Here is a 69276-nt window from a genome sequence, read left to right as displayed (position 1 = left end):
GAGCTCAATATCTGCTTTCTTATATGTCACGTTGACCTAAACTCTTTTGTCCCAGTCAGGATCCTGTAGAATGATGGCGCTGGTTTTCCAGTGATCTGATCGGTCGGTAGTTGGACCAGTGACTGGCTTTGATCTGTTATCTGGAACTTGACCTGCGGAGCACCGTGCCCGTTCAGCATCAGTTACTGTGGTGATTTACACCCGGTTAGAAGAGAACCAGCTTCGTAGGACGGAAAAAAAGATAAACCCGAAGTTACCTCGATAACCGCAAACCCTGCTTCGCAGTTCAGGCCTCAGCTGTCCCTGAAGGCAGCACTCCCCAACAACAGCAGTGCTTCAAACTTGAGCTTGTGAGAGTAAATTTTCCTGTGAACTTTCTCTGAAATTTACCACCGGATTTAAAAAGCAAAGTGAAACAGAGCCAAGAAAAAGACACAGGAAGAAGACGGACGCGTAGCCATGGCGCTGGAAACCGATTCAGACGTGAAAGAGAAGTCGTTATATCAGAAACAAATTGGATTCGTGGGCGACGAGTTGGAGAGGTAAGACCGCGCTGACGTACCGTTTTCTTGGTGACACAAATAAACAAAAGATGAGTTTATAACTGTAGATTTGCCATTTAGCTAATGAGCTAGAAGGATGTTGTTAGCATTAGCATGGGCTTGTCCTCTTCAGGTGACAATCATGTGTCTTGAAATTATTTAATGAGAAAAAAAAGGATCTATCCGATTTAGCTCAGCTTACCGGGTTAGGGTTAGTTGCTATCTGAAGTCGAGGTCACTTAGATCAGCAGTTTAGTGGATCACCAGCAGAGGGCGCAACTTTGACCATATGACCAGAAAAAGGAGATGATTCTTTCAGATTTTCACAATAAAATGATAATGCTCACTGAACTAATTTGCAAGACGGTTGAATGGAAAAGAAACGTTTGGATAAAGCACAAATATCTATATTTTGATTTCTAAGGATAAAAATCACAGGGCCCGCCCATAACGCCAGGTTTGTTTCAAAAATGTACTAAACAAACGTGCGTTAAAGGAGTTCCACCACATTCCTGTATCTAATCATTTAAGGAAACTGCCTCAAAGCCTAATTCTCACTGTTGATTTCATCTTGAATAAAAACAAGCCCGCGTGTCCCTCTTCATCGTGCAGATGTCAACTCAAATGTGACGAGCTGAACAAGCGGAACAAGGACCTCGTCTCTCTGCTCACAGCGCTGGAGGAGGACAAAGAAGACATCGCCGAGTACCTGATAGCCAAGGAGGCCGAAGAGGAGAAGAAGGTGGAGGAGTTTGCCGAGCTGCTGCAGAATCAGCAGCAGGCGGCCGAACGGGACGTGGTGGCGCTGAGGCTGCAGCACGGCGAGGAGCTGCCGGAGCTGAGCGACCGACTCCAGGCAGAGAGGACGGTTCAGGGTGAGACGGGCAGGAGCCCAACAGACGGGAGGAAGTGAGAGGGATAGAAACCATAGTGTGTTAGAAAATGTAATGTTCCCCCAGCAACTCGACAGTCATGTGGTGTTTTGTACATGGAAGTGGGTGGTGGTAGCAGCCGGGGGTTTATCCACATGGAGAACACGAAAATGCCCACAAGAGGGACCGGCAAGGTTCTTCCATGCATGAGTTGAAAGAGCTGGATGAGAAGCAGTGGGTGAAGCCTCCTCTCTCGTTCCCTCAGTGGAGAAGCTGCAGAAGCAGAGGGAGATGCTGACGGAGCGGATGTCTCTGGAGAAGCAGCTGGTCGCTCAGAGGGAAGAGCACGGGGCCGAGATCCAGAGCCTGACGACTGAGAACGAGGAGTAAAGTGACGGCGTCATGCCGAGTTGTTACTTTCATACGTGTGGGTTTGTCTGATGCTTCACAATGTGTCCGAGAGCTCCATCACTGCCCCCCCGTCCTCCGACAACAGGGTGGCCGAGGAGAGGCAGACGATCCCGGACGACTGCGTGGAGCCGCCGGCGATCCAGATGATGCTGCACCGGCTGGAGGTGATGGAGGAGATCGACAACCTGCGAGAGCGAGAGCGAGAGGCCACGCGACACTGCGACATGGACAAGATGAGGACGGACATCGAGAAAGTTACCAGGCGGATCTTGGCCCGCACCACGGTGAGCACTGTTGATCCGGAACCAGAGATCTGACAGGCAGGATCGTCCATATGTCGATATGTGAGGGGGCAGATTTGAAAAATCAGACGAGAGTCCAACCTGCACTTGACTTGGTACTTTAAAAAAAAAAAAAGAATAATCTTAAATCAGTCCATTATGGTAATTCAGTTCTGGGATTTTTCACCTGCAAGAGACAAAATCCGGCTACAGTTAGTTTCTTTGTCATTTTGAATTCTTCCTCCCGTGCATTAGATTATTCATAGGTAAAAATTCACACTCCTCCAAACACCATTTCCAAAATCACCATTGTATCAGCTGGTGTTCAGATACAGAAATCGCGTGTGAAGTTTGCTCACCGGACTTCGTCTGTTCCTCAGGAGGCGGAGCAGCTGACGAAGAAGTGCAAGCAGCTGGAGGCGAAGCTGAACAACTGGAGCGTCACCCACGAGTGCTCGCTGGGCGAGGAGCAGCATCTCAGGTTGTGTGAACGATTCAGAGCCACGCTCGTGTCAGAGATGAAGCAAAACCTTGCGTTGTCACAGCTACAGCGTCATCCATGGAGGGTTGTGGGGGAACTCGTCTTGACCCGTCTTAACCACAGATCCACACACGGACTGACCCGACTACCTGGTGTGTTTTTGCGTCCAGACAGCGCCTGGCCCCGGTGTCGGAGGCGTGCGGGCAGAAGTTAACCAGAGTCGCCAAGCTGGTGAGGCAGCGGAGCAGGAGGTGGCTGCTGCAGGGCGACATGAAGAAACACGCCCACGTCCTCCGAGACGTCCTGACGGTAAACGCACAGTCTGGACCGGCAGCGTCGGACTGCTCCATACGACACTTTGCAGAACATCAGCCGTGGAACACGGATGGATTGTTCCGTTTGGCTGGTTTCAGTCCTGACAGACAGACATCCCAGTCACGTGTCCAGATCCTTTATCAAGGATCTTAAACCAAATCAAAATCATCCACAACGGTCAACTCCTCAAATACAAATTGCGCATGGCGTTCGTTCAGCCACTGTTATGCTCTGTTCTGGGACCTGGGGTAGGGAGAGCACATCTCCCTACCTCAGGTCCCAGAACAGAGGTTGAAATTGATTCATTTTGACTCTAGTGGTCCTGACTGAAGTCCAGGTTTTGGAATTTTAAGATTTACTTCCAGGAGGTTGTTTTTTTGATTGTTGATGTTCCCTTCCCGAACCAACACTGACATACAGACACACGTGGACAATTTATTTCCACAAAAAGAGATAATAAGCAGAAAGCAATAAAGGCCAAAGCAACAAAGGATTCTAGATTGTCAAGAGGGAAACTTAGGAGTCCAGAGAGGAAACGAAACAGGAAACCGAAAACGGTGAAACCTGAGGCCAACAACAAGAGAAAACAATGCTAAAGAAAAAATGTCCGTTCATGTACTGGAGGGGTTTTGGTCACTGTAGCATCAAACTATTTGAAGTTGAGTGAAAAATTTGCTTTGCATTTGGCGTGAACCTGAACGCACCATGATCTATGAAGTCAGCTGGCGTATTCCAGCGTTGACGCTCTGGTCTCCTCCTCCGTCCTCTGCAGGACTCGGACGACACGTCGGAGACTCGGCACAAGACGCTGATGCTGCTGGACCTGATGGAGAGCACCGCCCACGAGGGAACAGGCCCCGCCCCTCAGGACCCCACCGGGAGGGGCGGTCGAGGGCCGACACCCGAGCGCTCCGACTCGGAATCACCCTGGTACTTGGATCTCTGTGATCCCGCCTCTTGAGTTTCGATGAGCACAGACGTGAACGGATGTTTCCGTTCCCACCGGTGACCTTTGTGAATCTGTAGATTAAAGAAACAGTTAGCATTATCCTGTACATACTGTATTCCTGCTGCGTTCCATTAAACCTCGGCACTCGGAGTCGAGGTTATCGTTCCGTTATAATCTCGGAATTCTGAATTACCGACCTCATGAGTTGGAAGTTGCAACTGGAACTGGAAGGTCGGAGGAAATTCACCGCCCGAGTTCTGAGCTCAGAGGTTTAATGTAACGCAGCAATATATTCCATTGTTTTTAAATACCAAATCTATTTAATGAAATGAAAAAATGCCCAAAGGGACGTCCTCAGATGATTAATATTTTTGTCTGAGCAGCAGTCTGAGGTCATGTGATCACTTTGTGACTCGAATCAATTAACTGTTTATAAAACTCACCGGGTCCAGAAAGTGTGTGAGGCCTGTATTCTGTGTGCTGACCAGCAGGGGGCGACTCCACTGGTTCTTCTCCCGTTCGGCTTCAGAGAACGATTCCATCACATGAAGATGATTAACTCTCGTTCAGTCTGAACTTTACGTACATTTCTCCTCTTCTACTGCAACTTGGACACGTTGTGTCATCACAACGTCAGGTTCAATTTAACTGTTTGATATAATTGAGACCTGGGGGCAGATCTTTACCCCCGGTGTCTCTCTGGGACCCGGGGGCAGATCTCGGTCGTGGTTGGTCTCCCTGGAAACGGGCGTGTGTGTTGTGAAGGTGTGTCCGAACACAGAAACACACACACACGAACCTGTGAACACGCCCACGTTCTGACACACGCCGTGTCACAGAGGACACGATGGACGAATCACAGCAGCAGACAACACCGTAACCACGGCGATGATCACTCTGACCTTTGACCCCCTCACTCACGTCTCGATCAGCCACTCGTGGTTTTCATTTCTTCAATATTCTGATGGTCCCTGAACACGCGAACCAGGTCGTCGCCATTATATATATATATATATATATATATACATACACATATGTGTATATATGTATATATGTATAACATGAAATGTGCAGGACGAGTGACCTGAGGACGTAGAGGTTATCAGCTGCTCGACAGGTTCAAACCTTTTCAGGCAAATTTTTGGTTTTTGAAAAATGGAAAACCAAATCAGACGGCGAGGTCTCACAGTAATAATCAGATCTGCTTAAATATCTGTTTATAGATCAAAAACTCGCCTCTTCAACATCCGACGGTCAGAATTTTTTCTCTTGGAAAAAAATATTTAATGTAATTTCCGTAAAAATAAAAAATAAAACACGTCAGCGTCCGGGTGCAAAAAAAATACTTAAATGTTTTATTTCTTTTCCAACAAAAAATAAATTAAAAAGTGGTTTAGTTTCCATTTACAGTCGTGTTTTTACAAACTGATTTAAAACGACTGAACTAAAAAAACTTTACATTTAAGGAAACTAACTTTATCCATTAAAGTTCTAGATAATTTAAACTCAATAAAAAAAGACAAAAGTTTATAATTCGAAAAGGAATTTATTCAAGTTTAACATAAACATACAAACATGTGAAAGTGCAACTTTTGCTAAAACAGTATAAAAATATAAAATCATTTATTTTACATTGCACAGTAAAAACAGGTCGAAGCCTTAGACATAAAAAAACTGGACAGTAACTTAAACAGTCACATTAATATTTGTGATTTAATCTTAATAATCTTTTTAAAATATATATTTTTTATCAATACAGTGAGGGAACATCTGCTTTGTAAAGTGCTTCAGGAAAAGTTCTGGTCATTTTCAGCTGCCGACGAGAGAAAGTTCTGGTTTTATTCGTCCAGGTTTTCAGGAATCTTTCAGATTTGTGAAACTCATGATTCATCTCGTGTTTGGACTCAGGAATCGAACCTGGTTCACTGGAGCTGAGGAGGGAAGACGTCAGGTGGGTGAACGGGTCCGTTACAGTCGGCAGCAGTTTGTATCAGAGTCTGAGTCTGAACGAGAAGGTTCAGGGAATAAATTCACAACAGGATCCAACATGAAACTGCCTTTTCTTTTTTTTCTGTAAGTGCCTGAAGCTGCAGGAAGATGAAACAGGAAGAAGACGATGGCGCCACCTGCTGAGATTCATCTTCTGTTTGTTTGAAACCGTTCAGTTAAATGTGACGAGGCAGGTTAAAGGTCAAGTTCACCGCGACGCCGCTCCTCCGGCGTGTCAGCTGATCACGTCCGAGTGGAATTTGAAAAATAAAAACAGGAAGTGATGTCACTCACGTGATGTCAGGCCGACTCCTTTTTGTAGGTGAGCAGGAAGATGACGATGCCGGTGAGCAGCGCAACCATCATCACCACGGACGTCAGGAGGAAGGCTCTGCACGCCGGCCGGCCCGTCAGCCGGAACAGAGCGCCGCCCACGCCGCCCACGCCGCCCACCTGGCCGCGGCCCCCGACCGGCGGGCTGGGAATCCCCACGTCCAGAGAGCGGTCTCTCGACCTCTGTGCCCTCTGACCCCACCGCCCGTGACCCTCAGACGACCTTAAAAGACAAACGGAGAGCGTTACCGTGGAGTCCGAGGACCCATGATGCTCAGCGACTGGTCAACTAAAGATGTAGCGTCACACGTTAAAATCATATTTTTTTCATCCTGACCTTTTGACCTCCAGCTTCCCCTTGTTGCGGAGGTAGCGGATGCTGTAGACCCTCTGCATGGCGGCCGGCAGGTACGACAGGACGTCCGGGTCCGTGGGCAGCCTGGGCAGGCCGAGGGCGGGCAGGGGCGTGAGGCCGCGGCACAGCGGGCACTGGATGGCGCCGGGCTCAGCCGACTTGACGTTAATGCGCGCCAGGCACTCCAGGCAGAAGGTGTGTCTGCAGTGAAGCATCTTGGGACAGCGGAAGACGTTGTTGAACTCGCTGAAGCACACGGCGCACTCCAGGTCGGGGCTGGCGTCCTCGGGGCACTGCGGCGGTGGTGACAGAGAAGAAGGGAACAGGTCTGGGGACGGGATGATGATGGAGACCTGGAGGGAGGCGGGGGCGGCGCCGGGGTAAGGGTTCGGCACGGGAATGAAAACCGAAGGCGGAGTCTCCAGTCGGGCGCCGAGCACCGATCTGAGGATGAAGACCGGGTCCGACTCCGGGAGCGGCGAGACGCCTCGGTCCAGGTTGTGACCTCCATCTTGCTCTGACGAGGCCTCAAGGGGGGGAGATGCATTATGGGAAGCGTCGCCATCGCCGGGCGTCGACTGTGGATGTGAAGCGGTGACGTCGCCAGGTCGAGAGTTCAGGTGCGTCTCTCCTCCGGGATTCATGGCGGCAGCTGCTGGAGAAACGGCCGGAGGAGACAAAGGGAAGTGACGGTTAGTTCAGCAGTCGACAGTGAGCATCAGTGATGAAGATGATGATGATGAAGAAATCGCTCCTCGTGCAGCCTCATCAACGATCACTGTACTGGAGGAGAAACATCATCAACAGGATTCAAATCTCACAAACGTCAATGAAACTAAACGGTGGCGTTAATATTGTAGTATGTGGCCAAAAGAATGTGGACGGCCCCGTCTTCAATCAGCTCCAAACCTTAATCGCTTCAAGTATTTTCTATGAAATAAAAGTCAAAATTCTCTGATTTCAGCTTCTTAAATATGAATATGTTCTGGTTTCTTTGCTCCTCTGTGACAGTGAAGTGAAGATCTTTGGTGTCGTGGACAAAACTAAACATCATGTTGAGGTTTAGGAAACAATCTAAATTTTTCACCATTTTATGAAATAGACAACTTTTTACTTTTGGCGGTTTAAATGATGTTGTTATTTTTTCGTCGTCTTTGGACATTTTGTTTTCTAGTTTTTATTCGTAACGGCCATTTTGAAAAGCTGCTGTATCGATAAAGTTTTTATTTTTAGGGAAGGACGGTATCTTGAATATATTCGATGTATCGTGATTTGCTGCACAGGAGAGGTATTAAAGTACCATATCGCCACGACCACAGACAGTCACTAGAAAAATTGTAAAGGCATAAGATTTGCTTGGAAGTTTGAAACCGTTCATGAATATTATTAGGATTAAAGAATGTTTTATTACAGACGACTAGAATCATCACACTGGTGTGATTGTCTGCATCAAAGGGTTACATTGTGCATTTAACACACACACACACACACACACACACACACACACACACACACACACACACACACACACACACACACACACACACACACACACACACACACACACACACACACACACACACACACACACACACACACACACACACACACACACACACACACACACACACACTATGTATGAAAATGATGCACAGGACATGTGGAATATATATGACTTTCCAAAAAGGTCAACAGAAAACCTAATGGGTAATGTATTAAAAAAGAGAACCCTGCACATTATCACTGGTCGTGGTTACATGTCCTCTAGTTTGCATAAGTTCAGTTGCAGCGGGCAGCAAGCAGCAGAAATTTGCATCGTGGCTTTCATTTAAAAGGGGGGAGATATCATGCAAAACAACATGGCCGCCTGTTGTGACACGCAGAGCAGGAATCACCAGCTATGACCACGACGACCTCATCATCTGTCATTTACTGGTATGATGTGTAATATATATATATATATATATATATATATATATATTGACATTGTGCATCTTTGCCTCAGATTCTTTCTAATCTGCTGACGCAAACAAAACCCTGGAGCTTGAGGAAACTTCTCCAACAACAACACCACCACGATGATATGTTATTATCATGTCAACTTCATCTCCTGTCAGTTCCTCCCACCTCTTCATTAGATCACCATAAATTATTGCAATAAACTAGATTATTGTCATTTTAAGACCATTTGTTTGGCACCGACTCATGTGAGCATATATTGGTCCTACACCACTTGTGATCCAGAGTTTAGACAGAACGAGCAATTTGAAGACACGGTGCCTTCAGAACAATACTATAAAGATCCATATTTTCTTACATTTCACAGACCAAACCAGTAAAAGATGAATCACACGACGAGAACAGATGACAGGACAGAAGCTGCGAGACTTTGCTGGACTGTGTCAAGTTCATTCTCATGTCAACACACACACACACACACACACACACACACGGACACAACAGCTGTTATCAAAAACTATTGTTTTAATTTTCATGTATCGTACGATAAGTGGATAACGTAATCATCGTGACTGGCCTACCTGTCAATCATGTTCACTTTTGACCAAGACACTTCATCTGTTCATCATTTAGTTTCCACAGAAAAACTTAAGCAAAAAAAAAAAAAAACTTTCTACAGGTCAGGCATCAAAATCCGCCTCTCTCCCTCTCTAAAAGTTGCGACACCAAAGTCCATGCGAAATTGTGCAAATTTACAATTCATACCGTCATTAGAAAAACTTCCACGGCAAAAGCTGGTTTAAAAATATATTTTTTTAAATCTGTACGACTAGTTTTTTAATTCGGCACACATGCAACACCAGAATCTGACTGGTTTTCAAACTCTTTTCTTGCGTGGGCAGATACAAAGCAGGAGCCAGTTCCACCCTGTGTTCACTTCTAGGCTACAGTAAAACGCCGTTTCCTTCGGCTTGGCGTCACATTATCGACAAACCGTCCATGCCGAATATGACGTAAGACCCAATCGATTAGTAAAACGTCTACATTAAACTGTTGACTTACTGTTTTGCATTTGCACGTGAAGAATAAATGTAAAATTGTCAAGTTTTTTAATGAAGTTTGGCGCGTAAGCAGAAAAACAACAACAACCCGCTTGTTCTTACCATTGACGGGGCCGCTCCGCTGCATCGTCCGGTCGGTGGAGCCCGAGGTTCTTTTAGAGTCACCACGTCTCTCTCGGTCACTCCGGTGTCTGAGGAGCCGAATGAAAAAATCAAAAGAACGAGGAAACGGTTTAGTCAAATCACCTGCTGGTCTGTGCGGCGGCTTCCGGTCGGCAGGTGAAACACACCTGAGCCAGGTGAGGCTGATTAACTGACCTGGGGCATCCGGGTCTTTGAGCCCGGACGAACACGGAACACTTCTCTTTCCTTTTGTAAATTCAGTTTGCATGTTTTCGCCACAACTGTTTTGCTAATTGGTCGACGCGACAGGCATGTTAAGCTTGGCTAGTTAGCTAGCTGTTAGCGCTAACAGCTACCGGCAAAAGAACAACCAGCTGAGAAACGTGCTCCTGACATGACCGTTTATAATAATTCTATTTCACCGGAATTCTGCAAATTGAATGTGACGTATAAATATATATTCGGCACGAAATGTGCACAGCTCACATATTCAATTTCAGATTGTTAGCAGGGGGACGACCTTTAGCACAGAACAAACTCTTTGTTTGTTCTCCAAAATATTTGGTCTATATTTTTAGACCAAATCAAATTTTTTTTTCAATTCTCTGTTGGACTGTTATGGTCAAGGCCCCAAGTGTAGATGCTCAGTTTCATTTTAACAGGAAACTGTTCCATTCAGATACAAAGTTCTAGGAAATATATATATATATGTCTTTGGTCCAGACATATATAAATATATATATATATATATATATATATATATATATATATATATATATGTAGATTGTCAGGTAAGTAATCAAGGGGTTAAAAACATAGTGAATTTACTTTTTATACTCCACAAACATCATAAACCCTAAAAATATAAAAATGAAATTGGTTGAGAAATGTAAACTTGTGCTTTTTATCCAGACAAACCGAAGGTCTCTGTTTACTTGTTCACAGAAGAGCTGCCACAGTTAATCCATCAGATAATCGGTTCAAGTTGTGTTTATGGGGAAAAGTCAAAATCCTCTGATTTCATCTTCTTCCATATGAACACGTTCTGGTTTCTTTGCTCCTCTGTGACAGTGAGCTGAAGATCTTTGGCGTGTGAACAAAACAAAACATCATATTGGAGTTTAGAAACACGATCGTCATTTTTCACCATTTCATGAACCAAACAACTAATGGAGAAAGTAATGGACAGATGAATCGATGATGACAGTACTCGTCAGGTGCAGGCCAGTTCTGCAGCATGCTACGTTTTTTAATATATATATATTTTTTAGGTTCCTGACCGACATGGGGAACGACCAGTCCGGTGAGTCTGTTTATTAGAACTATGATCCACACACTGGTCAATACTTCTGGTGATCGTGAATGAACAGTTCAGTGTGTTTGATGACATCACACATTAACTTCAGCTTCTCTTCATCACAGTTTGATCATCGTCGGACAGAAGACGTCAATATTCTCTCAGTAGTGAACTTGATCAGTTCCTCTGTTTGTTATTAGACTAAATATCAAACATTCCTTCTGTTCTGATTTGATCCTGTTCTTCATGTCGTCTCTGACCTGTTGCTGTGACTGAACTGACCTGCAGGTGTCAGTGTTTCTCATTTGAACGAGCTCGTCGACAGGAAGTGACACCGCTTCATGGTTCAGCTCCTCAGGACGTGTAAGGTTCAGGTACAGTACAGTCGTGATGCGTTCAGGGTCAGGACCACTAATCCCGTGTATGAGACTCTTGAGGCTTTTTAAATGAATGTTGGTTTAATATTAAAAAAATAGAAACTTCAGTTGACATCGATTCACAAACCTTCTGACGTCACTGGGCTTTTTATTGCCGTCTTTATCATGTTCTGATTTAAGAGAGCAGTTTTTAAACCCTGAATCCTACGTGCAGGAGCTGAAACACTCATTAAAATGAATAACGAGCTAAACATTGAGCTAATTTAAGACGCTGTTACACCGGCATGTCCCAGCTTGGGATAAATAAAGTAACTATCTATCTATATCCAACAATTAGTCTAATAACTTTTTTTTTTAAATCCCCTCTCGTCTGAAAAAAACATTTGATTTACCTTTGAATCAGAGTCAAAACTGTTTAAATAAAAAGAGAAAGGCAAATGACAAAATCATCAGCTGTAAACATCAAATCTTGGCATTTTATTGTTGAGCAAGAAGCAAAAAGAAAGAAAAAGGAAAAGGGCAGATTATTGTTCAGTTTGAGAAACGTCCCTGTGAAGATCTTTCAGTCCAGAGACGTTTCCGGGCGGATGGAAGAGTCGACGACGACGTGCAGCTGTGTTTCTCCGCCTCCTCTAGAAGCACTTGCGGTGGACGATGCTCGGGCCGGACTCGTCGTACTCCTGCTTGCTGATCCACATCTGCTGGAACGTGGAGAGGGAGGCGAGGATGGAGCCGCCGATCCAGACCGAGTACTTCCTCTCCGGGGGAGCGATGATCTGACGGAGACGAGGGAGGAAAGGAAGTGAGACGGGGTTTGACGCGCCGGTCGTGACCTCCTCTGACGAGGTCCGTCAGCAGGATGAAGAACCCGGAACAGATCGAACACGGAGCAAGAGTTCATCGATCAGTAATCCACCACTACTATTTTGATTATCCATTAATCGCTGGATTTTTTGGGGGAATCATAATCAAAATCCTCGTATTTCAGCTTCTTGAATGTGAATATGTTCTGGTTTCTTTGCTGCTCTGTGACAGTGACGTGAAGATCTTTGGTGTGTGGACAAAACAAAAGAATCTTGTGGTTTTTATGACATTTTATGGACCAAACAACTAATCGATTAATCGAGAAAATAATCGCCAGATTCATCGATGATGAAAATAATCGTCAGTTGCAGCTCTAAAAGAAAGAACCTTAAATCTACTACGTCACATAGTAATGGACAGAGAGCTCAAAGTTCAATTCCAAAGACCATTTCAAATCTTCAAGATCATTTCAAAATCCTCAAATACAATTTAAATTTTTTTTTATGAAAACATATTTTATCACTTTCTGAAATCAAAAACTACAACTTGGTAATGAAGTCCACGCCACCGTTGCTCGGCAACGCACCGTGTGGACGCGGTGGCAGAGCGACTCGCTCGCGTTGGAGAAGCCTGACGGGCAAAACTGTACCTTGATCTTCATGGTGGGCGGAGCCAGGCCACTGATCTCCCTCTGCATGCGGTCGGCGATGCCGGGGAACATGGTGGTGCCGCCCGACAGCACGGTGTTGGCGTACAGGTCCTTACGGATGTCCACGTCGCACTTCATGATGCTGTTGTAGGTCGTCTGGTGGATGCCGGCCGACTCCATCCCTGAACACAGGACACGTGAACCTCAACTCGTAGCAACGACAAAGAGCAGAAAACCTCTCCCATTTCTCTTCAGCGATGACGTCCGCGTCGATGCACGTTTTTACCAACCGATGAACGACGGCTGGAAGAGCGTCTCTGGGCAGCGGAACCTCTCGTTGCCCATGGTGATGACCTGTCCGTCGGGAAGCTCGTAGCTCTTCTCCAGGGAGGGGGAGCTGGCCGCCGTCTGCATCTCCTGCTCGAAGTCCAGGGCCACGTAGGAGAGCTTCTCCTTGATGTCGCGCACGATCTCGCGCTCGGCTGGAGTTCAGCGGTCAGAAAGACAAATGTTCAGGATCATCCATAACACTTGGTGACGCACATCAGAAGCGACTGAGAGAGCGGCAGGTCGGCGTGCGCGTTGTTACCGGTGGTGGTGAAGCTGTAGCCGCGCTCGGTGAGGATCTTCATCATGTAGTCGGTCAGATCTCGTCCGGCCGGGTTCAGACGGATGATGGCGTGGGGCAGAGCGTATCCCTCGTAGATCGGCACAGTGTGGCTCACGCCGTCGCCGGAGTCCATCACGATACCTGCCGCACAAAAACAGACACTTAGAAAAACAAACAACAAAATAAACGCTCTGGACTTCTTCCGTCACCAGAGACCTGCAGGGTTCAAGTCCTCAATGAACCGCAGTACCTCTGATGGCCACTAGACGCACACAGAAGTCAGACTGAGCTTCTTGGGAAAGTCAGAGAGAAATGTTTGTGTCCTCACCTGTGGTGCGACCGGAGGCGTACAGCGACAGGACGGCCTGGATGGCCACAAACATGGCGGGAGAGTTGAAGGTCTCGAACATGATCTGGACCAAAGACAGAACGTGATGTGTGACAACTGCGAACTTCAAAACTGAAAACAAAATAAAACACAGCGGCTCGTTTACGGTCATCTCACTCGAACCGCCACGAAACAGGCACGTTACGCTTGGTCCATGCCGTTAGCATGTTGGCAACGCCCGTTAGCACTTAGCATCCACGAGAGGACGGCAGGTGCGTCAGCAGACAGTTAGCGTTAGCATTAGCAGTTGGTGATGTTGCCTCTAACCATCTTGTTCATCACATTCTTCCAGCGGTCAACATCACCGAGCAGCTGTGGTGGGCGGGGCCTGCGTTATTTGCATATCATGAATATTCATAGTCTCAGAACTCCTCAGTGAGAGAGAGAGTGGATGATTCAGACACATTCAGAGCTGAACAATGTGAAACTAAATATTAGACAGAGCAGATTATTTTTGTATACTTTGAAACGTGACTGGAGGGGAACTTTAAGTATGTTTTCACTTGTATGGAACACCAGCGTCCGTGTTACGTGATGTAGCACCTGACTAATAGATTCATAAAAGTCTCGTGAAGTCTTTGTGTAACCTGGTGCCTGCTGACATCGGGACCCGGCGAACACACCTGAGTCATCTTCTCCCTGTTGGCCTTGGGGTTGAGCGGCGCCTCGGTCAGCAGGACGGGGTGCTCCTCCGGGGCGACGCGCAGCTCGTTGTAGAAGGTGTGATGCCAGATCTGCAGCAGAGCACAGAAATAATGAGATAAATATCGTCTACATATATATATATATATATATATATATATATATATATATATATATATATATATATATAACTAAAGTTCCGCTGCGTCCTCAAGCAGCGTCACAACTCCCACAACTCCCTCTGTCCCACGCCACGTCGTCATCTTCTCCATGTCGTCCCAGTTGGTGACGATGCCGTGCTCGATGGGATACTTCAGCGTCAGGATGCCTCGCTTGCTCTGCGCCTCGTCTCCCACGTAGCTGTCCTTCTGTCCCATTCCCACCATCACGCCCTGCACACACACACACACGCTGCTTTTATATCTGCAGCGACAGTGTTATGGTCCCGGGACACTAGGTGGCGCTGTGGTTGGTTGTTACCTGGTGTCGGGGGCGGCCGACGATGGAAGGGAACACGGCCCGCGGGGCGTCGTCGCCGCCGAAACCGGCCTTGCACATGCCGGAGCCGTTGTCGACCACGAGGGCGGAGACATCCCCATCTTCCATTTCTGAAAGGTTTTTAAAAAAAAGGCAAAAGTGTTGCTCATGACTCCCATAACAACCACACACTGGGTCAAAATGAATGCAAATAAAATAGTTTATTATGTTTGATAAAATGGAAATGTTAGATTTCAAATAGAAAACTGAACTACGGCCAATAAATAATATTGCAATATATTTTGTTACATCGCGATACACGATATATATCACTATATCTCTTTCATGAATGGTAAACTAAATAAAAAAAGATCAAACATCCGTTTGTTTTTTGAAAAACAGCATTTTCAATAAAGTTTCAGTCATTTGAAGAAGCTCTGACGTTTTCTTGACTTATGAAAAATGAAATGAACACTTGAGTCAATAAAGAGTTTGAATCTGATATAAAGCCGATATTGGCGAGTCAAACATTTGTGACACCGACATAAATAACATCGAACAAATGTAACTGAGTCTTAACATTTCACATTTTAACCACGAACTTATAAATATATAGAACTTGAATTAACAAAATCAACATTTTAGATAAAAAAAATAAACAGGAATTCTCTACTTTTCTGCATTTTTTATTCTGTAAAATAAAAGTTTTCATATCAGCAACGTAAACGCACTGATGCTGTGAAAGACTCGTATCCGCTGATTTAAAAAAGACTCCCTCAACTGATGAATCAGCTGATTTCTAATGAAAACGTGGGAGTTTTGATTGGAACACTCGGACTCATCAGACCTGACGAACCCGACGACTCGGTTCAGACAGAAGAGAAACATTGAGGAAGCAGGAACTCTTCCTCGTGATGCAACAGACCATCGTGCATATTTACATTCTCCTAGGTCATTAAATTGTTTATGGTTTATATTGTTGCACACTTTCTATGTTTGTGTCTGTTCGTGTCCGTATATATATATAAATATCTATATATATAAATATCTATAAATATATTATATTATATTATTATTATATATATATATATTTATATATATTTATATATATATAAATGTACATATATATATTTATATATATATATATGTACTGTCCTGCACTTTATTCCAGTGTCACTTCTCTGAAACTCCCCGTGCAGCTGAAGCTCTGTGAGTTGGAGTCGCAGCGTCGTCGGTCCGAGGCCCTCGAGCGTCAGACGCTCAGGAACAGGAACTTCAGACTGTTTGGTTCTCGAGCCTCGAGTTCCACCTGCAGATCTGGACCGACGACATTGTCGCTCGTAGTTATCGGGGCGTCCTTTATGCGAATTGTCCTCAGACGCACACCGGTGTCCGTCTTCCGGTGAACTTTTCCTTTTCGGACGTTGGAAACGTTTTGTTGTATCTGACGAGTTCTTACGAGAAGATTTAGGATGAAAATCAAAAAGTCAATGTTCAGTAAAACACTTTGATTCACAGCTTCACACTGAATCTCTGCAGATTCATGTCTGTTTGTGACAAAGTGAGAATGTGGTGTGAAACAGAAGAAAGTCATGGTGAGTCTGGGGACGTGGTGTCAACATCAACTTTAACTTCACCTTAATGACGCTGGTGTTTGTCAAAGTTTCAATAATGAGGCGAATGTTCACAACATGTCTGTTCCTGCAGGTGATGAAGTTACTGCAGACGCTTGTGATCTGATCTGATCTGATCTGATCTGATCTGATGTGTTCTGATCTGATCTGATGTGATCTGATGTGTTCTGATCTGATCTGATCTGATCTGATCTGATCTGATCTGTTCTCATCAGATCTGATCTGATCTGATCTGTTCTCATCTGATCTGATCTGATCTGATCTGATCTGATGTGTTCTGATCTGATCTGTTGTGATCTCATCTGATCTGTTCTCATCTGATCTGATCTGATCTGATCTGATCTGTTCTCATCTGATCTGATCTGATCTGATCTGTTCTCATCTGTTCTCATCTGTTCTGATCTGATCTGATCTGTTCTCATCAGATCTGATCTGATCTGATGTGTTCTGATCTGATCTGTTGTGATCTCATCTGATCTGTTCTCATCTGATCTGATCTGATCTGATCTGATCTGTTCTCATCTGATCTGATCTGATCTGATCTGTTCTCATCTGTTCTCATCTGTTCTGATCTGATCTGATCTGTTCTCATCTGATCTGATCTGATCTGATCTGTTCTCATCTGTTCTCATCTGTTCTGATCTGATCTGATCTGTTCTCATCAGATCTGATCTGATCTGATCTGTTCTCATCTGATCTGATCTGATCTGATCTGTTCTCATCTGATCTGATCTGATCTGATCTGATCTGATCTGATCTGTTCTCATCTGATCTGATCTGATCTGATCTGATCTGATCTGATCTGATCTGATGTGTTCTCACCTGATCTGATCTGATCTGATCTGATCTGTTCTCATCTGATCTGATCTGATCTGATCTGATCTGATCTGATCTGATCTGATCTGATCTGTTCTCATCTGATCTGATCTGATCTGATCTGATCTGATCTGTTCTCATCTGATCTGATCTGATCTGATCTGATCTGTTCTCATCTGATCTGATCTGATCTGATCTGATCTGATCTGATCTGATCTGTTCTCATCTGATCTGTTCTCATCTGATCTGATCTGATCTGATCTGTTCTCATCTGATCTGATCTGATCTGATCTGATCTGATCTGATCTGTTCTCATCTGATCTGATCTGATCTGATCTGATCTGATCTGATCTGATCTGATCTGATCTGATCTGATCTGTTCTCATCTGATCTGATCTGATCTGATCTGATCTGATCTGATCTGATCTGATCTGATCTGATCTGATCTGTTCTCATCTGATCTGATCTGATCTGATCTGATCTGATCTGTTCTCATCTGATCTGATCTGATCTGATCTGATCTGTTCTCATCTGATCTGATCTGATCTGATCTGATCTGATCTGATCTGATCTGATCTGTTCTCATCTGATCTGATCTGATCTGATCTGATCTGATCTGTTCTGATCTGATCTGATCTGATCTGATCTGATCTGATCTGTTCTCATCTGTTCTCATCAGATCTGATCTGATCTGTTCTGATCTGATCTGATCTGATCTGATTCAACGTGGTCTGGTCTGAGAGTCACTGCAGAGCAGCAGATCTCAGATTCCCCGTCGGTTGTTTTTCTTTGTGTGTCGCTGTGGAATTCAGAGCAGCTGGTTACCTGCCGCATGTTTACAGGAAGCCCCGCCCCCACAGACATTGTGGTTCCAACTGGTCAGTTCAGGCCGTCATCCGCCTCTTCATCCTCCTCTTCTTCCTCTTCCTCCTCTTCATACTGCTCTTCCTCCTCTTCCTCCTCCTCTTCATCCTCCTCTTCATCCTCCTCTTCACTCTCCTCCTCCTCCTCTTCATCCTCCTCTTCCTCCTCTTCCTCCTCCTCTTCATCCTCCTCTTCCTCCTTTTCCTCCTTTTCCTCCTCTTCCTCCTCCTCTTCATCCTCCTCTTCCTCCTTTTCCTCCTCTTGCATGTCTGTTGTTTTCTTCTTGAGTTTGAAAATGATTCAGTCAGAACATTTTTCTTCTCTCTCTCTCTTCCTCTGTTCTTTTCTCTCCTGTCATCATGTCTTCATTGTTCTTCCCCTGCTCTTCTCTCGTCTTCTCTCTAATTTCTCCTCCTCTGTAATTGTGAGTTTTTCAACAGTTCCATTGTCGAAGGCTCTTGTGTCACAGTTTCACCCTCCTCACTCTCTTTTTGGGGGGTCACCACAGTTTGCCCACCGGGGGCCCGCAGCTCGTTTGTGCCCCGGGGCCCCGAACAGGTTCACCTGGCCCCTGAGTCACAGTTTGAATATTTGACAGAAACCTCTCGTCTCCAGCGTGGGGGCGGAGCTTCTGCCGTCTTCCCTCGTGAAGACTTGACACACCTGTAATTCCACCAGGGTGTCGATCACCTGAGGTTCACCTGCAGACGACGTCACACAGCTGCTGCTTTTAAATGTTGATTTTCACTTTATTTTATTCACGACAAACAATAATCTGTAAAAGTTTCACTGCACATGTTGTTTCTGAGGGACATTCTGCCAGGGTTGTTTTTTTATTTGAAATAATGTGGAATGAGTTTAAACTTAAACAACATAGTGTTAACAACATTAAAACACTTCTATATATATATATATATATATATATATATATATATATATATATATATATATATATGTGTGTGTATGACACTAAAACCCTTTGACCTTTGATGCGATGTGTGAAATATTAAAAGCAGTGTATTAAAACCTTGGTGGTTCTCAACACAGTTGGTTTCATGTGAATGTGTTTGTGGTGGTTTTCGTCAGTGTCGTCATCCTGATGCTGTTGTTGTGCTGCAGCGGTGACATCCCCGACCCTGTGATCGTCATCATCATCATCATCATCATCTTCATCTTCATCTTCATCGTCATCATCATCATCGTCATCATCATCATCCCGCAGGTGACTCCGGGATACAAAATACCAGAGGGGTGTGTGTGTGTGTGTGAGTGTGTGTGTTGAAACTACATGAAGTCAGTTCATCACTGACATTAAGACAATTTTTCTGAAATGTTTCATAACAACAATTTCATAAAGCCCAAACCTCCGCAAAGACCCAACAGACCTAATATTCATTCAATCAATCAATTAATATATCAATCTGCACCAAATCATATCTCCCTCACAGAATCTGTCAGTAAAGGTGTCTGATAGTTTTCATGAATTATTCTCTGAAATCAGTGAACATGTTAAAAAACATTAATTCCTCCGTTTATTCACACACACACAGACAAAAAAAACCTGAAATAATAAATCAATAAATCAAAGTTACAAATCAAAGAAAAATGTACATGATACAATGACAAAACATACATGTTCATACAACGACAACATGCGACACGGTAAACAAATGTACAATGAAAAAAATGTATAAATGTGTGAGTTAATGTTTAAACATGAATCCAGCGTCACTGTGTTTCTGATTCTCAGTGTGTGAAACTGAGCTGCTCTTCACCTTGACAAACATTTTATGTCATTAAAATCAATATGTTGATAAGTCACAAAGTAAAACCTTCGACCATCATCAGACACAAAGAGAGACAAGTTTGTCAGTGAAGAGCAAACTTTTAAAAGATTCATAACCTCACAGTCGATTCTGACTTCGATAATAAATAAGAAAAAATATTCCATGTCCTGTATTTAAAAGTAAAAGTATTTCAGTATTCAGAGCAGTAAAATTCAAAGTATTTGTTTTGCAAAGCGACAAAGAGACTGCATGACATTCTGTGTTTTCCTCTCAAGCCTCAGAAGGTTATTGTTATAACCCTGGTGCTGGTAGTCCAGCTAAGAAAAATCTTTTGAATGTTCAAATGTCATGTAGGAAGTCGGCTCCACTCCTGCAGCGCCCCCTGCAGGGAACTCCTCTCCCCGACAGAAAACACTGCACCTGAAACGCCTCGTCAGTCGCCGGACGATGCTTCCGCAACATGGTGACATCACCATATCAAAGACGTGTATAAAGTGTCTAGTGGCTAGTCTGACACGGCCCAAAACAAAGCAGGGTAAGGCGAGGGTGAGACGGCTTCCTACACATGCTGGAAGCGGTTGAACAATCACAACAGAGTGGAGCCAGCTGGCCAATCCGATCATTGGGAGGGAGGGGCCTTGAAGGGGCTGAGAAAGAGGAGCTGCAGGAAACTGATGTTTACTGAACATTAGAGCATGAAATAACCCCCAATAACATTATGAACCTGAATATGAGCAGAATATGTCTCTTTTTACCAGCTAATTCTGACAGAATTGACTTTCTATAGCAGGTTAAACTGGACAAATCAACATCAACATCAGTCTGCTGTTAAAATAGTAACTCTAAATAACTGACTCAGTTTCTTTGCTAGATTGAAGAAATAAAATCAACTCTTACCACAATCTACTAGTTTGAAAATACAACTTGATGTCTAATCCTGTGGCTAAAAATATTAGAATACTTTTGGTGAAGCAAAATTCCTAGATTCCTCCTTTGTAATGGCCAGAATTATGCTGAATTTAACATTGCACAATACCCAACCTCACACGGGGCACCACATGCGAATGTGTGTGGGTTCGAGCACGCCAACTGTGCATGCATGTGCACAGACTACATTGCTGATTGCCAATGGTGGGGTCAAAGTACTAAAAACAAAATGGTGGTAAACAAAGAAAACTACAAACAAGACGGCGGAATCAAAGCTGTTGGGTTTGTGACATGATACACATTCACCTCTGAACAGACATTACAGTATGCTTAGTGAACACATTCCATCAAATCAATACATTACACTGTGCTTGTTATAATATGCACAGTTACATTACCACATCCATGGAAAAAGAAGAAGGGTCCTTTTGGTTTGCTGTTTAGTCCAGTAGGCTGCAGTTGTGCTGTGTGGCTTCGAGACACTAAGGGTCCGTCCCATTTCCCCCCACTTAGCTCTACCCACCTGTTTTGCGCGTTCCCGCGTAGGGTAGGAAGTCCTATTTCTTTTGAAGATCAAGGGGAGGTGGTTATCTGCCCCTTCAAACAGCCCTTCCAACTAGGGTGGTCAGATGCTGACTTCAGGTGCAGTGGATGAAAGGAGGGGTCAGGACAAGGGGTCGGGACGAGTCTGGGGAAATGGAACAGACCCTAACTCTGCTTGTTGGCTCCTGTTGCTTCACCAGTGGACAATACTCTGTCTATCTACAGCTGCTGCCTTTTCATTCACAATGTATTGATATCGGACATGTTGCGTAAATGAATTGGACCAAATTCGCCCATGAACTTGCCAAGTTTGGATCGGATGGATGTTTTTTGAGATCACACACACAGAGATTCCTCACGTCACAGGAAGATGAAACTGAGAGTTCCAGGCATCAGAAGCATCATCAGCTGATGTTACATTTTTTTTTGTACTTCTTCTTCAGATCTTTAATCTCTTTTTCTTGCTTTTTCTTCAATTCTTCTAATTCTTTGATTAGTTTTTCTTTGTCCTTGATTTCATCTTGTTGGTCTTTCTGTTTCTTCATCATTTCTTCTTTCAGTTTCTTTTCTTTGTGACTGGAGAGGTTGTGTAACACACTGTACTGTGTGTTGTATTTCTCCCGTGTCTGTTGAATCTCTTTCTCATGACGTTGTTTCAGAGCTTCCAGTTCTTTGGTGTATTTTTCTCTGAACTCATTGAATTCTTCAGCTTGTTTTCTGGCCTCCTCTTCATATTTCTTTTTCATTTCCTCAATTTTTTTCTCATGTTTTTCTTCTGCTTCTCTTTTCTCCTTCTCCTCTTGTTCTCTTCTGAGTCGATCTTGTTCTTTTATTTTATTTTCATATTCGACTCGGTCCTGTGTAAATTTTTCTTCGATATTCTTAAATCTATATTTCTCCATCCTTTGGCTTTGACGAGTGTCATTTTCTCGTTTTGCCCACGACATTGTTCTTTCCTCCTCCCATTTCCTTCGTTCTTTTCTCATCTCTTCTCTACTCTGCACCAACTCTTCATCAATCGTTTTTTTCTCTTTCGATTCCAATTGTATTTTTTTCTCCAAAGCTTCAAGTTTTTCTTCCCACTCCTGTCTCTGATTTTCTTCCTGCTCTTTCTTTTTCCTGTCTTCTTGTTCTCTCTTCTCTTGTTCTTTCCTTCTCTCTTCTTGTATCTTCTTGATGTCTTCCTCTCTCTTCTTGAGTTGGTTTAGTCTCAGTTTTACGTCCTGTTCAATTCCTTCTCTCTGTTCTTTCATCCTTCTTTTCATCACTTGCATTTCTTCCTTATGTTGTCTTTCTACTTCCTCCCTCTCTCTCTTCATCTCTTCATTCTCCTTCAGTAATCTCTTAATTTCTTTCTGTATTGCTGCCTCAGCCTCCTGCAGCATCTCATTGGTGTAGCAGCTGCCTCCATTTTCCTTCACCATGGTGTCGATCTTGTTCATCAGCTCTCTGATTTGTGTGTGGTTGTGTTCATCATGGTTGTTAAACACATGGTATCTTCCTCCACAGTCGGCGACCAGCTTCTTAAAGGAGTCATCACATTTCTTATCAATGAATTCTTCAATGGACAACTTGTTGTTGTCCAGGTCATCTCCTCTTGTTAACAGAATGATGGTGAACTTCTCAGAATTCTTCCCAAAGTTGTTCTTGATGAGTGTCAGTGTTTCCTCCTCTTCTGGTGTGAATCTACCAATCTGCATCACCAACAGGAAGACGTGTGGACCTGGAGCCAGAAGACTGATGCATTTCACCATCTCCTCATGAACCTGTTCATGGGACAAACTATCATCAAACAGACCAGGAGTGTCGACCACAACCACAGGACGACCGTTCACTTCACTCTGCGCTTTCTGGCAACGCTTGGTGACTGACTTTTGACAAAGTTCGGATTCAAACTCTTGTCTTCCCAGAATGGTGTTTCCTGAAGAGCTCTTTCCACAACCAGTTTTCCCGATCAGCACAATCCTGAGACACTCTGGACTCTGTGTCTCGTCATCATCTGCAACATATGATAAAAAGTGAGACGAGATAATGTTACATACAAGGACATGATTTAGGACACAACAAATGTCTGTACTTACAGATGTTCTGTGTTTTGCCTTTAAGCTTCTGAAGTTCAGTGATGTCCCTCTCTTGTTTCATTATCTTTCTGATTCCGGCTTGTGCGAATGTTGCTGTTGTGTAGCTGCATGGTTTGTCCTTGTTTCTTCTCATCTTGTCCACAGCGTCCAGCATCTCTGAGACCTGCTGCTCGTCCTTGATGTTGAGGACGACAGATCTTCCTCCACAGCTCCGACAGAGCTCCTGGATGTCATCGGTTTTATTTAGGAAGTCAACAACAGCTGGATCTGTGGGATCTGACTCCATGGTGAACAGGATCATGGTGAAGTCGTCGACTCGAGAGCTGAACGTGCTCTGGATGGTCTGTAACTCCCCCTTGTCTTCATCAGTGAGGGGACCTACAGGCAGGACCAGGAGGAAGGCGTGGACGCCGTCAGGATCACAGAGGGAGACGCACCTGTGTGACTCCTCCATCACGGCCTCCAGAGGTTTTCCATACAGAGCAGGAAGCTCCACCAGGGAGACCTGACGTCCACACACCTCTCCCTGATGTCTCACACTCTCTGAGGAGTGAAGGTCCGTCCGACCTAAAATGGCCTCGGCTGCTGAAGTCTTCCCTGCTCCTCTCCTCCCACACAGAAGCAGGTTTAAAGATGGTTTGAGTTGGTCTTTGTTTTCATGCACAATGTTCTCAATCTTCTCCATTAATAATCTCTGGTTATCTTCACTCATACAGTAGTGTCTTCCTCTGCAGTATTTGAGGAGTTCACCAAAAGAGACAGTCATTTCCACCCTCTCATGTGTTATGACGACCATTAAGTAATTCAAAGCATCTTGACCGAACAAACTCAGGATGAACTCGAGTGTTTTCTTGTTCTCCTCAGTGAAATCTGAAGGATTCACCAACAGCAGCAGAACATTTGGTGCAGGAGGACAGAGAGTTGCACAGCTCTTCACCTCTTGTCTCACGTTGCCTTCAGACATACCGAGCATGTCTGGAGTTTTCACCACTGTTACTGGTTTTCCTCTCCACTCTCCGCAGGCGGCGACACACCGACTGAGTGGTGAATGTTTTTGTCTATGAAAAACTTGGTCCCTGATGATGAAGTTGCCCAGTTTTGTCTTTTCGTCTTCATGTTTTCCCAACAGAACAATCCTCAGTTCAGATGCTGTAACACAACAGAGACAAAGATTATCTCGATGGTTATTGTGATAATAACCGTGATGAAGTGTCCCAGCGCATCCTAAGACATATTTATAAACCAGTCAATGTTTTAGTGCAACATCATGGTGTCAACATTTTGTGTATGATGTGATGTGTAATTTGACAGTTAACCTAGTTTTAAATGTGCACATCAAATAACAGCCCATATAGAGGTTGGGGAGGGGATTTCTACACAAGTTCAAAATGAACATTTGGATATTTTCTCATAAAGGCAGCATCACAAAGTAGAACAAAAATATGGTAGAGGATACTACAATTTGAAATAGTATATTTCAAATTTTGGTATTTATTCTTTAACCACATTCAGCCCAGTGAAAATACAACATCATTATTTTTTGCTAAAGGAGGATTTGTTATTTTCTTTGTGGGAACTGTTTTCACTTACCAGCAGCTTTAACAGCCTCTGTGACAAGAGTCTGTGTTTGATGAACATCTGGTGAAGTAGGTGTTGAGTCCTGTTCTCCAGATACAATCTGACACAATCGTGTTAACAGCTCTTCATGTTCAAGGTTATTTCGCATTAAGAATTTGTATCTACACATTCTGATAATCTCTTTTATTGGTGGGTACATAAAACCTGAACTCTCTCTGGGTGTTGCTGCCAGGACCAGTGACTGATCCAGGGCTGAATCACTGAAGAGCTGAAGGACTCTGCAGAGCCTCGTTCTCTGTTCCTCAGTGAAGTCTTCAGGCTGAAGAACCAGCAGGAACACATCAGGTCCGGGATCAGAGGGACTCACACAGTTTTCTACACCTTGTCTCAGTTTCCTGTCAGAGATGTCGGGATGAAGCAGATCTGGGGTGTTGATGATGACGATTCTTTTCTCCTTCCACTTTCCTATGACTCTCTCACAGTAGTCTGGTTCTTCCTCAGTGTTGAACACAGGCGCTCCCAGTATGAAGTTTCCCACTGAACTCTTCTCAGACCTGCTGTTCCCCAACAGGACCACCGTCAGCTCCGACACTGGAAAACAAGTATTCATTTATAGTCTCACTAATATTTAGCTTAAGGGGTTTAGTTACCTCCAGGTTGTACCTGTGAAATTCTATGCACTCAGATATAACAGCAGGATAACAGTTCATTTACACTGCTCTCCAAAATTCCATTCAAGCTAACAGGGCTGCCCAAGCTAGGTGATGTGAAACCAGGGTGTTATGTCTGATGACCAACTATCTTTCTCTGACCAGGTTGCAATTTACAACATAGGATTACTCTGTCCTTGCCTGACTCAGTATGCCACCCAGTTATTGTACAGGCGGTGTTCATCTCTTCTGGCCGGTCTCAATTCATGTACAGTGAAACTCTTACGGATGGTCCAGAATTGCGTCGTCTTCAATCGGTCTAAAAGGGCAAATCTCAGTCTGCTGCTCATCCACCTCCACTGGCTCCAGATTGCCCCCAGAATCAAACTCAAGTCACTAATATTTGCCAGTGGAGCAACTTTCAGTCGGTCTGCACTTATCCTCTTGGACTCAATCAAAGTCAACAAATCCCGGCACACAAGGAAATAAGAGTCCAGACTGTTCTCATGTTTGGTTCCTGATGGTGGAACGAGCCAAACACAGTCAGAGGACGAGTATCTCTCTCTCGTCTTCAAGAACCTCTTGAATACTCGTCTTTTCTGAGAGCACCTCTTCTCCTAACACCTCTAACACCCTAACATGCCCAACCAGCTCTTATTTGGGTGCACTTCTTTACCTGATCTGCACTCTGACTTAGTGACCCTGCTTACTTGATATCCGAAAGCTTTAGCGTTGTCCCTCAGTTGTCAGTTCCTTTGGATAGAAGCGTTTGACAAATGAGTAATTGTCAAATTTGTTGTAAATGCATTTTGACTCACTGTTTGGTGGCAGGCGAAACAAACTGCCTCTGCGTTTCAAGGTATGTGCATCATCTGTGACCAAAGACAGAAATATACAGCATTTGTTTAGTACTTTACTTAACCACATTTTATCTATACTCAGTTTGCAGTTTATTTGGTTCATCTAGAAAAAACAAATCTGGTTCAATCCTGTAGTAAATCTGTGACCTAGATGCAATTGTACCATTTGCTTAGATTGTTAAATGAGTCCTTCCACTTGTGTTGAATCCATCAAACGTTAAAGGTTTTTATAATTGTTTTGTCGCCACCAAGTGGTTCTCAGCTGGCTCTGTGCCTTTGACAGAAAACACTGGAGAAATGGAGAAATCATAGACTAAAATGAAGTAGTAATATAAAACTCAATCTGTGCATCAGTGCAGCTGCTCAACACAAAGTTAAAGACCTACAGTGTTCCTCATATTTATTGCCGTGTTTGATTAAATGTCCAGTGATCTGAGTTTAATTCTCAGCTCATTTAAAGTCTGATGACAGAGGGATTTTATCATGTGTGATGTGTGAAGACACAGGTAGAATGTAACTGAACCCACGTGAAGCTGCAGTGGCCATGACGTCACTCTGCTGGACTCATCCGACTGATTCAACTGAAGAGCGACTGCTGCATGAAGAACCGACAGGGAGAAAAATTACAAGATAGATTATTAAATTCCTCTTAACAGTTAAATTGTTTTGTTGATTAAACAACAGCCTCCACGGTGGAGATTCAAACTTTATAATGTATTGTATAATGTAGCCTAACTAGTTTATGATGAGGCTGTCAGTTGTATCTGTAGATTTCAGTGTATCTCAATCAATAAAGCTTATATATAATATAAAGTAGCAGTGTAAACATATTCAATTACAAATAGTCCTGCATGAAAATATCCTACTGAAGTACAATTACATTTGATTTCAGTGTTAATGATACTGAAGCGTCAGTGTGTGAGCATCTTGTTACTGTTGTAGCTGCTGCAGGTGGAGCCAGGTTTAAATTCAGCTTCATTGACAGGTTTATACATGGTTATATACAATGTATATATAGGTTTATATACAGGTTACATTGGTTCATATTTAAGTCTATATACAGCTTTATATATCTGTTTATATACAGGTTATATACAAGTCTATATACAGTTTTATACATAGATCTATATATAAGTTTGTAGTTATGTTTATATACAGGGTTTTCATACAGGCTTGTGAGGGTTTATAGATAGGTTGATATATAAGTTTAATTATAGGTTTATACAAGGGTTTATATACAGGTTTTTCATGATCGTATGGGTTTATATTCAGTATTATATACAGATTTGTAGACAGGTTTAAATACACAGGTGTGTAGAGAGGTCGGCTCACAGACACCTGAAGGATTAAACACTGCTGTTTGTGAAATGTCAGCAGCCAAAAAACTGGTTTAATAATTGTAGTGTGTTACAATCTAAAAGGTTGTTATATTTTCCATTGTGGAAAAAAAATCTTCCTAATAGTAAATGTTGTAGAAAGGGTTTGGAAATGTTTTCCTCTTGAAATGTAGTGGAATTAAAGTAGTAGCATAAAATAGAAATAAAGTACAAGTACCAAAACAGTACAGTAGGCCTACATATAATAATTCAACCACTCTGTGAGTCTATGAGTCTGATGATGTAACAAACTGGTTTTTCTTGTTTGACAAATGGCGTCTTAAAAGTTTCTTTATCAAGATACAAGAAACACACAGATCATAAGTCATTTCATATTCATCAACCAAACTTAGTCCAAAGCAAAAGCTGGATGTGAGACAAATATATATCCTGTATATATGTACATGTCCAGCTCAGTTAGTTACTGTGACCTAGTAGTTGTGATAGTAACAAACTGTGACACTCACCTGAGGACGACGACTTTACACCTGCGGACGAGTCCTGACAGTTTCTGCAGTGATGTCACACTGTTGCTGATCTATTTCATTGATCTGAATATGAATTCTGCTTCAATGCGTCTTCTTTAGCTGCCGTCGGGTGGAGATCTCCCGTTGTTTAATGCCTCAGACAAAAGAAATGGAAAGCAAAAAGGTCAAAGAATGTGGGAGGGGTGGGAAGGTGCTGCGTCAGATTCATCAGGTTGAATGTGATGCTGAGACCAACATTTTAATAATGTTCCATTAAATTCAACTCCACAAATATACACAGATGGTTTATTAGTCACTGCTATATATATATATATTTGTGTATATATATATATATATTTGTGTGTATATGTATATGTATGTGTGTATATGTATATATATCTGTGTATATATGTATGTGTGTGTATATATATGTATGTATATATGTGTATATATGTATATGTATGTGTGTATATATTTATATGTATGTGTGTATATATATATATATATATCTGTGTATATATGTATCTGTATGTGTGTATATATATATCTGTGTATATATGTATGTGTGTATATATATGTATGTATGTGTATATATGTATCAATGTATATGTGTATATATATGTGTATAATATATATATATATAAATATGTGTATAATATATATATATATGTTGTGAGCTGTCTAGTGTTTTACATCATGTTTTTTTTTTTTTTTGAAATCGGAACTTCATCAACAAGTCCTCATAACGGTGCTTAAATCTAACGCTGTGTTTGACAAATTGTTATGAGCGAGTGTTTTTACTTTGAAAGTTTGAATCCATGAGATGTTGGTGTGGATCTGGACAAAGGGGGCGGAGCCAAGATTTTTATCTCCTTCTTTAACATTGTGAGACACACACACACACACACACACACACACACACAGACAAAAAGAACTGAAATTATGAATTTATTGTCCCCACAATTCATTATATGAATAAATGGCTGCTGATCCATTTTAAACAAGGTACATACAACAATATTTGTGAGACAGTTTCTACATGATAAAATGAAACAAAGATACATAATAATAATAATAATAATGCAAATATTCGCATGTGTCTGTGTGTCTGTTCATAAACACAAGTCTACTAAGTGTTTGTGGACTTTGGCGATATGCAATATCCAGAAAAAGGTCCTGTATAAAAGTCCTATGGATTTGGGACCCTGTGGAGCACAATAATAAGAGCAAAGACACATTAATAAATATTCATAAAATAAGTCCAAAAAAGCCGTGCAGAGATAAAAAGCCAAAGACAAGCACAATGTAAGCAGTACAACAGTAGAGCATAGTCCTGGTACACACCAGTGACCCTTGAACAACGAGGTCTTTAGCTCCATTTAAAAGAAACCACTGAACTGGCAGAGCACCGGGCGGCGGGCGAGGTTCCATCATTTAGGTGCCAGTGTTTCAAATGCTCGTCACCACGAGGTTCAAGGCGAGTGCGTGCAACCGGAAGCAGGTTGAAGGAGTTGGTTGTGAGATGTTGTAGATGTTACAACCATGATACAACGACAACATGCGACAACAACCACCACGCTCAACAAATGAGCAACGAGAAAATGTATAAATGTGAGTTCATGTTTAAACATTGACCTTGTAGATAAAGAAACATGTTTGCAGAATGTTTGTGTCACAGATAGTGAGTGTTTTAGGTTTAGAGAATATTGGAAAGGAAGGATCCCTGGGCTTGTTCACAGTTCATCCTCAGCCACACTTAAATCCTCTGTGTTTGGAATAAAGGAGCACGTGGTCAAATCCTCCATTTCATGAGGCACAACATACATGTCGACAGTAGATTGATGATGTGACCTACAGTTAGAGCGCGACACAGTCTGGTGTTTGGTGAAGGCTGGTATGATGAAAGTTTTGACATGGTATCGTATCTTTTCCCCATTGACAAATGTTGGTTTAACATGAAGGTTCAACATGATCAGTAAACTTCAACAACACTTCAGAGTCTTCGTCAGTAACTAGGACTGCAGCTCTATTTTAAAAACACTTCACGTCTGCCCTCTGTCTGTGAAAATGTAAAATAACAACAACACAGATAGAATCAGCACAGAGGAACCGATCCATTGGTTTCTCCTGCGTCGGTACATCTTCTTCTCCTCCTCCAGATTCTGTTTGAGGTCCTGATACCTTCCTTCCCACATCCCCGTCTTTTCCTTATCCCAGTTCTCGTGATCTCTCTTCCACTCTTTTCTGCTCAGCTCCAGTTTCCTCTCGGCAGCTTTCCTCTGCTCTGTCTCCGTCTGGACCGTCTTCTCTGACGCTTCCAGTCGTTTTCTCCAATCCCGTCGCAGAGTTTCTTCCCTTTTCTTCCACCTCTTTTCATTCTCCTCTCGTTCTTTCTTTCTCTCTTCTCGCTCTTTTTTCTTGCTGTCGTCTTGGTCCTTCAGCTGTTTTGCTCTCAGTTTTCTCTCCTGTTCAATTTCTGCTCTCTGCTCAGTGATTTTCCTTCTCAGTGGTTTTAAATCTTCCTCATGTTTTCTCCTCAGCTTCTCCTCCGTTCTCTTCATCTCTTCTTCCTTCTCTTTCAGAATCATTTCCACTTGTGTGACTTCCTGTGTGTCGTCAGGCATCTCGTTGTAGCAGCAGCCACCGTTTTCCTCCAGCATGGTCTGGATCTTGCTCAGCAGCTCATGGACTTGTGTCCGGTTTGTGACGTCTCTGTTGTTAAAGACCTGATATCTTCCTCCACAGTCATTTATTAGTTGTTTGACAAAACCATCAACATCTTTCACACAACTGTCAAACGAGCGCTCGGCCGGTTCGTCTCCTCTGGTGAATATGATGATGGTGAAGTCTTTTGACCTTTTGCCAAAGTATTTTCTGATCAGTTCCATGGAGTTTTTCTCCTCTGGTGAAAAGTCTCCGATCGGCAGCACCAATAAGAAGACATGAGGTCCAGGAGACAACAGCTTGAGGCATCTGTGAAGCTCATCAGAGAGAGTTGTATCAAACAGGTCGGGGGATCGCACCACAGTGACGGACCGTCCATCAACCTCTCCAGTTGCTATTTCTCCAGACTTGATTGTTCCTGTTTCGAAAATCTTTTTGCCCAAAATGGTGTTTGCGGTCGAACCCTTCCCAGAACCAGTCTTCCCGAGCAGCAGCATCCTGAGAGGCTCTCTGCTCCGATCTCCCACCGGTCTCTTCTGTGTCACAGCCTCAAGTTCAGCTTTGAGTTTCGTGTTGGCGTTTTCCTGCTCCACAACCCGACTCACCTGCGCCTCAGTAAACGTGTTCTTTGTGAAGCATCTGGATCCTCCAGTGCTCATCGTGTCCACAGCGTCCAGCATCTCAGAGACCTGCTGCTCGTCCTTGATGTTGAGGACGACAGATCTTCCTCCACAGCTCCGACAGAGCTCCTGGATGTCATCGGTTTCATTTAGGAAGTCAACAACAGCTGGATCTGTGGGATCTGACTCCACGGTGAACAGGATCATGGTGAAGTCGTCGACTCGAGAGCTGAACGTGCTCTGGATGGTCTGTAACTCCCCCTTGTCTTCATCAGTGAGGGGACCTACAGGCAGGACCAGGAGGAAGGCGTGGACGCCGTCAGGATCACAGAGGGAGACGCACCTGAGTGACTCCTCCATCACGGCCTCCAGAGGTTTTCCATACAGAGCAGGAAGCTCCACCAGGGAGACCTGACGTCCACACACCTCTCCCTGATGTCTCACACTCTCTGAGGAGTGAAGGTCCGTCCGACCTAAAATGGCCTCGGCTGCTGAAGTCTTCCCTGCTCCTCTCCTCCCACACAGAAGCAGGTTTAAAGATGGTTTCTTGTGTTCACACAGATGCTCTTTGTCTTTGTCCTTTGCAGTTTGACCCAGTCGTGTTAACAGCTCTTTACGATCAAGGTTCTCCTTCTTCAGGTACCTGTCTCCACACAGTCTGATCAGGTCTCTTACAGGTGGGTGGCTCAGGTAGTGTTCTCCTGGACTCTCCTCTCTGGGTGTTGAGACCAGGACCAGTGACTGATCCAGGGATGAATCACTGAAGAGCTGAAGGACTCTGCAGAGCCTCGTTCTCTGTTCCTCAGTGAAGTCTTCAGGCTGAAGAACCAGAAGGAACACATCAGGTCCGGGATCAGAGGGACTCACACACTTTTCTACACGTTTTCTCAGTTTCCTGTCAGAGATGTCGGGATGAAGCAGATCTGGGGTGTTGATGATGACGATTCTTTTCTCCTTCCACTTTCCTTCACCTCTCTCACAGTCGTCTGGTTCTTCCTCAGTGTTGAACACAGCCGCTCCCAGTATGAAGTTTCCCACTGAACTCTTCTCAGACCTGCTGTTCCCCAACAGGACCACCGTCAGCTCCGACACTGGAAAACAAAACACAAGTCTTACATTCATTCTTTTCTATTCTCAACAATATTCTGACCTCCAGTTTGTACCTGTGAAATTCCATGAACTACAATAAGAAATAAGATTTGACAGTTGTATGTTAACACAGTTCAGTCTGACTCACTGTTTGGTGGCAGCAATTCATAACTGCTGCTGCGCTTCATGGGAAACAGACCGTCTGTGACTGAAGACAGAAATTAGTTTAGTCGCATTATCGACACTCAGAAGAAAAACACTTTGATTTAATCAAAGAAAACAACAATAATGAATCAGACTTTAATATCTTACAAATTACCTTTAATTCCCCTGAAACAATTTAGTTTACCTGTCTAGGATACAATAAACTTTCACTTCCTCAAATAACTGATGAAAACTATTGTTTTACTCACTTCATGAATCTCTTTCTCTTCACTTCACTATAGTTTCTGACTGGACTCACCAGGCGCTGCAGCCATCCTGTCACTCTGCTGGAAGACCACAAGGGAGGTACTGGTCTGGTACTGGTCTGGATACTGGTCTGGATACTGGTCTGGTACTGGTCTGGTACTGGGCTGGATACTGGTCTGGATACTGGTCTGGATACTGGTCTGGATACTGGTCTGGATATTAATCTGGATATTGATCTGGATCACCTCTGATCACTGACGAGTTGTTCTGTCTGCAGAGATCACTGAGGTTAGTTTCATCCATGAAGCTGTAATTCTGCTCTGAAGGCAAATAAATAAACTGCTGCAACAAACTCGTTTAGGGCTGCATGGTGGTGTAGTGGTTAGCACCTTCGCCTCACTGCAAGAAGGGTCTGGGTTCGAATCCTGGTTCAACCAGGCATTTCTGTGTGGAGTTTGCATGTTCTGCCCGTGTATGCGTGGGTTCTCTCCGGGTTCTCCGGCTTCCTCCCACAGAATGGGGTCAGGTTCATTGGAGACTATAAACTGACTGTAGGTGTGAACGTGAGAGTGAATGGTTGTCCGTCTCTGTATGTGGCTCTGTGATAGGCTGGTGACCTGTCCAGGGTGAACCCCGCCTCTTGCCCAATGTCAGCTGGGATTGGCTCCAGCCCCCGCGACCCTTCAATGGATAAAGCGGTAGACGATGGATGAATGAACAAACTAGTTTAACATCTGGACATTCATTCAGATTCCTACAAATAATTCAGTGTTTTTAAAGAGTGGAAATCTTCAGCTTCAGTCCAGTAAACGATCAAGTTAATATCTAACACAGTGGTGATATCTGTGTTCTTTATCTTTGGACTTTGCACTGGCATGAAATGTATCACATGTTGAGCAATGAACTTGTTTTTCAACGACGTCTAGAAGCGTTTCAACATTTCTACATCGCTGAATTATATCAATCTTTGCAGTTTAGACAAAAGACAAAACAAAAGCTACAGTTGACCTATTGTCATTAAATGGTCTTCAACTGCTGAAAGTAGCTGAACTTGTTGCTGCTGTCACGACGTGTCTGTTCTGTGGTTAAACACATTAATGGGTGAACACTTAATCACCAGTCTGGACATGAACCGGACACATGATACAATGAATTGACCATTCTTCACCACGGACCATCACCTGACCAACATGAACTAACACTCCATGAAAGCAACGAACGAGGGCGAAAGTGAAAGTAAAACGTGACGTAATCAGCCTCTGATCGAGTCACTGATCCTGGAGAAAGGACGGAAAGGAAACCTCGTCTCTTCTCGACATGGAAATCAAAGAACAGTAGACGATACTCACAGAACGACGTGAAGGCAAGAAACCACCTCAACTCCCCGGCCCGCTGAGCCTCAGCGTGTCCGGGGTCGACACGTGCTGTTAGAACTGTCGACCACCAGAGGGCGCATCGGAGCGCGGACGGAACCGAGGTTGATGACTTCATATATACACGGACGTAATTGGGGGGGACACAGGGGCAATGTCCCCTGCACTTTTTCCAAAGGCCGTTTTGGTCCCCTGCAGTTTTTACCGTCCAAAAACAATGTTACGCTATAGTAAACAGAGACGCGTCAAGCACTAGGACCAAGCGGAAAACGGCCGCTCAAGCGGAAGCCTGTTTCCCTTTGATCAGACCGCCCACAAGCTCCTCGATTGGCTCTGCCGTTTCTCGTGTGATTGTGTGACCTTCACTGGCTCCCAATAAAGCAGCATATCCACTTCAAGATCCTCCTCATCAATTACAAAGCTCTCAATAATCTTGTAAAGTGTCTTTGAGTTTTATTGAAAGTGCGGATGAATAAAATGTATTGTTATTATTATTATTACTATTTTTAAACTTAAAAGTAGCAATAGAAAACTAGAAGAACTGCTATAAAACACAGTGAACTGAAAGAGTTAGAGTTTTATTAAAAATACTTGTGTCCCTCACTTCTGAAATCAAAATTTCGTCATTGCATATTTATATATATATTAGTGCTGTCAACATTAACGCTTTGTTTGCGTCAATTGTGAACTTTTTAACGCGTTAAAAAAAAGGAACATCGACGCATTGTGTTGACTTCCTGTGGCGGCTGACGACGTGCGCCGCATAACCGTCAGCCATTAGCCATCCTGGCTAAAGATGACACGGACAAGGAAGGAGTTGAAGGAGTTTAAAGTACGTTTGTCACGAAAACACTCACAGAAAGTGACACACACGTGAAACAGGAGTTTGTCACTTTCACGATGGACGTCACCAAGAAAAGCGATCGATATGTCGCAATACTCTTATGTTGAAAGAAACCGGATGTTGTGCGTTAATACGTAGTTCCGCATTAAAGTCAGGTCGAAGTGACGCTCGTCATCTGCTGCAGTGAAAACTGTCAACATGACAGAAACAAGTCTCGTATCGTGTTTCTGCCATGATTGTTTCAGAAACACGTAAAAGGCAGAGAACAGGTGAAGAGAGTTGTCGTCTGTCACATCACAGATCACACAGGAGACAGTTCCCTGACGCGTCCCGGTGTTTATCTGATAGATGGAAATCTGTGCTCAAAGTAAAAAAAATACTTTTAAACAATAGTATTTGAATTAAAATATTTAATTTGTGATGATTCACATTAAATCCATCATTTTACATTTAAATATCCGTTATTACAAACTTCAGCCTGAAGAAATGAAGCAAATTGTCATTATTAGTTCATTTTTTTTAATTGATTGACAGCACTAATATATATGTATATATAGTCATAGACAATAATATGTTTACCGTTTGTGCATTCATTATTTTAGGTTGTATAAGTTATATGCTGCTGCACGGTGGCGTAGTGGTTAGCGCCTTCTGGGTTCGAGTCCCGGTTCAAACCAACCAGGGCCTTTCTGAGTGGAGTTGCATGTTCTCCCCGTGTATGCGTGGGTTCTCTCCTGGTTCTCCGGCTTCCTCTCACAGTCCAGACACATGCAGAATGGGGTCAGGTTCATTGGAGACTGTAAATTGACCGTAGGTGTGAATGTGAGAGTGAATGGTTGTTTGTCTCTGTATGTGGCCCTGTGATAGGCTGGCGACCTGTCCAGGGTGAACCCCGCCTCTCGCCCAATGTCAGCTGGGATTGGCTCCAGCCCCCGCGACCCTTAAATGGATTAAGCTGTAGATGATGGATGGAAGTTATATGCTTATTTCATGGTAGTGATCCATGTGATTTCTGTATTTCTGTTCCCAGAACCACGTGCACTCAGGCACGTTCACAGTCATGTTCATTCCATTCGATGTGAATCCCATTCACCTGCTGCCCATGTTCTGTCCTGTGCTGAAGACTTTTAAAGCCTGAAAATAGAGAAGTCGTCGCCATCCGTGTTTTAATAGACACACCTGGAGAGAAGCTAGAAGCTGAATCAGCTGAGCAGTACAAGTGTTAGACATACAGTCCTTTTATACAATCCTCACTAACAATAGGACAGACTTAAATCGCTCCTGTTGTGTTTATGCAGCTTCTTTTTTAAAATTTTTTAGTGATGTGATCTGCTGTTGACCTGCAGCTGTCAGTGTTTCGTCTCCCGTATCATATGAAGAACCTTATTCATGTTGTTTAATAATTAACAAACACTGAATCTTCTACATGAACGAGCTTGTGGCTGAAAAACCCAGAGTGAAGTGAGACAGTTGATCAGCAGCGTCATGGTTCAGGTCGACTGACGGAGACAGAAAATGTAAACCTTTTGTCTTTGTCTTTAAGATTTACATATGAAATTTACATAAATATTTATGTATATGCTTTGACATTGCTAATAGTACCCGGGCTCATGTACTGGGCACCATTTGTTGTGTAACCAGGTGATTCGTTAGGGCTATCAAAATCATTTTTTTTTAAAAATATATTAATATTAAATAATCACTTTAATTAATATCAAAATTACCTCGGGGAACCACCTGTCAAAGGAATGGAAACGATAACAAATCTACTGGATCAGTCTCATCTATAATATACTAACTATCGTTTTGGAATTCTGATTCATGATTAAATTAATAATTACAACCAAGGTCATCGTATTGGTAGTGAGCAGAGGTTGAAGGATACGGAGATCGACCGGTCAGAGGTTGACTCACTCATGAAATATTAAATAGACCAGACTGTATATTCAATAACATTTATTAAAAAGAAGGTACAAGTTGGAACCACAATATGTAATCTAACAAACATAAATATTTATACAGGTAGGTGTGTGTGTGTGTGTGTGTGCGTGTGTGTTTGTGTGTGTGTGTGTGTGTGTGTGTGTGTGTGTGTGTGTGTGCAGACAAGAGCGTTGATTTCGAACAGTGAGGTCAAAGGTCTGAGAAGTACTGAAACAAGATTGCGGTAAACACAAACTACAAAATGGCGGCATCAGAGGTGTGTTTCTTTGATGAGACCATTCGGTGCAGCACAAAGAGTGTCAGGTTAAAAGAGGGTTAGTCACAGGGTTTGAACATCAAATAAACCTATGAACAAATACATAACAACACCAGGTGAACACATTGACTCACATCAATACACTACCAAAGTTAAACATTCCTATGCTAAGCCATGTAGCACTTTGCTATTCTAAATGCCCAGGTTAGTTTACCAAGTCCATGGAAAAGAAGAAGAAGAAGAAGGTCCTTTAATTTGTTCATTGTGAGTCTAGAAAGATTCAGCTGCGTTGTGTGGTTTCAGTGTCCTTCGTCTCCTCACAGCAGTTAGATGCTCGACATTAACTCTGCTTGGTTCCTGTTGTTTCATCAGCTGGCAAGACTTTGTGTTGAAACCACTGAGGTTACATCAGACTTTAAAGTCATAGTTGGTCCTTCGGCAGAACCTCTCATCGCTGCCTTTTGGGAGTTTGAGCCGTCTGCTTCGGGCAGCCTGCTACCACCTGCATGTAGGTCAGGATCCTCAGAGAGCAGTGGTTTCTCCCGAAGGGAGAACGGAGATGTTGACTCTCCAAAGAGACAGAGAGAGAGATCAGGGGGAGAACTGGGGTTGTATAGGCCTGGGGACCCCCTGGGGTCTGGGACACACAGTGACGAATAGGACCTGGAGTTTGGAGGACCTGACCTCACCCAGGGCGTGATGAGGTGAAGGACCATGGGAGTCTGAGTTTTCTAAGTCATTTCCTTTGTCTTTTTTGAATAAAGGAGCACGTGGTCAAATCCTCCATTTCATGAGGCACAACATATATGTCTACAGTAGATTTATGATGTGATCTATACAGTTGGAGCGGGACACAGTTTGGTGAAGGCTGACCAAATTTTATTTGACATGAACATGTAACATCATCAGTGAACTCAGTAACATTTCAGATCCTTTGTCAGTAACTATGACTGCAGCTCTGTATTTTACTTTACGTCTGTGTTATGCCCCTGTCTATGTGGGTAGGAGCACAACATAAATGAAACAAACAGTTCCCTTCCTGGTCCCCAAACCAGAGCACGACTCAACAACAGGTGAACAAACTCTTGACAGAACTTCAGGGTGAACCCAGGCCAATGCACCAACCAAAATACTCTGTCTTATACACAAAAGGAACATTACTAAATCTGTGTTCAAATGAACCAAACAAAAGACAGTTTTCTAACTAACCCCTACTTGTCAGTGCAATAAACAAAGTGACTAATCAGAATCATCTCAACACAAAGTGACCTGAAAACCACAAAACGAGAATACTCATAAAGAATCAAAGAAAACAATCAGTAATCGCAAGGCTAACTTGGAGACCGAGGAAAACAGAACAAGAGCTGCTGCTGTCAAAAGATGTATCATCGAAGCTGCAGATCCTCCGGGCTTTTCAAAAGCAGCCAATGGTGACAGGACCAATCCGGACCTGCCAGCTCTCCAGGCCACGCCCAGGGTTTAAAACGTGGGAGGAGATCCAGCGGTACAGCCAAAGATCCTCACCTGCGTACAGAGGATCCACTCACACAAAACAAAAGAACGACAAAAACAAACCCAACCAAGTAATATAATAACGTCCAGGGCCAAAACAGTCCACCCTCTGTTTGCGAACTCTCTGCAACCTCTCTGTTACTGCAACCCAGGAAATTATAAAACAACGATATCAACAGCAAAAATAGAATCAGCACAGTGGCACAGAACAATCGTATCCCCCTGTGTTGGTATTCCTCCTGGAGCTTTCTGTACTTGGTTTTCTCCTCATCCAGATTCTGTTTGAGGTCCTGATACATTCCTTCCCACATCCCCGTCTTTTCCTTATCCCAGTTCTCGTGATCTCTCTTCCTCTCTTTTCTGCTCAGCTCCAGTTCCCTCTCGGCAGCTTTCCTCTGCTCTGTCTCCGTCTGGACCGTCTTCTCTGACGCTTCCAGTCGTTTTCTCAAATCCCGTCGCAGAGTTTCTTCCCTTTTTTCCCACTTCTTTTTATTCTCTTCTTCCTTCTCTTTCAGAATCATTTCCACTTGTGTGACTTCCTGTGTGTCGTCAGGCATCTCGTTGTAGCAGCAGCCACCGTTTTCCTCCAGCATGGTCTGGATCTTGCTCAGCAGCTCATGGACTTGTGTCCGGTTTGTGACGTCTCTGTTGTTAAAGACCTGATATCTTCCTCCACAGTCATTTATTAGTTGTTTGACAAAACCATCAACATCTTTCACACAACTGTCAAACGAGCGCTCGGCCGGTTCGTCTCCTCTGGTGAATATGATGATGGTGAAGTCTTTTGACCTTTTGCCAAAGTATTTTCTGATCAGTTCCATGGAGTTTTTCTCCTCTGGTGAAAAGTCTCCGATCGGCAGCACCAGTAAGAAGACATGAGGTCCAGGAGACAACAGCTTGAGGCATCTGTGAAGCTCATCAGAGAGAGTTGTATCAAACAGGTCGGGGGATCGCACCACAGTGACGGACCGTCCATCAACCTCTCCAGTTGCTATTTCTCCAGACTTGATTGTTCCTGTTTCGAAAATCTTTTTGCCCAAAATGGTGTTTGCGGTCGAACCCTTCCCAGAACCAGTCTTCCCGAGCAGCAGCATCCTGAGAGGCTCTCTGCTCCGATCTCCCACCGGTCTCTTCTGTGTCACAGCCTCAAGTTCAGCTTTGAGTTTCGTGTTGGCGTTTTCCTGCTCCACAACCCGACTCACCTGCGCCTCAGTAAACGTGTTCTTTGTGAAGCATCTGGATCCTCCAGTGCTCATCGTGTCCACAGCGTCCAGCATCTCAGAGACCTGCTGCTCGTCCTTGATGTTGAGGACGACAGATCTTCCTCCACAGCTCCGACAGAGCTCCTGGATGTCATCGGTTTCATTTAGGAAGTCAACAACAGCTGGATCTGTGGGATCTGACTCCACGGTGAACAGGATCATGGTGAAGTCGTCGACTCGAGAGCTGAACGTGCTCTGGATGGTCTGTAACTCCCCCTTGTCTTCATCAGTGAGGGGACCTACAGGCAGGACCAGGAGGAAGGCGTGGACGCCGTCAGGATCACAGAGGGAGACGCACCTGAGTGACTCCTCCATCACGGCCTCCAGAGGTTTTCCATACAGAGCAGGAAGCTCCACCAGGGAGACCTGACGTCCACACACCTCTCCCTGATGTCTCACACTCTCTGAGGAGTGAAGGTCCGTCCGACCTAAAATGGCCTCGGCTGCTGAAGTCTTCCCTGCTCCTCTCCTCCCACACAGAAGCAGGTTTAAAGATGGTTTCTTGTGTTCACACAGATGCTCTTTGTCTTTGTCCTTTGCAGTTTGACCCAGTCGTGTTAACAGCTCTTTACGATCAAGGTTCTCCTTCTTCAGGTACCTGTCTCCACACAGTCTGATCAGGTCTCTTACAGGTGGGTGGCTCAGGTAGTGTTCTCCTGGACTCTCCTCTCTGGGTGTTGAGACCAGGACCAGTGACTGATCCAGGGATGAATCACTGAAGAGCTGAAGGACTCTGCAGAGCCTCGTTCTCTGTTCCTCAGTGAAGTCTTCAGGCTGAAGAACCAGAAGGAACACATCAGGTCCGGGATCAGAGGGACTCACACACTTTTCTACACGTTTTCTCAGTTTCCTGTCAGAGATGTCGGGATGAAGCAGATCTGGGGTGTTGATGATGACGATTCTTTTCTCCTTCCACTTTCCTATGACTGTCTCACAGTCGTCTGGTTCTTCCTCAGTGTTGAACACAGCCGCTCCCAGTATGAAGTTTCCCACTGAACTCTTCTCAGACCTGCTGTTCCCCAACAGGACCACCGTCAGCTCCGACACTGGAAAACAAAACACAAGTCTTACATTCATTCTTTTCTATTCTCAACAATATTCTGACCTCCAGTTTGTACCTGTGAAATTCCATGAACTACAATAAGAAATAAGATTTGACAGTTGTATGTTAACACAGTTCAGTCTGACTCACTGTTTGGTGGCAGGCATTCATAACTGCTGCTGCGCTTCATGGGAAACAGACCGTCTGTGACTGAAGACAGAAATTAGTTTAGTCGCATTATCGACACTCAGAAGAAAAACACTTTGATTTAATCAAAGAAAACAACAATAATGAATCAGACTTTAATATCTTACAAATTACCTTTAATTCCCCTGAAACAATTTAGTTTACCTGTCTAGGATACAATAAACTTTCACTTCCTCAAATAACTGATGAAAACTATTGTTTTACTCACTTCATGAATCTCTTTCTCTTCACTTCACTATAGTTTCTGACTGGACTCACCAGGCGCTGCAGCCATCCTGTCACTCTGCTGGAAGACCACAAGGGAGGTACTGGTCTGGTACTGGTCTGGATACTGGTCTGGATACTGGTCTGGTACTGGTCTGGTACTGGGCTGGATACTGGTCTGGATACTGGTCTGGATATTAATCTGGATACTGGTCTGGTACTGGTCTGGATATCGGTCTGGATATTAATCTGGATACTGGGCTGGATACTGGTCTGGATATTAATCTGGATACTGGTCTGGATACTGGTCTGGATACTGGTCTGGATATCGGTCTGGATACTGGTCTGGATACTGGTCTGGATACTGGTCTGGATACTGGTCTGGATATTAATCTGGATACTGGTCTGGTACTGGTCTGGATATCGGTCTGGATATTAATCTGGATACTGGTCTGGATACTGGTCTGGATACTGGTCTGGATATCGGTCTGGATACTGGTCTGGATATTAATCTGGATATTGATCTGGATATTGATCTGGATCACCTCTGATCACTGACGAGTTGTTCTGTCTGCAGAGATCACTGAGGTTAGTTTCATCCATGAAGCTGTAATTCTGCTCTGAAGGCAAATAAATAAACTGCTGCAACAACCTAGTTTAACATCTGGATGCCTCTTAGGGAAGAAGGCGCCTCAGCCAAATTTCCATTAGCTATAAAGTTAATATCTAACACAGTGGTGATATCTGTGTTCTTTATCTTTGGACTTTGCACTGGCATGAAAATGTATCACATGTTGAGCAATGAACTTGTTTTTCAACGACGTCTAGAAGCGTTTCAACATTTCTACATTGCTGAATTATATCAATCTTTGCAGTTTAGACAAAAGACAAATCAAAAACTACAGTTGACCTATTGTCATTAAATGGTCTTCAACTGCTGAAAGTAGCTGAACTTGTTGCTGCTGTCACGACGTGTCGGTCAGTTACAGTGTGTCAGCGTTAAAAACACATACAGGTTATTTTGACAGGAACACTCAATCACACGTCTTATGTTATTGATCAGGACTATTATTCACGTTTACTCCACATTTCTGGTTGAAGTTTTCTAAATAAGAAAAGACATTTCTGGATCAGAATGAATCTGTGCATTTTTAATGTCAGCGAGTATAAAATCCACCTGAGTAAAGTTACATTATAAGTTTCTGCTGCTCAGCTGTTTATATAATCCTGGTCACTTAGTGCATATTAATATTCGTCACCTGGATTTGTTGCTGCATCAGTTCGTCTCCAGGCTCCTGAAGGAACGAACAGACTCACTGAGCCACAGTTGACAAACCTGAGGTGTGTCAGTTACCTGGAGTTTGATCCCTACTCTCAAAATGGCCGTCACTGTTTTAACATCTTAAAGAGACACTGCACTCAAACTAAATGACGTGTCTGTTCTGTGGTTAAACACATTAATAGGAGTCTATGGTTCAGTCTCTAGTTACAAGTCTTCTTCAACACATGATGTACATTTTGTACGTTATGGTCCGTTTTCAGTCACACAGACCTTAAAGCACTGGATGTGTTGGGGGCGTGGTTAAGGTGTGATTGACAGCTGACCACACCCCCTCTCCTGGGCAGAATACAAAGAAAATGTGTTTTATTGACTAGTTTTAGTTGTGTTGTGATTTAGTTTAAGTCTCAGCTGTAATTTTAGTCTCAGGTGTAGTTTTAATCTCTGTAGTTGTAGTTTTAGTCTCAGGTGTAGTTTTAATCTCTGTTGTCATAGTTTTAGTCTCAGGTGTAGTTTTAATCTTTGTAGTTGTAGTTTTAATCTTTGTAGTTGTAGTTTTAATCTTTGTAGTCGTAGTTTTAGTCTCAACTGTAGTTTTAATCTCTGTAGTTGTAGTTTTAATCTTTGTAGTTGTAGTTTTAGTCTCAGGTGTAGTTTTAATCTCTGTAGTCGTAGTTTTAGTCTCAGGTGTAGTTTTATTCTCTGTAGTTGTAGTTTTAGTCTCAGGTGTAGTTGTAGTTTTAATCTTTGTAGTTGTAGTTTTATTCTCTGTAGTTGTAGTTTTAGTCTCTGTAGTCGTAGTTTTAGTCTCAGTTGTAGTAGTTGTAGTTTTAGTCCCAGGTGTAGTTTTAATCTCTGTAGTTGTAGTTTTAGTCTCAGGTGTAGTTTTAATCTCTGTAGTCGTAGTTTTAGTCTCAACTGTAGTTTTATTCTCTGTAGTCGTAGTTTTAGTCTCAACTGTAGTTTTATTCTCTGTAGTTGTAGTTTTATTCTCTGTAGTTGTAGTTTTAGTCTCAACTTTAGTTTTATTCTCTGTAGTAATGTGGTTTATTCTCTGTAGTCATAGTTTTAGTCTCAGGTGTAGTTTTAATCTCTGTAGTTGTAGTTTTATTCTCTGTAGTCGTAGTTTTAGTCTCAACTGTAGTTTTATTCTCTGTAGTTGTAGTTTTAGTCTGAGGTGTAGTTGCAGTAGATGATTTTAAGATTCAGTCAAGAAAACAACTTTGAGTTTCTCAGAGGACATTCAGTGAAAAGCACGTCTTCGTCTCCACTCGAGTCTGAACTCGACGTGTCGACCTCCATGTCAGTTATGTGAGGTGGAGGTTGTGGCTCAGCTCCGACCTGCTGCAGGTCCGTCTGGTATTCGTGAGCCTCGGGCCTCAGACCAGCTGGTCGTCTTCAACCGGCTGCTGATGCATGTTGGGACATTTCCACAGTCTGTGGCTCCTCTGGATATTCTTCTTCGTTTGTTGGTTGTTTGATGGATTATCATCATGAATCCTTTCACGGTTTTCACACGTTTTATAGACCAATCGATGAACTGATCAATCGGCTGATTGATCCACAAGTGGTCATCGCACTCGCCGCCCTTGTTCTCTCCGTCTCCAGATGACGTTCTCTGATTGGCTCGGTGGTTTTCCAGCTCCAGATCTGAACTGTCCTAAAGATGAAAGTCCCTTTACAGGCTCGTGTTCTGTTCGTAGGTTCTTTAAAACACGCACATGTTTGTACATGTGGACCCGTTGGCCGACAGCTTCCAGCGCCGCTCGTCGGAACCAGATGTTCTTCCTTTTGACTTCTGAGCTTCTTAATGAGGAACGCGGAGGAGAACGAGGAGCAGCTGGGATTCAAAGCGTTAACGCTCGGGGAACCTGCGGCTTCACGGAGCCGCCTCCCGCAGCTCTGCAGGGTTTTTACATGTTCCTCACATCTGGGGTCCGGAGGGGCCCCCACATGCCTGGAGAGACTGGGGGGGGGGACAGGCGTCTGCATGTCTGCCGCGAGGACGGACGCTTAAATAGCTGGACGTCCAGCTGCCGCTCTCACTTCCCGACTCGTCTGCAGGTGGAGGACGTCGACATGGTCCCACTGAGGCTGCTCGGCTTCGGCTGTGAGTATCTGAGTCCACCAGCGGCCGCAGCTGGTTCCACCTCCGACTCTCTCATGCTTTTTTAAATCAGCCGCTTGTATAATAATGTATGAATGTCAGAAAAGCATAAACAGGAAGCGTTGACCTTCTCACCGCTGGAAAACTGCGAGGGACAAAAACTTGACAAAGGAAAATCTTTGTTTTGCTTCTCTGTGTTTTAACTCACTGATTCTCAAACTTGACGACGTTTCATAACATTTTTACAAGATTTGAGCTGCTAGATCTTTTTTTCTAACTCTTTAATATAATAATAATAATTTATATAGCACTTTTTTAAAAACTGTTTCAAAGTGCTGACACTGTTTTCGTTCGTTAACAGGGAAAAAAACTTCAAACAGACAAAAGAAAATAAGTATAAACGTCATAATTAAAAAGTTATTAAAAGCAGATTTCTACATGTATGTTCTGAGCAGGGATTTGAACACGTCTGATCTCGTAACAGCAAACGTCACATTTTGTTTTTTTCAGCCGAGACTTTGGGACTTTATTCTGGTTGAGAAAAAATTTAAATAGGTATTTTTACAGTGTATGTGAGAGCTGAAGGTTTTCTCATATTTAACTTCCAGTTTTTACAAAAGTGATGATGATGATGATGATGATGATGATTGTGTTTCCAGTGCTCGCTGCCGCTTGGTGCTTCACTCGAGCTGCTGGTGAGTGACAGGAGATGCGACTTACTGAATATAAAAATGTAAAACATATATATTGATCGTTGATAGTAGAGCGGTTTTCAAGATCACTTCAACAGCTCAATGATTGGACCCTTATGAAAAAGTACTGTTTATATTATTTAAATCTTAACTGTCAATCACTATTATTATTTTGTCATATATTTTCTATATTATTATTATTATATTTTTTATTATTATTCATATCACATCGCTTCTCTGCACTTATCGACGAATAATGTTTGTATTTTCTGAACAAACTTTGGTCACGACATGTTGTAGAAAGCAGATGAGTAAAATCACAAAATGATGACGATGATGATGATGATGATGATGATGTCATTTCCTGAACTCTGACCTGTGTGTGTGTGTGTGTGAACAGAAGGTGAGGTCATCTACGCGTGTCACAACGACACCGCTGAGATGTCGTGTGGTGAGAAAACACAGAAATATATTTTTCTGTACTTTTCTTTTCTTCATTTTACAACTTTGTTCTTTTTTTCCAACCTATCAAAGTTGTGGTGCACTTCAGCCTCCTGTGGCCAGAACGAGTATTACACATTTAAACACCTGTTTTTACACACATAAAAAAGAAATCACTTCTCTTGCCTGTCGGGTCTTCCGTTGAAAAAAACACAATTTGTAAAAAACATTAGTGTCCAATGATTGACAGATGAAATGTAGTCCTAACTCTGTGACTCCTCCCCCCAGACATCGGCAGTAAGATCAACCTGGAGCACATCCTGTACAAGGTGGGCGTGGGGACGAGGTGCGGCGAGGGGAAGCGTCACCCCGACGACGGGCCCGACACCTTCTGCTCCTTCCCCTGGGCCGAGATGGTCGTGGAGGATCTGTAAGAAGTGTAGAATCTCTAACGGCAGCCGCTGTGTCCCAGCTCCTGCAGATACAGTCACAGTCTGGTTCATGTTCTCACGACTTGTCCGGGTTCGATCATTAGCACAAAAACTAAATCTGCTTCCTTGGATTCAAAAGTCAAAGCTACTCAAAGTCTGTGAGCTTTTTAAACTAAACGGTCGACTGCGACTCCCAGGGTGCATTTGGGCGAGAAACCTCCAATCGCAGAGCCTCAACAGTTTGAATCACAGCTGACGAGTTGACTGGCTTCTCCATAGCAACAGCAGCTGAGGCTCATGTAGTCACGGTTACATCATCCAGGTCTTTGATTGAGGAGTTTCACTTTATTTCACAGCTCATCTTTTATTAATTGGAACTCTCCAGATGATTTCCTGAAATGATCTGAATAGACGAAACGTTATACATGTGCTTGATAATCAACGGATTAATAATTGACTCTATTAATTTATGCTGCTTATCAGTCGAACCTGTAGTTTTCAGTTTTGATCTGATGATGAGCTTCTCTTCATATTTCTTTACCTCGTGTGCATAGAAAATAAAGTCACAAATTTTTCTGCAGAGCTTAATAGGTTTTATCATTGTTTATATTTCTTGGAAACTCAAGACAGTGATATGAAAAACATTGAGACAATGTCGTCAAAAAGTTGAAAAATTACCATTTTACCTTTTTTTTTACTGTGTTGATTAGACCTGTCACTGATTTGCACAGATGACAAAATAAAAATAACAGGTGATCGTCAAATGTGAATATAATTTCCACTAAGTTGGAGACACGCCCACGGTGCCCAGCGGCTCGTCTCATTGGTCGCGACTGTTTCCTCTGTTGGTTTCTGCAGCTGTGGGAACAAGCGCTCCTGTCAGGTCCCGGTCACCGAGCTGGTGTTCGGTGAATACGAGTGTCAGGAGCAGACGCGCTACCTGGAGGTGTCCTACACCTGCGTGGCCCCGCCCCCTCCTCCACCGCCCCCACCTCCGCCCAAACCCGACTGTACGTACGAACACACACGTCGCACACTGACACGATCACAGACTGTACGCAACGATGGACCACGTGACGAAAGTGAAGCCAAAACCTCAGGATCGCCCCCTGGTGGCTGGCTGCAGTATAGGTCACCCATCGTCTTTATATACAGTCATTTATTGTCCTTGTATATAAAGAAGATCAGTGACTCTTAGCGCCCCCTGGTGTCACATCTTCACACCAACACATTCAAAGATCCTCACGCTCGTCGCTCTTCATGTTTTCTCTGCAGGTGAAGAGGATCCAGCTGCCGAGGCCTGAAGCTTTTAAAACTTTATTGTTCGTCACGGTGGACAGAAGTTAGTACGAAGAGCCCGTCAGCTCCACGTCCAACACCAGACGAACCAGAACCAGAACCAGAACCTGAACCTGAACCTGAACCTGAACCTGAACCAGGTGTCGGCGCTGCAGCCGTGTTACCTCAGAGTTTAGATGTTAGAACACACGATTCTCTCAGACTGTCCTGTTTGAATTAAAATAAATGACTCATGTGAATCACTTCCTGTTTTCTTCTTCTCTCCGAGATGTGATGGTAGATTAAAAATGATAATAAATCAAGCGAGCGTCTCCAGGCTCCCTTCCAGCACATTGTACCACATGACCTTCACCAGCAGGGGGAGCATGTTCGAGACCTGGGAATAATTCATGGATCACAGATGAAAACAATCAGACACGTTCAGTGACGGATCCTGTGACGAGAGATTTGGTGCAGATCTGAATAAAAGTCCAGATTTATAGTTATTTATAGTTTTGTTACATCTCATTGTTAAACCCACTTTGATAACTATTATTAGGATTAAAGTTTATTGTCAAACTAAAGACTGACATGTCCTCCACCAGGTGGCGCTGTCGTTCCCGCCCACTGGCTTCATTAACACTCTTACACTATCTATTTATGTTCTGTAGAGTCACATTGCGTAAAATAATATTCAATTATAATCTAATCTTCACCATTTTAAGAAGAAAATATGACTTTTACATTTTAAAAAAAAATTCAAAGTTAAGTTTTCTTCTTAAAATGGTAAAATTACAGATTATTATTTACTTATTTTTATTTCATTTAAATTATTGTTTTTATTTTATTGTCCGGAGGGCGGCGCTGTCACACACCTGAGCCCCTCCATCATTCTGCAATGTGTTCACTTCCTGAGATGAAATTATCAGTTTATCAAACAACAACAAGAAAAAATTAAGAAAAGAATGGAAACTAAATATGTTTAATATTTGTTTGTATCCCATAAAATTACTGAAGTGAACAGATTATAATTGTATATTATTATGTGTAATGTAACTAATGAAGCCTGTGGGAGGGAACGACAGCGCCACCTGGTGGAGGACATGTCAGTCTTTAGTTTGACAATAAACGTTAAAACTTATAATAAAGTTTATATATATAACACTTTGTTTTTTAATGCACTAGTTCTCAAATGAACTTTGTCTGTATTTCACGTGTCTGTGCTGCTTCTGTTGAAATGATTCAACGTATCATTCACTTATAATAAACCTGTTTATTGTCATAAAGTCATATTTATTATGATCATACTGAGGGAGAGGAAGTTGGACTTTGAGTTGATGTATCAGTTGTTTTTATATCTCAGATATGAAAACAATCTCTTCATTTGAGATTCTATTCTTGTCTTGTGAGTTTCATGTTTCCGCGGAATCGAAACAGAAAGTGTCCGCGGCCGCTGACGCGTCGCCTCAGTCGCTCAGGACCGAGCCCCATCAGGACATAAGGACATTAGACCATTAGACCACCAGGACCATCAGACCACCAGGACCATTAGACCACCAGGACCATCAGACCACCAGGACCACCAGGACCATCAGACCACCAGACACCGCGATGGACGAGGTGCGCTGGCCGGTGACGGTGGAGGGGGACTGGGGTCCGGACCAGGCCAGAGCCGCGCGGAGCAAACTGCAGCTTTACTTCCAGAACCAGAGGAAGTCCGGCGGGGGGGAGTGTCGGGTGGAGGCCGAGGACGGAGCCCCGAGGGCCGCCGTGATCTTCGGCTCCGAGGAGGGTGAGTGAGCGGGTCGCGGGTCAGGGGCCACGGGTCAGGGGTCAGGGGTCAGGAGCCACGGGTCAGGGGTCAGGGGTCAAAGGTTCCGACGGACCAACACATCAACTGCGACACGAACTGTCAAACAAATACGATTTTATTAAAAAAACATAATAATAATTTAAACCTCAAACAAAGTGTTGAAAAAGTTCAGGAAATGAATCTTTACTAAGTTTCAGTCACTCGATCTGTGACTGACCAATAATCAATATCAGAGGCAATAAAAGGAGTTCCACGTCAGCTGACTACCCAGCATGCACTGCGGCCGGGCCTCACCTGGGCAGGCCTCCTCTGACGTCACTCTCAAGGTTCATTATCTCCAATATTACTGTAACTGTGAGATTCTCTTGAACCGGAATGTTTCACGGTTTTGTTTCTTTAATTATCGATTTACACAATAAGAAAACAATATGAAATATTAATCCATGATATTCATGATATGATAATGTAACACTGACCACTAGAGCCCGAGCGATATGGAACATGATTCACGATACCGATACGTCAGCGATATATATATATATTAAATCTGTCAATGATTCCTAACATGTCCTTATCAAACCTTTATGAGAAAGATATGTAATTGAGGCTTGATATTTTAGTTTAACCATGAACTTTATCATAAATAACATTAAATTCAGAACACAAATACAACCAAATACATAAAAGTTATGACAAACACTTATTTTGCATTAAATGTTAAAGAAAACCAGTAAAAGTGTAAATATCAAAGTTAATTTCCTGCTTTTAATCCCAGAAGGTCTGAGATGATTCTGAATATCACCTTTTTATGACACGTGAATGAGTTGTGCGTCTGTCGCTCCGTGTGTCTGCAGTGAGGGAGCGAGTCCTCGCCAGGGACGACCACCAGATCGTCCTGCAGGATCGAACCTTCAGGCTGCGTCTGACTCCTGCAGCAGTGAGTGAAGTTGTGTTCGTGTCAGATTAATATCAGAACCTCTGCATAGTGACTGTTTTTATTCATTGTTGTTCGAAATATAGATACAATTCAAGAGCCATGAAGCTTTAATAGTGATATTATCAATACATATACATACATATATATATATGTATATATATATATATATATATATATATATATGTATGTATATGTATATATATATGTATATATATATATAACCATATTCTGTGACTGTGCATAAAGACGGGCGACACGTCTCCGGGCGCCACCATCTTGTTCTGGTGACGTCATGAGGAGTCAGAGTCTGTGACGTAGTGATCGTGGAATTGAGCTGTGGTACCAGAGGCCCCGCCCCCACAAACACGCTCTCGACCAATCCTGAGTAAGTGTCAGCTGTCAATCATCACATCTCAGCCTCCGTTTTGATCTCATCAAATAACTGATGAGAAGCAAAGTGATCAGACACATGAACACGTGAACAAACTACAACCCATGACATGGAGGGGGCGGGGCTTATGACCTGTACCACAGCAAGACACCAGGGGGCGATCAGGAGGATTTGGCTTCCCTTTAGAGGAGCGGTCACGTCGTCCATCTTTATTCACAGTTAACTGTCTGCAGGTGAAATAGATTTTGACTTGATTGACTGTGATTAAAAAACATTTTCCCGTTTGTCTCCTCAGACTCCGACGAACAGTGACGACGTCTCGGGTAAAACTTTTATTAATATTTAACTTCATATTCATGCGAATGGTCATATTTGTCTTATTGTTGTGACGTGTTTGTCTGTTTCTCAACACATTTTGACATAAATTAAAAAACACACTCTGGTTGGTCTGGTATCTATTGTCTCGTGTGCAGACAAATGATCTTAAACAGGACAAACCTGATTCTCTCCATGCTCAGATTCATCCACAGGCTCAGAGACGCTGACGTCACACGTCGGACCTGGAGCAGCTGCCGCCCACAAACACGGTAAAGACAAACTGTGACTCGACAGCAACAACAAACAGTGAAACTACAGGAAGCTCCCGATGCCAATGTTCATCTTTTATTCATATTCATATTTTATTTCCCACAGTTTTCCCCTGAATCTTGTTCCAGTTTGTTTTTTTTGTCATTGTGAAACTGTGGAGGGAGAAATTAGACTCTGGCTGCTAGATGATTCATTCTGTCCAGATAATTAAAGGGAATATATTCAGTGAATATTTCCTCAGGTCCACTCGCTGTCAGTTTGTAAACATCACTCCCGTATAGTTTGAAGTCTCCAGCAGGTTTTCGTCTCGTCTCAGACTCGGCGGCGGTCGTGCTGCACAACGTGTCGGACGCCATGAGCAGGGATCTGCTGCTGATCCTGGTGGAGAACGTCTCGGGCTTCGACGCGAGCGGCTTCAGTCTGGAGCTCATCCGGGAATCCAACAGAGCCGTGGTCGCCTTCAACAAGCCTGCGGGTAAAACACGACGGACTTCTGGGGAAAAACTCGACCTGAGGAAACAAGCGTGGCAACGCCGACTATTAAGACGCAGACAAGAGACTAAATAAATGACGTGGTGCACGACGTCGACACAACACGAAACTTTGCAGACGTATTTTCAGCAGGAAGTTTTTATACAACGAGCCTGTTTCCATGTTGAAGAATTAATCCAGAGTGTTTTTCCAGATGCAGAGAAGTTCGTCAGTGTGAGTCGGACCAGCGCGAAGATGCAGAAACACGGGCTGACCGCTCGTCCACTGGAGGCAGCGAAGAGCGTCCGAGTGGAGGGTCTTCCCGATGCTCTATTCCAGCCGTGTGCTCTGAATTCACCTACAGGTGTCAATGTTTCTTCGTAACGTCTTTATTCGTGCTTCTTTCTGACCGTGATGCTTTAATGAAAGACTCTTCTGCCTGAACCAGAGTGAACTGAGCCAGTTGAACATTACTTTGAACACAACAGCCGTCTTCAGCGCGAGTCCCAATGGGTTGTTCATTAGGCCCCGTCCCTCCATAATATATTTAATGGAAATTGGTTGTGTGGTATTTGGGTAATCCTGCTAAAGAACAAAGAGACAGCAATGAAAAAAATCTGTAGAATATAACTAGAACTTCACTCAGCAGAGTTAATTCCTCCACCAAGACCCAACATTTCCCTTCAAGTCAACCAAGCCGCAACAAATGCCTGATTTCTTATCATATCTTTAAAAAAAATACCCCATCAAAAATTCCTCCGCATCCACGCCGAAATTGAGTTGGTTGTTTGTTGGCCCGTGTCCCATCCTTTCACCAAGTGTCAAGGTAATGTGATAGTTAGATTTTGTGTAATCCTGCTGACAAACAACCAAACAAGCCAAACATCCATGTACAACACATCCCATGACGTAGGCAACGTTCAACACTTCCCACATCGTTTTCTGTCCTTGTGGTTAAACATCCTCTGGTTCCGATTCTTTTCCAGACATGTTGGAGCTGTATTTCGACAAGAGGTGGGCTCTGCCGGACGATATCATCATGATCCCGAGCGAACAGGCTGCCATCGTCTCTTTCAGTGACCCTAAAGGTTTTTCATGCTTTATTACTGATGTCCCACGTATTATTGTTAAAGTGAATTCAAAATGTGTCAAGGCACGACAGTAAGTCTGAAGCTGCTCTCTAAGATGCCAACAAGCTTTGCACACCTCAGCAGAGGTGTTATAGTTGAGCCCTTGATTGCATCACTATGGTCATTGGTGTGCACAACCACTTACCTGAGCTTCCTTCTTTTATTCCCTGTATTGCTTTAGTTGTGCAAAGCGTTTGCCTAAAAGAAGACCACGTGTTCGGCTCCAACCCCATCAAGGTGTATCCGTACAACGAGTTCCTGGGCGCCACCTTGTACGGCAAAGAACGACCAACATGGCAGATGCCCAAGCCCTTCACAGAGAGCGTTCACCACGCGATCTGGAAATTCCTCCTGATGAAGAAACAGTTGCAAGGCATCAATGACCAGATGCGTCCGTACTTCTGCAGCGTGGACTTAGATAATCCTGTGGTGAAACTCGGACCTCTCCCCAGCATTTTGAGTCAGAGAGATATGAATGCCAAGCGTCTGGATAACTGGATGAGTACAGCGCAGACGGCCTTCCGCCAGCTGATGTCTCAGTACTCAGCCTTTGAATGTCCAGTGAATGCACCTGCATGGAAAGCTGCAGAGAAGGAAGTCCGTTCGGTCGTCAGGGAGGACGCCGTCCTGGTGCCGGATGCATCCAGGCAGGCCTTGATCGTGGCGGGCCAAGCTGATGATATCAAGCGAATCAGGGCTCCTGTGGAGAACATCGTTCTTAAAGCCATGAGTCAGATTGAACGGCAGACAAACAGGTTCTCGGACAAAATGATTCTGTCCCCTGCGATGTTCTACATCCTGAAGCAGGCTGGGCTACAGAAAGCTTCGTTCGACATTTCACCTGAGATGAACATTTCTTACGATGAAGGCGCCAAAAAGTTAACCATTTCAGGACTCCCTGAAGAGGTTTACAAGACTAAAGACTGGATCTTAGAGAGGAATGTGAATATGAGTAAAAAACAGCTGATATTCCCCCCATGTCTTCTAGACTTTTTAAAGACGGTGGATCCCATGGACACATCGCAGGACCTGTTCACATCCCATGGGATCAGTGCCATCTACACCATCGACCACAAAGGGCTTATTCTGTTGGGGAACTCTGACAGCGTCCTCGCTGACGCAGAGAGTAGGATGAACAAGGTTTTGTCTGCTGTCACTCTGGATGTGGAAGACCAGGAAGTTCTGAAACTCAACACCTGGGTCGACCTGAACCAGCAACTTCTGGACACGTACAACTCCTCAAAGAAGAAAACTGTGGCCATCCAGATCCCCCCGGAGAGACGAGACAAAGTAACGGTGTCTGGCTTTGAGAATCCGGTGAAGGAAGTCGGCCGTAGTCTGAAGAAATTCATTGTGAACTACGCACGAGTTCAAGAAACCATTCGTGTCGAGTCCTGTGCTGTTGTTCAGTTCATTGACAAGAAGAAATCCCATGATTTGTCCAGTATTCTTAAAGCCAATGACGTGACAGTCGATTTTGATTCAGAGAGGCCAAGAATCACCATCATCGGGGCGCGTCTTCATGTTCACAAAGCCAGATCCTGCTTGCAGGAAGTGATTAATGCTCTCTCCACTGACAAGTTAACTGTGGATAAACCAGGAGCAAAGAAGTACTTCCAGTCGCAAGGAAGCCTGTTTCTGTCCACAATGTTGACAGAGTTCAACTGTGCGGTGGTGCTTCGTCCAGATAATCAAGACGAATGGGAGGAGGAAGAGAGTGGCCTTTGTTACTGCCAAGTGCGGACCACTGGGGGAGTTCTGATTTCAGTTAGCAAGGCAGACATTTGCAGCTTTAACGCCGACGCAGTGGTTAATGCAGCTAATGAGGAATTACAGCACATTGGTGGCCTCGCGTTGGGGCTGCTCAAGGGGGCAGGACCGCAGCTGCAGAAGCTCAGCGATGACTACATCTCCAAACATGGACATCTGCGCCCTGGTGACGCCATCGTAACCGCCGCCGGTAACCTTCCTTGCAAGTACGTCGTGCATGCCGTCGGACCACGTTTCTCCGAAGCTGACAAGAGGATTTCGGTCTCGCGTCTGAAGCTTGCGGTTCAACAAAGTCTGAAACAAGCAGAGGCGGTCAACTGCTCCTCCGTCGCGCTGCCAGCGATCAGCTCGGGCGTGTTTGGTTTTCCTGTTGACCTCTGCGCCGAGACCATAGCTCAGGCAGTGCGGGAGTACTGCGACAGTCCACGGCGGCTGGGAACATTGACGGAGATCCACCTGGTGGACAACTTCGGTAACACCGTCAGAGCCCTGGCTAAAGCTGTCAACCAAGAGTTCATTGACCTTGGACCGACTATGACAGTACCACAGCAGGGGGGCCAAAGAGGCGCCGGGGCTGCAAGGTAACACTGACCAACATAGTTGAAGTACAATCAATTATACAACATGTAAAACGGTATCGGTATTAACTGTATTCATTTTTATTTTATTGGTCACTTCCCAGTGGACAGCAGCGTGGTCGTGGTCGTGGTCAAGGTCGTGGTCGGGGTTGGAGTCCGAGCCAGTCCCAGAGGGGCTGGCAGTCTGGGGGAGGAGGACGAGGGGGAGGAGGAGGAGGACGAGGGGGAGGAGGACGAGGGGGAGGAGAAGGAGGACGAGGGGGAGGAGGAGGAGGGGGACGAGGGGGAGGGGGAGGGGGAGGAGGAGGAGGAGCTGGATTTCATGGAGGCCTGTCGGCCAACAGCAGACGTGGGAGCCCCAGAGGACACATCAGTCCTGGGGGCCATGGAGGGTAAGGTCCCATTATAGTTATTCATAATAACATTTGTGGTTAATGGTTCTGTCGATGTCGCAGTGAAATTATTTCATCCACAACAATGGTTTGACAAACGTGACAGCCCAACATAGCATATGGTTATGATCAGTGTGTGAAATGAAGATGATAGTTGATCTAAACATAAACAGTGGCTGCATCATTCTGGTTTAATGAAAGAACTGTTGTTGTTGCTGTTTTGTCATTAGCGCACAATTTCTGTCTCTTTGTGATTAAAAATGAAAACTTCAAATCTTGGCATTGAAGCTTATTTGCATACGTTTTTTTTATGATGATGACATGAGTGCTCTTCTCTGATTGGCTGCAGGCCGGGGGGGGTGGAGCGGATCACCGCCGAGGGGCTGAAGATTGTTCTCTACATAGGAAACATCCAGGACCAGAAAGTGAGTGTTTCACCACGTGTGCGAGGAGCTGACGCGGCGGCGTCGACCTGACATGTTGGGGCCAGGAGGAAGATTTTTATTTATCCTGCATTTCGAGAATAAAGTCGGAATGTCGAGAATGAAGTCAAACATTGTGACTGGGAATCACTTTTCATCACCAAACTACCGGATGTTGATGTTTTGACAGTTGGATCTGGAATCTGGTCAAGAAGAAACGATGCGGTGACGACGGATGTTTGCACGTGAACGTCGACGTGTGTCCCGACACGATAACGTTCAATTGCAAACAACCGTTAATGAATTTTGAGAGGCGTGCAGTTACCGAAGCTAGCGTAGCTTTGCTAGCCTTAGTTAACGTGGAGCTGTGTCAGCTGAACTGGACGTTCAGGGACATTTCGACTTTATTCTCGAAATGTTAAATGAATAAAAAACATTTTTCTTCTTCTTATGCCTGGCCCGTAAGCATCGGCCCCAAAAACCAACAAATTTGTAGTATTTTCAGCCTAATTCATTTGCGACTTCTATTATTATTTTTTTTACCTGCAAAATGACATTAAATTATTATTATTAATCCCAAATAATTTTTCTGTTGGTGAAACAAGTAACGGATCGGGATTATGTCGAACAGATGCGTCCTGGTTGTGACACGTCTTGTTGAGGATAACGTAATATGTTGACGCAGACAGATACCAGACGTGTCATGTCTCTTCTTCGTGTTGTACTGTGAGCAGTATATAGAAAATAAATGGCTCCCGTTGGAACAGCATATCGAGCCTCAACTTCCTGCAAACTCCAAATACTAATATACTGCCTTCACAAACAGGATTATATTAGTATTTGCAGAAAGTTGAGACGAGGAGGCCCGATATGCCGTCGTCCTGACCTTATGATGTTTCTCGGTCCGCAGACCGAAGTCATCGTCAACACCATCTCAGAGAACTTGGACCTGAACCAGGGGGGCGTGTCCAAGGCCATCCTGGGGGCGGCCGGCGCCGGTCTGCAGTCGGCCGTCCTGGCTGAGGCCAGGGCGGCGACGCTGCAGCACGGCGAGGTCGCCATCACCGGCGGCTTCAACCTCGCGTGTCGGGAAGTGTTCCACGTCGTTTGCCCTGCTTGGGACAACGGAGGAGGGCAGGCGGAGCAGGTGAGACGTCTCATTCACATCATTTGGTTTCGGGGCAGCCGGTGTAATAAGTCCAGAGCAACAGAGAACGGTCGTAGTTGTCTCGCTCATGTCGTATGTCCGTCCTCCTCCACGCTCCGCCCTTTTGTCTCAGGCGTTAGTAACCATCGTCAGTTATTGTCTGGAGGCGGCGGAGAAGCGTAAGATGAGGTCGCTGTCCTTCCCGGCCATCGGTACGGGAAACCTGAGCTTCCCCAGAGACGTGGTGTCCAGAGTCCTGCACAGCGAGATCCACGCGTTCAGTCGCAGAAGATCGACGCGCCATCTGCGAGCGGTGGTCATCGTCGTTCACCCCGGCGACACCCAAACTGTGGATGTAGGATTTTTGGTTTATTGAAATCCATGAAAATGTAAAAAAAAAGGTCCTATCTCGTTTGAAATCAGTATTAACACAATATGGCAACATGTTGTTTGTCAGTGTTTCACCAGGGAGTTCAAAGGTCAAGCTGGTCAGAGACACGTCCAACATGAAGCACAGGAGTCACCGGCTGTCCAACCACTCAGCCAATCACAGCCGACCTCAGGTGAGAAGATTCCAACAGTCGTTAATGAGCAACAATACTATCGAGACACGAAACAAATCAAACAGAAGAAATACCTGTGTGTGTGTGTGTGTGTGTGTGTGTGTGTGTGTGTGTGTGCGTGCGTGCGTGGCCATCAGCATCCTTCGGCCGGGTCTCCTCCCCCTCCCTCGGTGTGTACCAGATGCAGATGGGTCCGCTCTCCCTCGAGGTGTCGTCAGGAGACATCACCAAGGAGGCCAGTGATGTCATCGTCAACTCCTCCAATCAGGACTTTAACCTTAAAACAGGTGATCGTCCTCTAGCATGGACCAATGATCACTGACTGTATATAAAGATGATCACTGACTGTATATAAAGACGATCACTGACTGTATATAAAGACGATCATTGACTGTATATAAAGACGATCACTGACTGTATATAAAGACGATCAGAGACTGTATATAAAGACAATCAGTGACTGTATATAAAGACAATCAGTGACTGTATATAAAGACGATCACTGGCTGTATATAAAGACGATCACTGACTGTATATAAAGACGATCAGTGACTGTATATAAAGACGATCAGAGACTGTATATAAAGAAGATCAGAGACTGTATATAAAGAAGATCAGTGACTGTATATAAAGACAATCAGTGACTGTATATAAAGACGATCACTGACTGTATATAAAGACGATCACTGACTGTATATAAAGACGATCAGTGACTGTATATAAAGACAATCAGTGACTGTATATAAAGACAATCAGAGACTGTATATAAAGACAATCAGTGACTGTATATAAAGACAATCAGTGACTGTATATAAAGACGATCACTGGCTGTATATAAAGACGATCACTGACTGTATATAAAGACGATCAGTGACTGTATATAAAGACGATCAGAGACTGTATATAAAGAAGATCAGAGACTGTATATAAAGAAGATCAGTGACTGTATATAAAGACAATCAGTGACTGTATATAAAGACAATCAGTGACTGTATATAAAGACGATCACTGGCTGTATATAAAGACGATCAGTGACTGTATATAAAGACGATCAGTGACTGTATATAAAGAAGATCAGAGACTGTATATAAAGAAGATCAGTGACTGTATATAAAGACGATCAGTGACTGTATATAAAGACGATCACTGACTGTATATAGAGACGATCACTGACTGTATATAAAGACGATCAGAGACTGTATATAAAGACGATCACTGACTGTATATAAAGATGATCACTGACTGTATATAAAGACGATCAGTGACTGTATATAAAGACGATCAGAGACTGTATATAAAGACGATCACTGACTGTATATAAAGACAATCACTGACTGTATATAAAGAAGATCACTGACTGTATATAAAGACGATCAGTGACTGTATATAAAGACGATCACTGACTGTATATAAAGACAATCACTGACTGTATATAAAGACGATCACTGACTGTATATAAAGACGATCACTGACTGTATATAAAGACGATTTTCTCTCTCTCTCTGTCTGATCTCAGGAGTGTCCAAGGCGATCTTAGACAGCGCTGGAACCACCGTGGAGACGGAGTGCTCACGGAAGGGTACTGACTGCCACCTTGGTCAAAAGCACTGTTGTAGTAACAGAGGGAGTGACTTTCACATCCAGTCGATGAGGAGTTCATTCACTCATTCACTTCCTCTCTGCAGTGAAAGCTCCGGGTTACCTGCCTGGTCCACTGATCATCACGTCGGCCGGACTCCTGCCCAGCAGAGCCATCGTCCACGTTGTCGGACAGAGTGACCCCGCAAAGATCAAGGACGTGGTTTACTCTGTGCTGAAGGTCTGCGAGGAAAAAAAGTTCTGCTCCGTCTCCTTCCCGGCGCTGGGAACAGGTCCGTCCAGACAAAAACTACCGTTGCTCCAATGTGACTCAGACAAATACACCTTGTTTCATTTATTTGAAGAAAAGCTTAACGTTGTGTCAAAATGTGATCGTGCACCATCTTTGCACCCTGACCTTCTTTCCCTTCCTTACATCGTCATCATGTCTGCCTGTTAGGTCAGGGAGGGGCCAACCCGACAGCGGTGGCCGACGCGATGGTGGAAGCAGTGGTGGAGTTTGTGAGGAAGAAGCACCCGAGGTTTGTCCACTGCGTGAAGATCCTCATCTTCCAGACGACCATGATGACGGAGTTCCACAAGAGCATGAAGCAGAGAGAGGGAGAGGAGGTGGAGGCGAAGAGCGTCTTCACCAAGTTCAAAGGTATTTTACTGATTATCATGGTGGAAACTTCTGCTCAGAGAATGACCCTGTGATTCCGTTCTGATGCTGCGTTCACACCAAATGCGAAGAAAATGTTTGTGTCACGACTGTCCGCCCGTTCTCTGTCGGACGTGGACGTCGGGATGATCTCAACGGCGGATTGGCTTTTGCGACATCACGTCACGCGGACATTTCGCAGTTCAAACAGTTCAAATTCAACTCGAGCAAACGACGGAAAGTTTGCATCTTCACATTATTAGCGGATGTCCCATCTGCTAACATGGAACGGGCGGGGTTAATGACCTATACTGCAGCCAGACACCAGGGGGCGATCATGATGATTTGCCTTCACTTTTGGGGCCAGTCATGTCGTCCATCTTTGGAATAAGACATATGAGGGTTAGTCCAAACAAAGATGTCTTGCATGCGACTGGACTACGACGACAAATGTTATATTGTAATATAACATTTGTCGTCGTATTTGTGTGATGTATGGTGCCGTTTCAGACAGTGTCACCTCGTTCTTTGGACTTGGGGAGGAGCGGCCCGGCGCCGATGACCTGGTCCTGGAGGGGGAGGAGTTTGAGCCAGTAGTGTTTCAGTTGTGTGCTGACAGCCATAAGGTTAACATGCATTCATTCATTCATCACATGTCACAAGAAAACCAATGTCAGCTCATTTAAAGTTTGAGTGTCGGGGATCTGAGTCTCTGCTCAGTACAGAGGTGCAGTTGGGACGTGGTTAGCCTAGCTTAGCATAAAGACTTGAAGCAGGGAGAAACAGCTAGCCTGGCCTCAACACCTCAGTACAGTAGAGTGTAGTAGTTAACATTGGTTTGGTCCATCTCTCATCTGTTAACATGGAGGAGGGGGGTGGGGTTTATGACATGTACTGCAGCCCGCCACCAGGAGGAGATCCATGTGATTAGGCTTCACTTTTGGGAGCCATCGTGTGGTCCAACTTTATTTACAATCAATGTTTCTAACCGTTTAAAACTACAAACTGAATTATACAAAGTAGATCAGCGGAAACAAGCTCTTGGAGAGTGCTCAAATGCATCTTACCCTCAAGACCATTCCCCCGCCACTGCAGGCTCTCAGCCAGGCTAAGAAAAGGATAAATGAACTGATCGTGGCCGAGCAGGCAACGAAAACCATCAGCGACCCGTACATCAGTCAGCTGACGCAGGCCGACATGGATCAGCTGAGGGACCTGCAGAGGAAACTGATGGTGAGCATCTGTCTGGACAAAGGCCTCGAGGACCAGGAGCCAAACATCCGCCTGGAGGGTCTGACCCGGGACGTCCTCATCGCCGACTCTGCAGTCAGGTCAGCTCCGTTCAGTCTCTTCACTCAACAGGGAACGTGTTTCCATCTAAATGTTGAGCGAACTTTTGAAAGTTCACAAAAAAGAAAATGCGAATTATGTGCATTAAACTTCATGTCAGGGACGTCATCCGGAGGGTGGAGAGGATGGAGAACCAGAAGAGCATGGCCCTGATGCTGACTGCGCTGGTCGAATGGCAGTTTCAGCACCCCGCTGGGATAATGGTGCCCTTCGACATGTACACCAACCTGAACCTGGAGGAGGCTCTGAAGAAGAAACAAAGCGTGAAGATCAAGATCAACAACCAAACGTTCACCGCCGACGTCATACTTAGGAAGGCGGTTTCAGCAAATGGCCAAAAAGAGGTGGAGCTACTTCGAAAAGAGGTCAAAGGTGAGTTCATCAGTCAAAATAAAAACGTTTGGGTGCTGTCGAATTGTCAAATTTGCTTAGGAAGTTTCCTAAATCTTGAAATGACCCGGAAGAAATTCCTCAGCAGCCATGATAAGTGATGTTCGGATCCTCTAAATGCATAGGAAAGGTGCTTCGATCCTTCCTTTCCTGTCTCCTTTAGCATAGGGTACACTGGAGCTTCCTATGAGAAAGGAATGGAGATAATGTATATACAACGGTAACTAACGTGATGACGTCATATTTACAATACACAGTGACAGCTGTTCTAAACATTGAGATGAATAATGACCAGGCCTATGAATGTCTCTTGTGTATCCCTGTGCCTCAGGGGACGACGCCCTGCCCCCCCGCTGGGAGGCCATGAAGGGCGACCTCGTGAAGCTGTTCCCTCTGACTCTGGGATCTCAGGAATACAGCGAAGTGGTGCAGGAATTCACAAAGACCAGTCTCACTGCGAACATCATCAGTGTATGTTTCATTACCATCTCATCTCGTCTCACCTTCAACCTCTTATCCAGGGTCGGGTCGCGGGGGCAGCAGCTCCAGCAGTGAACCCCAAACTTCCCTTTCCCGGGCCACGTTAACCAGCTCTGACTGGGGGATCCTGAGGCATCCCAGGCCAGTTTGGAGATATAATCTCTCCGCCTAGTCCTGGGTCTTCCCCGAGGCCTAAGTACAGACCCATCTCGGCCGCTTGTACCCGTGATCTCGTTCTTTCGGTCATGACCCATCTTTCATGACTATAGGTGAGGGTAGGAATGAAGATTGACCGGTAGATCGAGAGCTTTGCCTTCCAGCTCAACTCTCTTTTCGTCACAATAGTGCGGTCACGCGAATGCAATACCGCCCCCGCTGCTCCGATTCTCCGGCCAATCTAACGCTCCATTGTCCCTTCACTCGCAAACAAGACCCCGACGTACTTGAACTCCTTCACTTGGGTTGAGGGCTCAATCCCTAAACGGAGTAAACAATCCAGCGGTTTCCTGCTGAGAGCCATGGCCTCAGATTTAGAAGTGCTGATCCTCATCCCAGCCGCTCCACACTCGGCTGCGAACCGATCAAGTGAGTGCTGGAGGTCACTGACCGATGATGCCTTCAGGACTACATCATCTGCAAAAAGCAGTGATGAGATCCCTCAAAGTCATAATCCTCAAACATCGTTTCTCCCGCTCCCTTCAATTGATAAATTACATTTCTGCATCAAAATTGACCTGAATGTTTTCAGTGGCACCGTGTAAATATATAAAACCCTCAGAACGTGACCTCACGACTCACTGACGTCTGTCTGGTGAGGTTTTTGATTCTGGATGAACCTGTGTTGGCAGATTGAACGGGTCCAGAATGTGACTCTGTGGCAGAGCTACCAGCTCATGAAGAAACAACTGGAGGTGAAGAACAAACACACCAACAATGAAAAGCTGCTCTTCCACGGCACCGGCGCCAACGCCATCGGTCTCATCAACGACAAGGGCTTCAACCGCAGCTACGCAGGAGTACACGGTAACTAAGGCCTCCCACGCTCATGAAGCCACAAGTGGGATTTGTTTATTGGCCTGTGATCCTCTTTATTATCTGTTTAATGTATTTATTTTTGCTGCAGGAGCGATGTTTGGTAATGGCTCTTACTTTGCTGTGGACCCGGCGTACTCGGCGCAGGGCTATGCCAAGCCTGACGCTAGCGGGCACAAGCGCATATACCTGTCCCGGGTCCTGGTCGGAGACTACACCCTCGGAAGAGGTGGCCTGATCACACCGCCCTCCAAAGGCTCTGTGAACGCCGCAGATCTCTACGACAGTGTCGCTGATAACCCTGCCAACCCAACCATGTTTGTCGTCTTCAATGACATACAGGCATACCCAGAATACCTGATCACATTTACATGATTACACTGTTCAAATGCTCTGATGAAAATGTATGTTTTAGTTTCAGTTCAGTCGAAAAAATCCCTTAAAGATAATTAATACTGTCTCGCATTTTATTTAACGCTACAGTGTGTGATAGTTAGAAGAGCTTATTCACAGAAATTGAACATATTGTCCATAACTATGTGTTCATATATGAATAATCACGATGTTTTTTCGTCAACTTTGAATGAGTTAAATAAACGGACCAGAAAACGTTGCATTCGCGTTGAAATTACAGACGCTGCCAGAAACCGGAAATGGAATCAGCGGTGCGCCACCGGAAAGTGTCCCCTGTCGAGTGCTCAGTTCGGTGCGGTTTCCAACTTTACCACAAGATGCCGCCAGAAAATTACAAAAATTTCACACTGGGGCTTTAAAGGAGCAACTCATATGTTTTTACCACCGCTACAAAGCCAGCACTTTGACCAAGACTGAAATTTGACCTGTAGATGTCTTCAGACCTGGACTCTTATTAAAACGTGAAATTTCAGAAAGATGATGAGGGGCTGAACACATTTTTGGTACATGTGGCAGTCCCTACGGGTAGATGTGAAAATGATTTGGTCGGCCTATTGCCAATCAAAACACGTACTGTAGCTATCTCCCTAAGATTTATGATGGTTGGACAAATTCTCAAAGAGACAGCCATGAATCATTAAGCCCCGCCCTTTGCGAAGATGTTCAGGTTGATGGCCCACGATAAAAGAGCCAATGTTGGGTTCTTTTATTGTGTTTTTTCACCAATTCTGCTAAGTCAGAATAAAAATGTGTGTCTCAGATCCCCAGGGTTGCATGTCAAGTTTGATCAAATTCCAAAAGGTTATATTTTTCTTACTGTTTGCATCAGGTTAAAACTTTCCATGCTGTAACTTTGAACATTTGACCAAATGAATAGCGCAGGTCCTGACACTAAGTTATCACTGTGACAGACAGGTGCTAGTGATGACTACGCCCACCATGCATCAAAACTGGAGCTCCTCTTGGTGATTTGTTCACAAGTTTCAGCTTGTCACTTATCAGTTACCTGAGAACTCCTGAAGTGGACGAAGAAAGAGAGAGAGCAGGAAATATCAGAATAACAAGTTCAAAAGTTGGTTTTATCCCTAACCTCAGAGACATGGAAGTAGTAGACAAAATTAGTCATGCAGCTAATGATTATTTTCCACTGAGCCCCACAAAACAGTTGAAATAAGTTAAAGTTACAAATTAATTTTCTGGACTCCGATGTGATGAGTTAAAATGATCTTGTTTTATTTGACCTTTATTTTGAAGCTCACACATTCTATCATTAAAACAATAAGATAAAGAGACAAGCTACATTGCTGACGCTACGTAGCCAACGTTGTTATTAACAGCTGTTTAATCTTTAATCTGCACCTCTAATTCATCTGTTAATATTTTGTGCCGATTTAACCAGGAGAGTTTCATGTTGAGCTGCGAGTCAATTACTTCATCTAGGGATGCTGTGATCTGCCAATGCACTGCCAATACCATCACTTTTATTTGTTAGTGTTGTTATAGCAGGTAGTTCACACTGCAGTTCACACTGGACGTGACAGAATTATTTGCGCGAGTAGATTACATACAAAGTCAATGCGAAGACATGACTAGATGTAGCCGGTCTGGCCTGACACACCATGTTGCTATAACCTCTGCGTTGTGTATTGGTGGAGTAAAGTAGAATGAGATGGAGACCGTCTTGCCGGTCAGCAGGGAAATTGATTCTGTGTAAAACACATTAAAGTCAGTACAGCGGCTTTACACGATCTGGTTTCCAAAATGCACAATTTAACAGGAGAGAGGACAAACCACCTGCGCCATGTAGCTTAGCTTAACATTAGCCACTTTTCAAGTTGAATAAAAGTGCTGTAAACGGTCAAAACTACATTTACACACTGAAATAACTTCCTACTGCAACAGACCAAAGTCTGTGACTTATACAAAGAAATTACAAACTCTGTTTAGCATTTTTTTGCCACAGTTCACAGAAATAAAAGGAGCAATAACATGGGCATCAACAGGAAGTGACATAGGAGAAAGTCATACGTCACAGCGACTCACTAGCCACATGCACGTGAGGGTTAAGACAGGGAGTTTACCTCCAGGATTTTATAGCAGGAAACAAACATGAGGAGGTGATCGGCCTTGGAAGCACAAATGCCGATCTGTTGAATGTCAATCAATCTGAGTGTCCCTAACATAAACCATGAAATAATAACTGGTACTGACGCTGAATGAAGCTCACTTCGCAGCTCTATGGGAAATACCTCATGAGATTACAAAAACATCCACAGCTGTTTTATCAATGACTTCCTGCTCTTACAGCGTTTTGATGCGTTTTATACATATGCACCAATCTGTTCTACGCTTATAATGTTTAGTCATCCGTTCAAATTAAAAGTATGTCGGTCACTGCAGACATCCCTGACTGAGTCTGCAAATAAAAACGTTCTGATGAATAAAAACAAATATTGGCCTCATTTTCTCTGTGGTGTCTGAGTGAATTAAAGTACTGTCACAGTACAGGTACTGTCGAATTGTCCTTCCTATCTCCTATTCCTTGACCTCAGTGGAAAACGTCCTGAGGTCAAGGAAAGGTGGAAAGGAGAACTCATAGGACTTAGGACAAATCGACCACGGTGCTTAGAGAATCCGACTCGACCTTCACTACGTCATCACGCAGCGGCGGATGTTGTTGATGCGTCTGTCGTGGTGAAACTACAAATTTCCGAAGGCGGACTACAAAAACCTCAGCGGCTCCATCAGCATGTTTCTGAGTTTTACCACCGTGTGACATCACGTCATGATTCATATGTAACAGTAACTGACATCTGGGTCATATTCATACTCTCCCTCTTTTTCTTCTTCTTCTCCTTCTTCAGATTTTAATGAATTGTGGGGCGTCTATATCTCCTTACTCCTACATAGGACGCTCCAGTGTGTCCTCTGCTAAAGGAGATGGGAAAGGAAGCATTGAGGCTCCTTTCCTAAACATTTAGAGAATCTGAACAGCTCTCATCATGGCTGCCGATCAAATACTTCCGGCTCACGTCAAGATTTAGGATTTAGGACAATTTGACAATGCGACCTCACCCTTCCCTTCATGTGTCCTGTAGCATAGGACACACTGGAGCCTCCTATGCGAAAGGAGAAGAGAAACAGACGCCCCACCATTCATTGCGGCAGCGATATTCAACGTGACGCGCCATGAACGACGCGTAAACGATTCAATCTGAAGAAGAAGGAGAGTATGAATATGATGTAGCTGTCAGTTACTGTTACATATGAATCATAAAACACTGAAACATGCTGATGGAGCCGCTGATGTTTTTGTAGTTCATCTTCAGAAATGTGTCGTTTCACCACGACAGACGCATCAACAACATCCACCGTCACATGACCACATGGTTCAGTGTCAGTGGAGTCAGATTCTCTTCTCCCGAGTCCTGTGAATCCTCCTTGACTCCTTTGACCTCGTGACCTTTAACACTGAGGTCGAGGATCAGTGGAGAGGAGGAGACGATTCGACCGCGCCCCCTGCGCTCTCTCCTGACAGTTCACACACTGTCCACGCGGTGTCGCCGGTGCGCCGATTCCTGCGCGCTGCTGAAATGCCCGGATGTTGTTGTAGCTAGCTCTTTCAGCTACTCGGCTAGGCGCTGCGACGCTGGTGACTCCTGCCGCTCCGCTCCGCCGCATCGGGGACTTCGAGCCTTTCCGCCACCCCGGGCCCGCGTACACTGGTTCTCAGCGTCGGTAATTGAACGTCGGTAGTTTATCATGATAGAAGTTGATCGAAGGGCTCGTTGATTTTAGGTCTTGCCGTCGATTTTGTCCAACCGGTTTGGCGGGACTGGGTCGGGGCGAACAATACGACGAGCTACAGGCTAAAGGCTAAAGGCAGCTAGCGCCGTTTCGTCAGGGAAGCTAACAGCTAGCTTAGCGAGCTACCGCGGCTGTCATGGAAGACAAATCCTTCACGAAGGAACTGGACCAATGGATCGAGCAGCTGAACGAGTGCAAGCAGCTGACGGAGAACCAGGTCCGGACGCTCTGCGAGAAGGTGAGTGGCCGACACCCGAGCGACCCGGCGGCCTCGCGGCCCCGCGGGGCCTGGACTGCGAGAGGGCCCGACTAGTTCCTGGGAGGCGGCGAGGCGCAGTTTTCACCCCGTTGTCCGATCAGTCGACCCGGGGCCGGAGAAGAGACCCGCCGCTGTTCCGACATGTTGTGGCCCGATGGTTTTTCTGTTATTGTGGTGAAGATGTGACGATTCAACCCGCGGCCGCTCGGTCGGTCGTTACCAGCAAGTAGCCGGAGCCCGTCCATCGACTGTGTGTGTGTGTGTGTGTGTGTGTGTGTGTGTGTGTGTGTGTGTCAATATTCCTAATGTCACAGGAGAAACGGCTTATTACGAAATGCGCGAGTTCCTGGTTCACCGCGATATGAAGGATCATCTGTCAGGGGAGGCTCCGTCTGCCTCTTCTTCATGTTCTTGTTCTTCTTCTTCATGTTCTTCTTCTTCTTCGTCTTCTTCGCTCTCTTGTTCTTGTTCTTCTTCTTCTTCTTCTTCTTCATGTTCTTCTTCTTCTCCATGTTCTTCTTCTTCTTCGTCTTCTTCGCGTTCTTGTTCTTCTTGTTCTTCTTCATCATGTTCTTCGTCTTCTTCTTCTTCATGTTCTTCGTCTTCTTCTTCGCTCTCTTGTTCTTCTTCTTCATGTTCTTCTTCTTCTTCGTCTTCTTCTTCTTCATGTTCTTCTTCTTCTTCGTCTTCTTCATGTTCTTCTTCTTCTTCGTCTGCTTCATGTTCTTCTTCTTCTTCATGTTCTTCTTCTTCTTCGTCTTCTTCTTCAGGTTCTTCTTCTTCTTCGTCTTCTTCTTCAGGTTCTTCTTCTTCGTCTTCTTCTTCAGGTTCTTCTTCCTCTTCTTCTTCCTCTTCTTTCTTCTTCGTGCACCACAAAACAAGTCATTTGGTCGCAGATGTGCACCGTCGACCTCGTGTTTCCACAACACCGGGAGCCTCTGGCTCCTCACCC

At 44.3% G+C, this 69276-nt stretch overlaps 8 protein-coding genes across 9 annotated transcripts in view; 4 read left to right on the top strand and 4 right to left on the bottom strand.

The window, feature by feature from the left end:
• The first annotated feature begins 69 nt into the window (after positions 1-69).
• On the top strand, positions 70-4306 carry LOC118314507 (early endosome antigen 1-like). The gene is made up of 7 exons (XM_035641005.1): positions 70-542; positions 1155-1417; positions 1680-1800; positions 1911-2109; positions 2487-2587; positions 2758-2896; positions 3675-4306. The coding sequence occupies exons 1-7, from the start codon at positions 460-462 to the stop codon at positions 3861-3863; spliced, it is 1095 nt and encodes a 364-aa protein (XP_035496898.1). The 5' UTR covers positions 70-459; the 3' UTR covers positions 3864-4306.
• Positions 4158-9831, bottom strand: LOC118313856 (E3 ubiquitin-protein ligase TRIM33). Of its 2 annotated transcripts, XM_035639805.2 has the most exons (4): positions 9651-9831; positions 6511-7183; positions 6135-6396; positions 4158-5782 (listed from the first exon to the last, which is right to left on the bottom strand). In XM_035639805.2, the coding sequence occupies exons 1-3, from the start codon at positions 9673-9675 to the stop codon at positions 6141-6143; spliced, it is 954 nt and encodes a 317-aa protein (XP_035495698.1). In that variant the 5' UTR covers positions 9676-9831; the 3' UTR covers positions 4158-5782; positions 6135-6140. The 2 variants fall into 2 exon arrangements, with proteins under 2 accessions (XP_035495698.1, XP_035495699.1); XM_035639806.2 differs by having other exon boundaries at positions 4158-6396; positions 6511-7180; positions 9651-9830.
• A 1882-nt stretch (positions 9832-11713) lies between these two features.
• LOC118313854 (actin, non-muscle 6.2-like) lies at positions 11714-15285 on the bottom strand. The gene is made up of 8 exons (XM_047329069.1): positions 14919-15285; positions 14675-14830; positions 14420-14530; positions 13737-13821; positions 13388-13549; positions 13089-13280; positions 12799-12980; positions 11714-12121 (listed from the first exon to the last, which is right to left on the bottom strand). The coding sequence occupies exons 1-8, from the start codon at positions 15042-15044 to the stop codon at positions 11978-11980; spliced, it is 1158 nt and encodes a 385-aa protein (XP_047185025.1). The 5' UTR covers positions 15045-15285; the 3' UTR covers positions 11714-11977.
• Positions 15286-19730: 4445 nt separating this feature from the next.
• On the bottom strand, positions 19731-43291 carry LOC118313852. The gene is made up of 8 exons (XM_047329294.1): positions 43183-43291; positions 33335-33553; positions 33020-33079; positions 30543-32873; positions 26614-26667; positions 25158-25736; positions 23568-24716; positions 19731-23485 (listed from the first exon to the last, which is right to left on the bottom strand). The coding sequence occupies exons 2-8, from the start codon at positions 33348-33350 to the stop codon at positions 21891-21893; spliced, it is 5784 nt and encodes a 1927-aa protein (XP_047185250.1). The 5' UTR covers positions 33351-33553; positions 43183-43291; the 3' UTR covers positions 19731-21890.
• LOC124849704 (GTPase IMAP family member 8-like) lies at positions 37441-42136 on the bottom strand. Its single transcript, XM_047329045.1, has 3 exons — positions 41978-42136; positions 41663-41722; positions 37441-41516 (listed from the first exon to the last, which is right to left on the bottom strand). Exons 1-3 carry the CDS (start codon positions 41991-41993, stop codon positions 39217-39219), a joined length of 2376 nt encoding a protein of 791 aa, XP_047185001.1. The 5' UTR covers positions 41994-42136; the 3' UTR covers positions 37441-39216.
• Positions 43292-45020: 1729 nt separating the features above from the next.
• On the top strand, positions 45021-48414 carry LOC118313858. Its single transcript, XM_035639811.2, has 6 exons — positions 45021-45312; positions 45969-46004; positions 46402-46452; positions 46731-46872; positions 47732-47883; positions 48149-48414. Exons 1-6 carry the CDS (start codon positions 45120-45122, stop codon positions 48175-48177), a joined length of 603 nt encoding a protein of 200 aa, XP_035495704.2. The 5' UTR covers positions 45021-45119; the 3' UTR covers positions 48178-48414.
• Positions 48415-49571: 1157 nt separating this feature from the next.
• On the top strand, positions 49572-64458 carry LOC118313859 (protein mono-ADP-ribosyltransferase PARP14-like). The gene is made up of 23 exons (XM_035639812.2): positions 49572-49943; positions 50819-50901; positions 51588-51615; positions 51811-51879; positions 52197-52355; positions 52566-52715; positions 53338-53439; positions 53663-55832; positions 55934-56221; positions 56571-56646; positions 57554-57790; positions 57924-58145; positions 58248-58353; positions 58491-58640; positions 59870-59932; positions 60039-60224; positions 60392-60595; positions 61103-61218; positions 61688-61923; positions 62043-62314; positions 62664-62803; positions 63661-63835; positions 63936-64458. The coding sequence occupies exons 1-23, from the start codon at positions 49763-49765 to the stop codon at positions 64217-64219; spliced, it is 5697 nt and encodes a 1898-aa protein (XP_035495705.2). The 5' UTR covers positions 49572-49762; the 3' UTR covers positions 64220-64458.
• A 3413-nt stretch (positions 64459-67871) lies between these two features.
• The window catches only part of LOC118313857 (serine/threonine-protein phosphatase 2A catalytic subunit beta isoform), a 6921-nt gene continuing 5516 nt past the window's right edge, over positions 67872-69276 (top strand). The window contains exon 1 of the mRNA XM_035639810.2: positions 67872-68303. Within this exon, the coding sequence (XP_035495703.1) occupies positions 68202-68303 (102 nt within the window). The 5' untranslated portion in view covers positions 67872-68201. The remainder of the gene's footprint in view (positions 68304-69276) is intronic.

This window comes from Scophthalmus maximus, chromosome 19, assembly GCF_022379125.1.
Source record: "Scophthalmus maximus strain ysfricsl-2021 chromosome 19, ASM2237912v1, whole genome shotgun sequence".
Lineage (NCBI taxonomy): Eukaryota > Metazoa > Chordata > Actinopteri > Pleuronectiformes > Scophthalmidae > Scophthalmus > Scophthalmus maximus.
This window is presented reverse-complemented; position numbering and strand designations above follow the sequence as displayed.

Coding starts and splice junctions, on each gene's coding strand:
- LOC118314507 (XM_035641005.1), top strand. CDS start 460: ATGGCGCTGGAAACCGATTCAGACGTGAAAGAGAAGTCGTTATATCAG. Junction 1,418..1,679: donor GGCAGAGAGGACGGTTCAGG/GTGAGACGGGCA, acceptor TCGTTCCCTCAG/TGGAGAAGCTGCAGAAGCAG. Junction 1,801..1,910: donor CTGACGACTGAGAACGAGGA/GTAAAGTGACGG, acceptor CTCCGACAACAG/GGTGGCCGAGGAGAGGCAGA.
- LOC118313856 (XM_035639805.2), bottom strand. CDS start 9,675: ATGCAGCGGAGCGGCCCCGTCAATG. Junction 7,184..9,650: donor GCGGAGCGGCCCCGTCAATG/GTAAGAACAAGC, acceptor CCGTTTCTCCAG/CAGCTGCCGCCATGAATCCC. Junction 6,397..6,510: donor GGGAAGCTGGAGGTCAAAAG/GTCAGGATGAAA, acceptor TTGTCTTTTAAG/GTCGTCTGAGGGTCACGGGC.
- LOC118313854 (XM_047329069.1), bottom strand. CDS start 15,044: ATGGAAGATGGGGATGTCTCCGCCCTCGTGGTCGACAACGGCTCCGGC. Junction 13,822..14,419: donor ACAGGGAGAAGATGACTCAG/GTGTGTTCGCCG, acceptor TCTTTGGTCCAG/ATCATGTTCGAGACCTTCAA. Junction 12,122..12,798: donor CGCCCACCATGAAGATCAAG/GTACAGTTTTGC, acceptor CGTCTCCGTCAG/ATCATCGCTCCCCCGGAGAG.
- LOC118313852 (XM_047329294.1), bottom strand. Junction 32,874..33,019: donor TGAATTGCTGCCACCAAACA/GTGAGTCAGACT, acceptor TTTGTTTTCCAG/TGTCGGAGCTGACGGTGGTC. Junction 24,717..25,157: donor AGAGGCTGTTAAAGCTGCTG/GTAAGTGAAAAC, acceptor GTTGTGTTACAG/CATCTGAACTGAGGATTGTT.
- LOC124849704 (XM_047329045.1), bottom strand. Junction 41,517..41,662: donor TGAATGCCTGCCACCAAACA/GTGAGTCAGACT, acceptor TTTGTTTTCCAG/TGTCGGAGCTGACGGTGGTC.
- LOC118313858 (XM_035639811.2), top strand. CDS start 45,120: ATGTTCCTCACATCTGGGGTCCGGAGGGGCCCCCACATGCCTGGAGAG. Junction 46,453..46,730: donor CACCGCTGAGATGTCGTGTG/GTGAGAAAACAC, acceptor TCCTCCCCCCAG/ACATCGGCAGTAAGATCAAC. Junction 47,884..48,148: donor ACCTCCGCCCAAACCCGACT/GTACGTACGAAC, acceptor TTTTCTCTGCAG/GTGAAGAGGATCCAGCTGCC.
- LOC118313859 (XM_035639812.2), top strand. CDS start 49,763: ATGGACGAGGTGCGCTGGCCGGTGACGGTGGAGGGGGACTGGGGTCCG. Junction 52,716..53,337: donor TGCTCTGAATTCACCTACAG/GTGTCAATGTTT, acceptor ATTCTTTTCCAG/ACATGTTGGAGCTGTATTTC. Junction 56,222..56,570: donor AGTCCTGGGGGCCATGGAGG/GTAAGGTCCCAT, acceptor GATTGGCTGCAG/GCCGGGGGGGGTGGAGCGGA.